Source organism: Mus caroli, unplaced genomic scaffold, assembly GCF_978045245.1.
Source record: "Mus caroli unplaced genomic scaffold, Mus_caroli_1 scaffold_1, whole genome shotgun sequence".
Lineage (NCBI taxonomy): Eukaryota > Metazoa > Chordata > Mammalia > Rodentia > Muridae > Mus > Mus caroli.
The window spans coordinates 125725591-125797679 of record NW_028227256.1 but is presented as its reverse complement, the minus strand read 5'-3'; positions in this window follow the sequence as shown (position 1 = coordinate 125797679).

Genomic DNA, 72089 nt, shown 5'->3' with positions numbered 1-72089 from the left:
TCTCTCAAGTAATTTTTGCGGCTTTTCTGTCCAAGACAATCAGTAGATCCCATGATTGAAGCAATGACCTTTTTATTAAACAGAGAACAGGGAAATAAAGAAAGTCCAATAAGCTTTCTAACATACTGATTTAAACACTTATTTTGAATTTATTGTGTGCAATGTTCTCTACAAGACTCAGGCATGTCTGGCCTATCTAGTGTGTGTGTGTGTGTGTGTGTGTGTGTGTGTGTGTGCATTACACAAGAAAATACATGTACATGTGCAAGAACATGAAAATTCATTCTTCCACTGGTATCCTCTGCAACCTGTAAATCTAGCTAAAGAGATGGACAGAACAAAATGGAAAGCCAGTCACAATGCTCTTTGCATGGGATCAAGCCCATGGTGGTATGCAGTTGACATTTTAAGAAAAAAGACATGTAGGAAGCAAACATTTATAAACAAACATATAAAGTGGAAGTTTATGGATATACCATGTGATAAAGACTCACATGGTATTTTTCTAAGGCAAGAGGACACACAATATTTGGAGTGATGGTATGTTTGTATTTCTAGCTTTACAATGCTACTTTAGTCTCAAGTCTTCACTGATCTTAGCTTCCTTGAGAGAGGCAAGGCAGAGAATGTAGCCTGGCATCCCAGTGGATTCTGGTCACTCCCACAGACTCTTGCAGATTTGGCGGAGTCCTGGCTGTTTCTGCTGGATCATGCGACTATTGATGATTTACATTTTCTATCCTGACACTACTGAACTGGACCCTAAGTATCCTGACAAACAAAGATTGGAATCAAAGATTAGAACTTTTAAACCGGTTCACATCCCCTTATACGATTTACCATCTTTTCTCCCTTCGCTTTGGATGGTGGGTTAGAAGGAGGAAATATTTGAGAAACCTTATTAAAAGTAGGTTTTAAAAAATCTAAGCCTACAGATATATCTTAAGTAAAATTAGTATTCTGAAAGATAACAAAGAATAACCTAATTTACTCCCCCATGTCTTAGTAATTGTTTTAAAAACACAATGTCCACAGAATGTAGTACATTTCCACTTAGGCTGAAGATACTCTATAATTCAGCTCTATTATCATATCACTATGTTTGATTTGTTTTCTCTGAACTCTGATACAGCAATGAAAATGAGAAAATCAAGTGTAACATTTTTCCATCAGTGAAAATAGAGATAGATGGAGCCTAATTATTAAAGCTGTCGTGTTCCTTAGTCACCTGCATGCTTAGATAAATCGTCCACTTCTCTAGCACATTTTAGCCATAAAAGGGAGCAAGAGATAGGCTCTAACTCATTAACACGGTATGAAATTGTTCACTTTATTAATAAAAGGTTATAATAACAGAAGCTTGTGGGTACATAGGGAGATTTATAGCTAGCATTTGTTGGGGGGAGTGTGTACATTTGCTGCTAATAAATTGAGAGCAAGTTTTTCTGCTATAATAAACCTATATACACAGGCTGTGTGGTAATGATGGCCTTTAAACCAGAGAAGTGCTAAATTAGCACATCGAATGCAATCAATACATTCTGGGGCAAAAGGAACCTTTGTGAGGTTTTTAAGGGAAACTATTTAGCATGGCGAAGCTGCCCTTCAAGTCCACAGAGTGCTGACTCAACACCTTGACCTTGTTCCCTAGTGATTGAACATCTATGACTGGAAGAGCAACAGAGCACTGGGAAGTACAAGTTTTTGGTCATTTGTATTTTAACAACAACAAAACTTCATTAGAGAGCAGAAAAGTTTGTTGGTAACTGTGAGTAGAAATAATTTCTCCTTCTTTCCTAGATGAGAGAAATCAAGGAGTGTACAGACATAAAACCTGACAAATAGATAGCATCTGGCAGGGACCCTTGGTCACATGAGGGGTTTTCTCCCTCCTTCTAGGAAGGTTACAGCCCATCAGATTTCCCCTTTGACATTTGGTTTTTAATATCTATATTGGGTTTGGAGTAAACATTTGTCCTGCTTTCAGATCAGGTTTGAAATGGGGGAAAAAAATCAATACTTTGTAAGAGCACGTGTCAACATGACCATAGCCTTTCTCCACTTTGAACTTTCTTGAACATTAAAAGGTTTCATTCAATTTCTTGCCTCTGCATTCCAAGTGTTTCTTGTTCCCTCTTTCATCAATTCTTGAAAATGAAAAAAAGAATCGAATGATTCAAAATGCAGCTTCTCTGATAACAGAGGGGAAATGGTTTCCTATAAGCTGTTCTCTCTGGCGAGGTCAATTTCTCAAGTCATAATTCTTGCAAATATATGCCTTTTGGCAAAAAGAGGAGCTTAGGGAACTCCTAGCTCTGCTTGTAGTGGGGGATCTATTAGCAACCTATCCCTTTTCAGCACAGAAGGAAGAAAACACTACAGTGTCTTATTATTGATGATAATTTTGTATTGATGACAGACTTTCTTAAAGATATAGGAACCTAATGACTTTGATTTTTATAAAATGTTTTTAGATAATAATTTCCCAAAATATACTCCCAGGAAAATGTCTAATCTCGTTGGTTTCTGAGTTTTAAATATTATTGTGTTGGAAGGTTCAGGGTTTTAGGTCAATTGCTCTCTCTAAGATGGAAATGTTAGTATTAGACAATTATTCAGTTTTAAGTTAGTCAGTTCTAAAGGTTCCCATATCCTTGGATGTTAAGTTTCATAATTTCTTATAGTGATGCAGAAGAATCCTTCAGTTGTTTATCCTCCCAGGCTCCCATACAAAAGCATAAAGCTCAGGGAGTGCTTTGCTGTACATGGGTTTCATGCTGTGTGTGGCACACGTAAAGCACACAAGCACCACGATACAGGCAATGCTCACTCTGCTGAACAGCCAACTTGGGGATTTTATCTCCTGTAAAAAGCTGTGACCTGCTGCATACAGGTATCATCAATGTTTTGTAAGAGGATTCTTACAGCATCATCCTAAACAGCCTCTTCAGGATCAAAAGATTTTGTGTCTTGGAAGAGACATCAAAGAAAATTTACATTTATATCTCATCAGAAAGTACCTTGTCAAGTATCTTCAATGACAACTCCAACAAAGAAACTCCAGGGACTCCATTTTTGAGTTCCTATTTCACAAGCCTAGAAGTGATTCTGAATGTCACAGAATTGTAAGCCTGCTCTAAGGGGATTCCAAGTGTGGATTCTCAGAGGTCCTTTAGTGGCCCATCATCAGAAGTAGGAACCCCAGGCCTTGATAATAAGCTGTGGACAGCTTTCTCTCGAAATAGTCAAAGATTATTGTCTAGCTCTTGTTTGGATCCTTTTTGCTTTCTCCTAATAGTTTTTTTTTTCTTATTTTCTATGGATTTCTAGTTACTATCTAGTTATTATGGTATTTTCCTGATTTTTTTCCTTTTTATTGTAATTGTTAGGATAGAAAACACTCATTCCAAAGCTCATTCCAAATAATAGCTGCTCTTACTAAAAGCTGTTATGTCGTGAATATCAAAATACAAGTGAAATCACTGGGAATTGTAGCTAATGCTATTTATTTTCACACCTATACAAGAAAACAAACCTTAGGCAAACTGACCTCTGACTTAGCTACTGCCTCCTCCAGAAAGAACACAAACAACCAGTTATTACACTCTATTGACCAGGCTTTAGGTAATTCATAGTTTGAATTCAACAATCTTCCTAAATTATGAACAGGATTATAGTTACCTATAATAAATCAATAGATCCAAATGTGGAATCTAACTTCCTTCATTTCTAGTGCCCCTTCAGGGCAATGCTTCCTTTGCAGTCAGAAAGCTTCATCTTTTCTTCCCCAGACTAGCACTTTCTCTGTGTTAGAAATAGTATTCTAACACTTGCCTGCACATAGGAATCTTAATTCTCTAAATCATGAAGGCTGGAGAACTGGGAAACTAGCTCAGTTGATAAAATGCTTACATTGCAGGCATGAAGACTTGAGTGTGAGTCCCAGAACCAAGATTTAAAATCAGGGATGCTGGCATACACGTGTAATCGCAACACTAGTGAGGTGGACACAGAGTTAGGCACATCTTCAGTGCTCACTGGCCACTGAGCCTAGCATACTTGGTGAGTTTCAGAACTTGTTTAGAAAATAGCTTACAGTGCCTTTGAAATAAGACACAAAATTATCTTCTTATCCTCCATGCATGTGAACACACACACACACCCCCCACACACATACACACACACACACACACACACACACACACACAACGGAGGGGTGGGAGAAAGAGAGACGGGGGCCTAGTCCAACTCAGATAAAGTCTCCAAAATGAAGCCTATTTTTGATTATGCAGATAAAATATCTGGAGAAACTGCCATCTTATTATCCAGGCAAAAAATCAGAACACTGCTTCTTTCCACTGGTAGGAATTATGCAAATAGAAATGATTATAATAAAGGTGGCATGAACTCTGGCAGAACTTCTTAGTATTACCTCCTTATTCCAGATGTCAGGAAGACTCTTCCACTCGTTGTCAAATTAGCTATAGGCAATCACACATTGCTGTGTATTTCTTACTGAGCAGCATATTGCATAGCTACTCTTCTTGTTATGCTTGGGTCTACATGATGACTCTACCTTATAGCCTATCAGGCCTGGCTTAGGAAGTTGAAGTTCCTAATTCCAAGGCACCACAAAACATTCCAGCTGCTTCTATCTTTGCCACAGGGGCTCATGCTTGTATCATGACATGCTGTTGGAGGACATAATGGTTTTACACATATGTTTTCCAGACAATTGCCAAAGTGATCTAGTAGCAAAAGGCTCAAGAAAAGATCAGGCCACTATTGGCAATGAAGACAACTCAGCAGTATCCGGGAGATGAGATCTGATCTTTCGCTTTCCAGGAATTATTCATCCTCCTCTTACAAGAGAAACAACTAAAGCAAAAAAAAAAAAAAAAAAAAAAGCCATGACAGAAAGATTACTCTGACCCCAAAATATTGCAGTAACTAAAAGCAAGGTTGGAGGATCATCTCAGTGTTCCACAAAAAGCAATGCTGATGTCACCCATAATACCTGCAGAAGCAATGCCAGTCATCACTTGAACAAAGACATCCTTAATTATTTCCCCGTCCAAAAACAGAACCACCAAAATAGAGCTGACCATGCTTTCAGAACCAATCATACATTTCCATTTTATTCCACTTCTTCATGTTACAAACTTCTAATTAGTGTGTACCCATCCTGGGATCTCTCAAGACACAAATGACAGTGATACTTTGTTGTATGGAAAGTTGACCATGACTACTCGTTCTCTTTATCAGCAAACAGACAAGTAAAGAGGAAAGACCCTCACTGATCTCCCAAGTAAAGGAGACATGGTCAAATTCATAAGACCATTAGAAAATTAAAGATGCTATGGGGGTTGTTCTTAAATCTCAGATTGCTTGGAACAAGATATTGTATTCCAGTGTATATGAACTCTATGTAAAAGAAGCCTTTACAATAGTGTGAATTCCAATTTTAAGAAAGCCACCAAGGTTGGGGGAGGGTACAGAAATAACCAAGTGGTTAAGAGCCTGCACTGCTCTTGCAGGGGGACCTCAGTTCACTGTAATTCCAGCTCCAGGGCATCTAATGCCCTTTTCTTGCCTCCACAGACTCTGGGACTATATTCGTACACACACACACACACATACACACACACACACACACACACACACACTGCGTGCACAAACACAAATATAAAAGAAATTTTTTTTAAAACCCATTAATTATCTTTGTCAACAGAGACAAGTTATCAAGAAATTACTTCCAAGTAAAAATGTTGGCTTGTTCAGTTAATGGCTACTGAGGCACTGGGACATGGGAATTGTAGTTTTTAAAAAGGTGCACAGACATATGAGACTAAATTTGTGACAAAAATCTTATTATAGTCTGGATAATTGTAGGTACACTAAGAAAGGGTCATACAGGCAGAAAAGCTTCCAATACAAACTTATTAAAAGTTAAATAGTCATTTATATAGATCTATGCAACTACTGAGCTGGTGAATATAAACAAGTAGATATTCAGCTACTTTAGGAGAAAATATGATTGCTGAGATATGGGCTTCTGTATTTATTTTAAATTAAGTAACTTTTAAACTAAACACAGCTAAATTGGTTAAATTAAAATTGTAGATGCTTTTCATAGTGACATTTTCTCAAAAATAAAATTAAAGTACACACGTGTCATCTCAGTACTCAGAAGGCCAAGGTTGAAGGATCATCTAAAGTTCAAGGTCATCCTAAGCGAACATGATCATCTCCTTAGATGCAGAAAAAACATTTGACAAAATACAACACCCCTTCATGTTAAAAGTACTGGAGAAGCCGGGCTGGGCGTGGTGGCACATGCCTTTAATCCCAGTACTTGGGAGGCAGAGGCAGGTGAATTTCTGAGTTCGAGGCCAGCCTGGTCTACAGAGTGAGTTCCAGGACAGCCAGGGCTACACAGAGAAACCTTGTCTCGAAACAACAATAACAACAACAACAAAGTATTGGAGAGATCAGGAATTCAAGGTCCATACCTAAACATAATAAAAGCAATATACAGCAAACCAACAGCCAATATCAAATTAAATGGAGAGATATTTGAAGCAATCCCACTAAATTCAGGGACCAGAAAAGGATGTCCACTTTCCACATATCTATTCAATATTGAACTCAAAGTGTTAGCTACAACAATAAGACTACAAAAAGAGATCAAGGGGATACAAATTTGCAAAGAAGAAATAGAAACATCACTATTTACAAATGATATGATAGTATACATAAACAACCCAAAAAAAACTCTACCACAGAACTTCCACAGCTGAACTTAAACAACTTCAGCAAAGTGGCTGGATATAAAATGGATATAAAATTAACTCAAATAAATCAGTAGCCTTCCTTTATACAAATAATAAACAGGCTGAAAAAGAAATTAGGGAAACAACTTCCATCACAATAGCCACAAATAATATAAAATACCTTGGGGTAAGTCTAACCAAACAAGTGAAATATCTGTACAACAACAACTTTATGTCTCTCAAGAAAGAAATAGAAGATCTCAGAAAATGGAGAAATCTACCATGCTCATGGATTGGCAGAATTAACACAGTACAAATGACCATCCTACCAAAGGCAAACTACAGATTCAATGCAATCTCCATCAAAATCCCAACACAACTCTTCCAAGACACAGAAATAGCAATACTCAGATTCATCTGGAAAGACAAAAACCCAGAAGAGCAAAAACAATACTTAACAATAAAAGAATAGCCAAGGGAATCACCATTCCTGACCTCAAGCTTTACTACAGAACAATAGTGATAAAATACAAAACAAAACAAAACAACTGCATGGTATTGGTACAGAGACAGGTTGATCAATGAAACAGAATTGAAGACCCAGAAATAAAACCACACACTTACAGACACTTGATCTTTGACAAAGATGCCAAAGATATACAATGAAAAAAGAAAGCATCTTCAATAAGTGGTGCTAGTCTAACTGACTATCTTGTATGTAAAAGAATGAAAATAGACCCATTTTTGTCACCTTGCACCAAGCTCAAGTCCAAGTGGATCAAGAATCTCAATATAAAACCAGATACACTGAATCTAATAGAAGAGAAAGTGGGAAAGGGCCTTGAACTCATTGGCACAGGGGGACATTTCCTAAACAGAACTCGAATGGCTCATGCTCTAAGATCAAGAATTGATAAATGGCACCTCATGAAACTGGAAAGCTTCTGTAAGGCAAGGACATAGTCAAAATGACAGATTGGCAACCTACAGATTGAGAAAAATCTTCACTAGCCCCACATCCAATCGAGGGCTAATATCCAAAATATATAAAGAACTTAAGAAGCTAACCACCAAAAAACCAAACAACCCAATCAAAAAATAGGGTATAGAACTAAACCAAGAATTCACAACAGAGTAATCTTGAATGGTTGAGAAACACCTAAAGAAGTCTCAAGCATTTTTTAAAAATTTAAAAACTAGTATCTACAATTTGTATTAAGTTTTACAAGTTGACATTCATAGCAAATAAGTATTCTGTTAGCACAGCTTCCCTTGTTTGGTGTGCTAAAAATATCCATCATTTTATTATTTCTACAGCTGAATTACTAATTGCCATTTTTGTGTTATAACTAGAAAAACACATTATTAAAATTTTCTTTCCTTTTTCCATTTTTTCAAGTTGAAATATAATTATATCATTTCTCTCTTTCTACTTCTGATCTTTTCTATGATTCCTCCTTTTCAAATTCATAGCCTCTTTTTAAAAATTAATTGTTATATGTAAATATAGGCATAGGCATAGAGCTAGATACAGATGCATCCTGCTGCGTCCATTTAGGTTTGTTTATATGGATATGGTTTCAGGGCTTACTGCTTGGTATTAGTTAACCAATTGTTGGATTATCCCAGGGAAGACCATTCTCCCACTCTCTCACTCTCTGCATTTTTTAGTTGCCTGTAGTTTTTTGTGTAGGGGTTAGGACTTAATGATCTTTCCACATTCAATGTTACTACGGTTACTGATGTTGTCCTTGTTCAGGTCTTGTTTAGCAACCCTAGTGTTGAGATATCGTGGGTGCAGCTTCCCTGACATTTCTAGAAGACAAAATTTCCCAGCAGATTTCCTAGTCTTCTGTCCCTTATAATCTACCTACATCTGTGATGTTCCCTAAACCTTACCTATACCAGTTGTGTTACAGATGTATCCTCTGGGGCTGGGGACTTCACAACCAGTTGTTCTGTGCATTTTGACCAGTTGTGGTTCTCTGTAATGCTCTCTATCTATTGCAAAGAGAAGATTCTTTGATAAGAGCTGACAGCTACGTTTATCTGTGGGTATAAGGATAAGTATTTAGAATCTAGTTAGAAATTATGCCAACTTAGTAAGATGGCAGTAACAGGCTCTTCTTTACCAACAATGACTTCACTGAGTAGTTGGCTAGGTTTCCAGTAACAGGAATGATCTCATTTCTGTTGAACAGGCCTTGATTCTATAATTAGACAGCTGTTGGTTACCATGTAGATATGAATGCTACTATCACACCTCTAGGGATATCTTGTCATACCACTCATTGTTGTGCTTCACAGGTGTCAAACAGTGTAGGAGTATTGGCTGCTTCCATCTATGAGAAGTTTTTATAGTTTCTTACAGTATTATGAAAGCTGGTCCCCAGGGAAGAGGCTTTTAGGCCAGAACACAGTCCTGTGTTTGAAGTCCATGATATCTTCAGCAATACAGACTTACCTTTCACTTCTGGAAGGCAACCAAGAAGAAATGCACTAGCTTATACTGTTTAACTTTTAATTTAAAGAAAGTATATTCATGGTCTAGTGAGATAGCTGAGTGAATAAATCACTTAATACCAAGCCTGACAGCCTGAGTTTAATACCCAAAACTCACAGGGTAAAAGAACCAACTCCTGAAAGTTGTCCTATGATCTCCACATGTATATGTATGTGTGCACAGATACATAATTACATGCATGAACACAAACACACAAGTTAAAACAAATAAAGCTCAATTCTTCAAAATTAAGTTCATTATGAAAAAAAATGTATCACAATCTGGTAACTAAGCAGATCCCCTTGTGGAAAGGAAGGGGGTGATTCCCAGTTACCTCTGTGTTCAAAGTCAAACAGCCATCTCCCAGGAAATATTAGACACAGGCCTTCAGAATTGGGGAAACACTGGGGTGATCTATACTTAGAAACTTCTGGAACCATCTGAAATAATTGTAAAACGTCAACTCATTTTAGAGAGCAGTTCATAAGAATTCTAGGTCTTGGGAAATTACTGTGAAACATCAAAGAAGATGTCTGTGATTCCAGACCTTCCAAACCACAACTTATGAGCATGAGGGATGGTGGAAGAATCGTCCACATAGAGTGAGAAGAGGTTCTTACATTTTCTTAGGGAAGTAGTTCTCAACGTTCCCTTTGTTGCAACCCTTAAAATTTTTATTGAGCCCCAACTATAAAATTCCCATGCTACTTCATAGCTGTACTTTTCTACTGTTATGAATCATAGTGTAAATACCTCATATGCAACCCCTATGGAAGGATCATTTGCTCCCCAAAAAGGGATGCAACTCATAGGTTAAGAACCACTGCCTTATCAAAAGACACCGTCAATAAGACAAAAGGGCCACCAACAGAGTGGGAAAGGATCTTTACCTATCCTAAATCTGATAGGGTACTAATATCCAATATATACAAAGAACTCAAGAAGCTGGACTCCAGAAAATCAAATAACCCTATTTAAAAAACGGGGTACAAAGCTAAACAAAGGATTCTCAATTGAGGAATACCAAAGGGCTGAGAAGCACTTGAAAAAATGTTCAACATCCTTAATCATCAGGGAAATGCAAATCAAAACAACCCTGAGATTCCACCTCACACCAGTCAGAATGAATAAGATCAAAAATTCAGGCGACAGCAGATGCTGGCGAGGATGTGGAGAAAGAAGAACACTCCTCCATTGCTGGTGGGATTGCAAGCTTGTACAACCACTCTGGAAATCAGTCTGGTGGTTCCTCAGAAAATTAGACATAGTACTACCAGAGGATCCCGCAATACCTCTCCTGGGCATATATCCAGAAGTTGTTCCAACTGGTAATAAGAACTCATGATCCACTGTGTTCATAGCAGCCTTATTTATAATAGCCAGAAGCTGGAAAGAACCCAAATGTTCTGCAACAAAGGAATGGATACAAAACATGTGGTACATTTTCACAATGGAGTACTACTCAGCTATTAAAAACAATGAATTCATGAAATTCTTAGGCAAATGGATGTATCTGGAGGATATCACCCTGAGTGAGGTAACCCAATCACAAAAGGACATACATGATATGCACTCACTGATTAAGTGGCTATTAGCCAAGAAACTTAGAATACCCAAGATACAATTTGCAAAACGCATAAAACTCAAGTTGAAGGAAGACCAGTTTGGATACTTTGCTCCTTCTTAAAATGCGGAACAAAATACCCATGGAAGGAGTTACAGAGACAAAGTTTGGAGCTGAGATGGAAGAAAGGACCATCCAGAGACTGCCCCATCTGGGGATCCATCCCATATACAACCATCAAACCCAGACACTACTGCATATGCCAGAAGATTTTGCTGACAGGACCCTGATATAGCTACCTCTTGTGAGGCTATGCCAGTGCCTGGCAAATACAGAAGTGAATGTTCACAGTCATCTATTGGATGGAACACAGGGACCCCAATGAAGAAGCTAGAGAAACTACCCAAGGAACTGAAGGGGTTTGCAGCCCCATAGGAGGAATAACAATATGAACTAACCAGTACTCCCCCGCCAGAACTTGTGTCTCTTGTTGCATATGTAGCAAAGGATGGTCTAGTCCCCCATCAATTGGAGGAGAGGCACTTGGTCTTGTGAAGATATGCTCCAGTACAGGGGAATGCCAGGACCAGGAAGCAGGAGTGGGTGGGTTGGGGAGCAGGGTGGAGTGAGGATATGGGAGACTTTCAGACAGGAAACTAGGAAAGGGAATAGCGTTTTAAATGTAAATTAGAATATATAATAATTTTTTTTTTAAAAAAGATCCACTGTCTTAAACCTTTCAACAGCCAAAGGTAGGCAAGTTTCAACTCACCTGCCATTTTTATAAGGCTTAATCTTCTGTTAGAAAAGTAAATGAAAATTAATCAGGTATTTTTCACATTGTGCTTCTGTTGACAATGAAACTTCTGAAACCAGTCCAACCTCATAACTTTTATCAGTGTACCTTTAGTGGAATTAGGTCCTTCCATATGTTAAAATACATTCTACCCATCACTAGTAAAATAGTGCTGATGGGTGGAAAGTTTTTTTCTCTGTTGTGGTGAACTATCCCTTTAATCAGATCAAATAGAATACTGCTGTTTCTTCCTCAGACTTAACTATGACACTGCACAAGATTTTCACATATATTAAACCACTAGTGTTGACAGTATAGTCCAAATCTCGTCTAAGGAATGAAAAAGAAAAAGAGTCTTGGAACTCATCCCTCAGCTACAATGTCTAGGAGTGGTACCCTCTGGTTTCCATAACAAACTCCCATGTAAATGTTATACATATCTTCAGAACCAGTGTTTATATCATGCAAAACATTGTTGAAAAGAGACATTGTTGAATGGCTTCTTGCCTTGCTTGTCCTTAACAACAAACCAACATTTAAGAACCTACATGAACAAGCCGATTAATAAATATAAAATTTGTTTGAAGTATAAAGCAAATAAGCATTGATTATTATTTTTGCACTCTTTATAGCTTATAATGTATGATCAGTTCACTTTGGGGATGGTTTTTATTTTAACTTGTGTGTATGTGTGCACATGAGTGCACCTGGCCCTGAGGGCCAGAAGAAGATATTGGTTTTATGGAGATAAAACTACAGGTGGTTGTGAACCACACCAAATAGATTTTAGGAACTAAACTGAGATCTTCTGCAAGAGTAGCAGACATTCTTTACAACTGAGCTATCTCTACACCCTCCAGTGTTGTATTATATCAGATTTTTCTGTTCAAAGCTAAGATTCCCTAGTTAGCCTAAATCTAGACATACACCCCACATTCCTGTGGTAATGGGCTTTGTTCAGAACTCTGGACAGTGGCCACCTTTCATTATTGACAAAATACAGCAGTCAAAATAATGATGGCAATTAAATAAAACATGATTTATTATCCCAGAAGCCTGAAGTATAAGGTCTTGTTATCTGTGTTTCTTGTGAAGAAATAGAAGGCAGAGAAAATGAATCATTTCCTCACTACCCAGAAAGAAGAAAATCCATTAGTGTGATTCATAACTCCAGTCCACTCTGCCTTTGCCACTGTAGAACAAAGAGTCAACATAGAAAAGATAGAGTCATCTCCAGATACGGAACATTTATCTTTAAAGAAGACATTATGCAAAGTTTTAGTTCCAAGAAGTTCCTTCTAGAAAATCAAATAAACAATTCTTAGTGGTTGGTGGTCTCTTACACACATGAAACCATGATACAAAAGTTACATACTGGGTCTGGAGAGATGGTTCCTGGATGAAGAGCTCATATTACTCTCACAGGAGACACAAGCTTATATCACAGCACTCATGCAGTATATCCCCAACTACCTATAATTCAAGATAGAGGAAATAAACACTCTTCTTGGCTCCAGGGGCACCTGTACTCACACACACACACACACACACACACACACACACACACAATGTGTTTGTATTAAGATAAGAGCACAATGCCAAAATGCTTTGAGGCAATACTCTATTTTCAAATGAAAAGTCAAAAATAATCTAATGATACAAAAATAATCATGTTTGCAATGAACTTAGAAAGTGAAAATAATTTTGAAGAAATGGAGTGAAACAAACAAGAAACACACACAAAAAAAGATTAAACTATGAAACTATTAATTCAGCAAAATTTAAAGACTGACTCTACCATCACATTAGGGAGATCTGTATGCATGTACCTTCTTGGGCTGTGTCGGGGAAGCCTCTTATATAGGGGACAATTCAGCTAAATGTCCCAATGGAAGCAAGCAAAAGAGATGCTGGTAAAAATTACATGGGTTTCCATAGATAACTGAGCACATATGTGCACACACACACACACACACACACACACACACATCAATCAATCAATCAATCAATAAAATGAATATTTAAACAGTACTTTAGTAAGTAACAAGGACAATTTTAAAATATTCAGTAATCAAGAAGCTTATGGTTAGCCAACCAAACAAAAGTAGTAACAATTATCTTCCTATATAATGAGTATTATAATGAACCAGGGGTAAGAAAATGCCCTAGGGCAGAAGAAAATCTTATCCTTTACCTGGGTTTATGAATGCTAAGCTTCTACTACTGAAAATTGGGGATTTATTCATTTTTGTCCCCTCTAAGCTTTCCTGTTTATTATAAAGTGATCTAAAATGTTAAATCAATCAACCTATGTTCTCTAGACATATACTATTGAATGTACAAAAATGACAAAACACAGAGAGGTGTGAGGACATGCTCCTTTTACTTGGGTGATTTGTTAATAAAGTTATAATTTACAAGGAATTTTAAATAAGACCTTTCTTGCCTTGTTCTTAAACTCTACATTGAAAAGTGCTATTTATAACTTCTAAAAATCCTCTACTCTGTACTTACATGTAAAATGCCCAAGTCAATGAGGATCTCAAGCCCAGAGGCCTTCTGAGGGAAGATAAATATTCATCCTTAAATGTTATGTCTTATTTTTAGCTACAAGGGGTCTACCTGAGGACAAAGATAGCAGGGGATGAAGAAAGAGCGAGAACTTGAAAGGAGACAAATTTACATGTGTATTTAATCATGAACATTCTCTGTGAACTACAGTAATAGACAGAGGGCAGTCAGTGGTCACTTTAAAGCTAGGGGGACTCCAAGTTTCCATTCCCTGTTAGCCACCTGCAGGGCTAAAGGAAAAATTGTTCAGGCTCTTCAAATGAAAGGAACAGCAAGTTCAAATAGGCGTCAGCGTGATTCAAATGAAAAACCCTGGTCCTGAGAAAATGTGAGACAGTCTGTGCAAGCCCATAAGCCAAATGATAAAAGATTCAGGGAGGCAGAAAGCAAAGCCAGGCTCTAGAACTAAGGGAGGGACTCGGGATGTGTTTGGCTTAAGAGGAAATTTGAAGGCAGTTGGTTTCTGTTCCATAGGAAAATTAAGATATTCCATAATAAAGAGCAAAGAACTTCTTAGGTTCTTCTACCTGATAGTTTCATCATTTTACAAAAATTAAACTTGATTATTAGAGGAGAATTAGAGCGAGAGAACATCAACCTCTTATATTTCGCCATAATCAGATACCAGAAACAAAACTTTTAAAGGGACATTATCCCTGAAAGAGAACAGGTTCGTTGTGGAAGAGGAACAGATTCTTGCTTTCAGTATATGACTCTATTGCTTCTTTGGTGTGTGTGGGTGTGTGTGTGTGTGTGTGTGTGTGTGTGTGGGTGGGTGGGTGTGTGTGTGTGAAAGAGAGAGAGAGAGATAGACAGAGAGACAGAGACAGACAGAGAGAGAGAGAGCTTGGATGTTGCTCCTCAGATCACTATCCATCCTGTTGACTTGGTCCCACCACACAATCTCTCTTTAACCTGGAAACCACTGATCAAGCAAAGCTGACTGACCAATGATCCCCAGGGGTCTGTCTGTCTCTACTACAGTGCTGAGATTATAGGTACAAGCCATAGGATGATATATCTTTAGTCTTAGATGTGTATTAATCCACTGGTGCATAGTCAGCTTACTTCATATAGGTTCTGGGAATCCAATGCAGACCTTTATCCTTGTGGGGCAAACACTGAGTCATCTTCTTAGCTCATCATTTCATTTCTTATGCTGGTAATTAATGGCAAATTCAAGACAGGCAGCTATTAAATAAAGACATAGAGGCCAGCCCCTCCTTGCCTGCTGTGTCTCACAGTTTTCATAGTGGTACAGGAGGAACCCTGTATATAGCAGTCAGAAACCTTTCTTTCTCAGAAAAAAAATTCTCCTAATATCAATAGGAACTCTTCATGCCTTCCAACTAAGTTCATGGAGACATAGATCCAGCTTTGAAAGGGGGATATCTAACTCCCTGTCTGCATTTGAAGTGAAAGTTCCAACTTTACAACTTTGTGGTTATTTAGAGAAGGGCTTCTGCATGCGACTGCACTGTCTATTTGGTGAACACATCATGTGTCTAGCTCTGGAAGACTGCTCTTCATTTAACCAAAGGATTTGAGTCCGCTCTCCTATGTTGGTGTCTTTCCACTTCAGTACGCTTTATGAAAAGATGACAGAGGAAGTTTTTTTTCATGTGAATGACTTATGGTTTCCTCTCCAGGGCCCTTTAAGTATAGAATACCCTAGTTAGGGAGTTTACATATAGAGCAGATGTAATTCAGTCAAATTATTATAATATATCTGAAATTTTCTTCAAAGCAGGCAGTGAAGCCAAAAGAATCTTCAAAGTTCCTACCTTTCCTACAAGAATATAAAATCCTATTTAGGGGCTAGTGAGGGTGCTCAGTGGTGCAGAGTGCTTGCTGCTTTTCCATAGGACCTGAGTTCAATTCCTGGTATCCAAGTTGGGTACCTCAGTGAAACTGCAACCCCAGGGAATCTCATGCTTTCTTTTGGGTTCTGCAGGCACCTACATAAACATGAGTTTATGCATATGCATGTCACCATGCATGTGCACACACACACGTACACGTACAAAATACCATCTCCTATACCTGATATCTCATATTTCTACCAAACATGTACCACAAGAACATCCTCTTTGCTAATAGAAAATAAATGTCATCCTGAACTCCATCTCACGGAAGTTCCTTCCTCAAACTAGCTATTAAGCAAGTGCAGAAATAATTTCTTCCCTGGAGTGTGAATATAGAGACAAAAGTCCCCAAAGGGAGAAGCTTGAAATTGAACTGGAGCTACCAAAAAATTAAGGGAATGTCTATTGGAATGAATTTCTCAGCTGCAGCACAGTTCGTCGTTAGCATAGACTCCCTTGGTGGCTTTTGAGAATATTGTAAATGCCTCAACTTCCTCCCAGAAACACACATATAGACAAATAGGAACAAGCCATGAGGAAGAAAAGAAGAGATTAGCACAGGGTATATAATAGTATGGGGGTCAGAAAGAATATGGCAAACAGTAGTATTCTGAGACAGAAGTGGTAAACTAGAATACTGGAGTAGGTAAGGGGAAATACATGGATAAAGTATAGAGCATACTGAGAGCTCGGGGATTCATTGAAGGAAAGAAAAGCCACTACCGGACTTCAAGAAGAGTCACGATAGTCAGCTAGCAATTTAGAAACGTCATCTGTGAATGCAAATATGTTTAGCTGCTTGATTGACCAATATTTCTAAGATTTCATAGAGGAGGCGACGTCGTTCTCAGTCAGGAAGATTCCAAAAGCAGAGCAGTAACATGAGCCTGTAGGCTCCCCTAGCTTTATAAATATGGCAGCATTTAACTTTGCTGAAAGTCATTTGAGATATAGTATATAATGACTACATTGCCAAGATGGAAAGAGGTCTTTGAAATACAGTGAACTGGTTTTCCATTGTTGATAACAAATCACTTCAAAGTTAGTGGCTTAAAACATCACAAATTCATTATTTTACAGGAGGTCAGAAATCTGACACAAGTCTCATTCAGCTATAACCAATGTGTTGGCTGGCCTGTGATCCTTTCTAAGTGTTTGAAAGGATAATTTGTTTCCTTGCCTTTCCTCGCTTCTAGAGGACAGCTGAATTCTTGGCACCCAACCTCCCTCCCCCAATTGAAAAACCAGCAAGTGGAATCACTTCCCAACTTTTCCCCAGTGATGACATTAACTGGAGAAGGTTCTACGCATTTGAATAGCCTGTGATTAAAGTGAGACCATCTGGATAAGCTCAAGTAACCCTATTCTAAGGTTTATACTCTAAATCCCACTAACAGTGGAAGCCAGTATCTTGAAGGTTCAATGGATCGGGGTAAGAGGACATCCTGTGGCTATGGGTAACAGAGAGCTTTTGTATTTTCTTGCTACCAAAAAAAAATAAAGAGAGAGAGAGCTCTAACATCTTTGCCTGCCTTCAACTGTATTACTGAAGCAGGAACACCTCACCAACAAACTGTAGCACAGATTGATCTCTTTTGGGGGTGCCATTATCTCTTAGGGCGCTTGAAGTGCTCAGCAAGAGACATATTCTGCTTAAGCGAATCCCTTGTTTTAAAACATCAGATGTTTTCAGTCATCAATTGAGGAATGTGTTAAGCCTTGAGTGTGGTCTCAGTACATCAAACACTGTTCAAAGCATGCAATCAGAGAGAAGAATCAGTGAATGCATCTCTGGCAGATCAGACAAACTTTGACAAGAATTTGGGAAGATAGAAGCTAAAGGAAAAGGCAGGGAGTGATAAAGAATTTTGACAGTGAGTGACAGCACTCCCCTGAGACTAAGACAAGATGTAAAGATGAAAACAGTATCAGAAAAATGAAAATTTATAAAGTGCAAATATACCCATACTTAAAATAGGATGATAATATCAAAATTTGCCAGCAGTTCTTATCTCCCTTCTGTGTTCTCAAGGCAAAGTTATATATAATTTTTAAAAAGATTTATTTTATCATTTCTCTCTGTGTGTGCTTGAGTACACATATGTGTGCCAATGATACCTGCAGAGACTAGAAGAACGCTTGGGATCCTCTGGATCTAGAAACTCAAGTGGCTTTGATCTGCCTGTTGTGAGGATTGGGATAAAAACTTGGATTCTCTGTAAAACAATATATGTTCTTAATGACTGAGTCAACTCCCCAGACCAATATATTTTTTGTTTTTATAAATTGATAGCTTATTGCTTGAAGTAGCAGTGAACCAACAAATTATTATAGCTAAAGCTCACAAAATCTCCCACTTACTAGTCTTACCTAGAAATAAGTTTTCAAATCCAAATTCTTTGGCCTTGACTTTCAGCATTTTTAAAAGCTACACATTTCTGGTATAACCTCATATGCTTCAAAGAACATGCTTTCCAGGATTCACGTTGAGGGTAAGGAACCAAGAACATATATCAATCAAATATTAAACACCAGTAACCCACTACTATTCAAGGTATGTTCTGAATGCCCACACGTCTAATCAGATTCCAAACTCATTACTGAGTCAACTTTCACGTTTTTTAGACTCTGCTACATTGACTTGACATTCAGGCTGTTTTTATACCAATTTAAAATAAATTGAAGATATTCTTCATTGAGAGATGAGATGCCTGTGGAGGTGTTGAGGTTATGATGAGATGAGAGGGTTTGATATATGGACAGTTGTGTACTGGAGTGCCAAGAGGAGGCCAGCACATTGAGTGACTGGAAAAGTCAAACTCTTCAGATCTGAGATGCAGTGCTCAGTGACGTAAGGATTCTGGAGTGTTTTTAAGCGATGCAGCCTGTGGTTGACCTGTGCTAGAAGAAAAACACTATTCTAGTTTCAGTCTGTTGCTGTGGCAAGTGCCATTTCCAAATGGAACTTAGAGGAGGAAAGGGCTTATTTCATCTCATACTTTCAAGTCACAGTGCATTACTGAGGGAAGTTAGAGCATGAGTTCAGTCAGGAACATGAAGAAGAAACAATAGAGAAGTGTTGCTTGTTGACTTATTCTCCGACCTTCTCACAGATTCAGGATTACATAGCTTTTTATACACAGCAAAGAACTACCTGTATAGCAGTGATGCCACCCATGGTTGGTAGACACCTCCTAGAGAAACTAATAGTCTAAGCAATCTCCCATAGACATGCAAACAGTCCAACCAGCAATTCCTGAATCTAGGCTTTCCTCTTAGATGATTTTAGCCTGTATCAAATTGATAGTTAAAATTAACTCAGACAGAGACACTAGAAAAGTTCCTTGAAGGACCTATGCCAGATCATGTAATGTGAACTGAGATATGCCATCAACTTTTCTTACAGTATAGATAGCCAGATCTGGAGTTTGCATTTAGATGCACCAAAGGTTACCTCATTGATAGAATCCCTCAAGAAAGGAGAGATTTGAGAAATACAAAGTTCTTTGTATCTGCTAAATGTACATGCATACATAAATATACAGTATTCTCAAAATGTAAAAGAATCTAAATAAATGCTAATAAAGCCCATTTTCTGACTTAAAGGAAATGACAGCCCATTCTCTGACTTAAAGGAAATGACAGGCAAAGGGTAGGAGAAGAAGATCCAACTTGAAGCCACTTCAGGCAAATTTACTATAAGAGACTAAGAAAAAGGAAGACAGTTCATGAAATGCTATAATAACACACCAGGTATTCCCATGGACATCATTGGTATGGCGTTTATTTATTTTCTTTTATGATATTCTAAAGTATATTGCTATTAGTGTATTGTAGGGAACCTTCATTCTTACCTCTTATACTAAATGAAGGAGGAAATAAACTGCTTTTGTGTAGACATGTTTGTACACGTGGCTTAGGTTTACCTGGGTTAGCAAAGTGTTCAGGTTCACTAACAGATCCCAGCAGACAATTGAATGCCTGCTAGAGGAGGAGAAAAAGAACACAGCATCTTTCAGTGTCTTAGCATTCGAAACTGGCATGCTCCCAATCACCTTTTCAGGTTATATCTTGAGATGACCATCATGAGAGTTATAATAGGAAGGCAGGAAAGCAAGCAGAAGTGAGTGACACATCAGACTATTTTAATGCAGAGGAGAACTGTAAACAATATCATTGGAAGGGCACTTTGCTTGTATAGCCAGTCCCTACCCTTAGCATGAAGTCTGCCCACAGACCATGTGGAGGGTGACATCAGCAACTGTTTATTCTGCACACACATGGAACTTTCAAGAGACCAGTATCTGAAACATGGATGCTTTACTCATCCTCCCTCTGAGTAACAATGTTTAAACACTTCTGTATTAGTTTCTCATTACTATGACAAAATAGTCAACAACAACAACAAAAAAAAGCTTAAGGAAGAAGGAAAATATATTTTGATCCAGCTTGAGGGTATAGTCCAATGTGATACAGATGTCTTGGTTGCAGGAACATGAAGCAGCTAGTCACATGGCATCCACAGTCAAAAAGCAGAGAGAGATGGATGCTGGTGCTCAGCTCACTGTCTTCTTTTTATTCAGTCCAGAAGCCCCGCCATTTGATAGTGCTGTCCACATTCAAGGTGGGTCTTCACACCATCCAATGAGTCCCTCACAGGTGTATCCAGATTTTAGTCTTCTAAATGACTCTAAATCCTACCAGGTTCACAAGATTAACTACCATATACAATCAAATTTCAGCCTTCCGACTTTTAAAAATAAGATAAAATATACCTTTATAAAATAGAAAGCCAGGCATTTTAAAAGAATTACAGAAATAGCATTCGTTATGCATGCTATTTCTGTGTGTATGTTTGCATGTTCACCACTTACCTTCTCTGCCCCCTCAGTGCTCCAATTACAAGGGCACAACAGCATACCTGGCTTTGTAATGTCGTTTCTAAGGACTGAATTCAGAAGATTGTGAATGCACGGCAGGCATTTTGCTGACAAAGCAATCTCCAAACCTTGGATAAACCATATTTTAAAGCTAACATTTGTATTGGTATATCCTATTTGTACATGGCTCCCAGTATCATTTGGTGCTTATATGAGATCTCCAGCTCAGATAGGGGATCGAAGCATAGTGTGTGTTGTAGACTAAACAATTCTGTTCTAGTTACATCCTGTTGTTGTGATAAATACCAAGTCCAAAAGAAACTTGGAAAGGAAAGCCAGTAGTAGTGGCGTACGCCTTTAATCCCAGCACTCAGGAGGCAGAGGCAGGCAGATTTCTGAGTTCGAGGCCAGCCTGGTCTACAAAGTGAGTTTCAGGACAGCCAGGGCTATACAGAGAAACCCTGTCTCAAAAAAAAAAAAAGAAAAAAGAAAAAAAGGAAAGTATTGATTTGGCTTATAGTGCCCAGGTCACAGTCTATCAGTGAGGCAAATCAGGACAAAAACTCACTGGCAAGGAAGCACAGTTGGAAACATGGAGAATGCTACATGCTGCTTCCTGTAGATTTGTGCTCTGTTAGCTTATACATCCCAGGACCACCTGTCCAGAGATGGCACTGCCCACAGTGGGCTGAGCCCTCACATCAATGAACAAACAAGACATTTCTTCACAGGCCAATCCAATCTGGGTCATTCTCCAATTAAGACTCCCTCACATTATTGTGGGCTGTGTCAACTTGATGACTGAAGCTAACTAGGGCAGTGTTCTCCAAAGTTCACAATAAAACTTTACTCCCTTTGAGGAGCGATATATCCTTCATGAGAGTCTCTGAGTGTAAAGACTCTGTCCGGTTAACAGGAATGTATCATTATAAAGGAGGCCTTTAACAAGAATACTTCTCCAGTCATGTGAAGACAGGGTTTAACCCTTGTGTCTTTGGCCCTGTAAGGATGAATAGGAAGTGTCATTATGGAAACAGAGTAAGCTCTCTCCAGACAGTGGTTCTAGCATTCTTGTATTTCCAGTCTCTAGAACTGTAAGAAAACAATTTCTAACCTAAAGATATTCAGTTATAGCAGGATGGATGAACTAAGAGAGAAATGGGCTTTTCAGGGTCCAGGAAGATGGGTCAGTGGAGAAGATGCTTGCTGCTAAGCCAGTCAACCTGAGTTTGATCCTTGGAACTCACAGTGGGAGGAGATCACACATTCCTGCAGGTTGTCCTTTGATTTCCATAAGAGTGCTATGGCATATGTGCACCTACATATCTCTCACACATACAATAAAAAAAAATCAAAGTTAAAGTCAATACGTTAACATTCAGAAATAGGATGCTGCATCTTTCACACATACAATAAAAAAAATAAAATCAAAATTAAAGTCAATACATTAACATTCAGAAATGAGATGCTGCTGTTACAAATAACCTAACATTGTAGAAGCCTCTTGGAAAGCTAAATCATAAAGAGCTACTCTGGGGTAGGCTCAGCAGACAGACTCTCTCTCTCTCTTTCTCTCTCTCTCTCTCTCTCTCTCTCTCTCTCTCTCTCTCTCTCTCTCTCTCGTGTGTGTGTGGGGGGGTATAGGTATATACATACATATATACATATGTACAGAGATAGAGGGAGAGACATTTCTGATAAAAGCTTAGGTATAAACGAAGTATGTTACTATAAATTGAAAGGAAAGCTAACCTTGTTACTACCTTGCAAAGAAGTTGGCTACATTGTGATCTTGTTTGCTTCAGGGAAGACAGGACTTCAGAGTGATGATTCAGAATGTTTGGCAGAAGCTATCACTAAACAAATTGTTGAAGATATGGTATGTCTTCTCTTGACTGCTCACAGTAAAATTCAGAGAGAGAAAAACAAATCACAGATGGAATGTATAATCAAAAGATAGGCAGAATTTAAAGAGTTGGAAAATTCTCAGGCTTTACAGAGTAAGAAAATTGTTGTGGAGAACACTGGAAGGACAATATGCAAAGCTGCATGATATCTATCAAGACAAAAGGAGGCTAACCCTAATGGTTTCAGAAATTGCTGAGTGTTGATCTTCCCACCTCAGAGTCAGTGTACCATGTCTTTCTGGGATTAAAATCTTGAAGAAGAACCTGATATTCATAGGGTCTCACCACTCCCTGCCATGAGTTGCACCTAAGGTGTCATCTTGCTATGCATCCTGTACTCACTTCCTTGACCATCTTGGGTACAAATCCAGCTTGTCCAGGGGTGGAATGGGATACAGTGCAAACCAACAGAAGTGGCAAGTGGAGAATCTGGGTAGCAAACATGTGGAGTTTTCTTCTTTAAATGCAGAGTGCAATCTTCAAGACCATTGAGCCTCCAGACAGATATCCAAAGAGGCCCAGGGAGCCCTGAAACCCAGACAGATGAGTGATATGACCGTGTGAATATAAGACCACCACAAATAGTCCATGTGAGGTCATTCTTCAGCAAAATCACTGGGATATGGTCACTCTAAAGATCCAGGAACTGTAGTACTAACAGGGCATATTCAACTTCACCCTGGAAGAGCCCGTGGTGGTCAGCATTGACAACCAATTATCAGGATTTAGGATTTCATAAAAGAGAAGCACTAAGAATGTCTATGAGGGAAATGCTAGATTGGGTTAACAGAGGAGGGAAGATCTACTCTGAATATGAAAGGTAACATCCCAGCTGCTGGCATCTGGACTAGAATAAAAGGGAAAATCAATCCGAGCAGCAACATTCTCATTTCTCTGCTTCCTACGTCTGTCCCGAGAACAGCAGCAGCAGCAGCCTGTCTCCTCCCTTCCCCACCATAATAGACTGCATCCTCAAACTGTGAGCCAAAAACTGGTATCTCCTCTATAAGCGTTAGAGTTGTATGGGTTGTAGCACTTTTTAAATCAGGTATTTTCTACTTTTATCAGGTGCTTTCTTCAGTAATGGGGAAAAATCACTAACACAGAGACATATACCAGTGCCATACACTCTGCAAGCCACAAGATTGTACCATCAAAGCTATAAGGTCTGGGTTTCTCAACACTTCAGGACCAGGCCCTACCCAAGTGTCTGTAGACAGTAATTCATAGAGCCCAAATAGATGAATTTAGGCCTTTAAGATGTAATGATGGGTCTATAGGCTTTCACTTCCTTCTTCCCTAGATTTCTTTGTTGAAGTGGGAGTATCTCTCAAACATGTGTCTCAGAATTATACTTTTTTCCCTTATTTTAAAGATTACAATTAAATTACATAAAATTTCCCCCATTTCTTTCCTCTTTCTGAACTCATCTATATAGCCCTACTTGGCCTCTTTCAAATTTATGGCCTCTATTATTAATTATTATTACATGCAAATATATATGCAAGTGTATGTGTATATATATATTATTTTCCTAATATAGCTGCTCAATCTCCATAATGTTATATGTTGAGAAACGTATGTTGAGAAATAGTCAGTGTCACACACAATGTGTGTGTGTGTGTGTGTGTGTGTGTGTGTGTGTGTGTGTGTGTGTATTTATGTTTCTTAATGATGAAATTTCTCTCCCATGTTTCATCAGTATTTATATGGAGTTTTGGATTTATACTTCAAAGTCAATGTGAAATGAATTAAGATTTAGGGGATTATTGAGATTGAATTAATGAAGTGTGTGTGTCTGTGTGCATGTGTGTGTGTGTGTGTGTGTTTTGGTGTCTAAAGAATAAATGCTATGATCTTCATTTTATTGTCTTTCTAAAATTCATGTTGAAATTTCATTCACAATATAATAATATTTAGAGGGTAACCATTAAGAGACATTTAGGCCATGATAACTCATGGGGTTGGGATTTCTGTCATTGTGTACAGTCTACAGAGAGTGGGTTTGTCAGCTTTTATCACTTCTCTGACCTACCAGTGAGGATCCAACAAGAGATATTATGTTTGAATCAGCTATCCATACTCATTCACTAAGTAATATATTTGAGCTTCCAACTCTATAGAATTACAAGAAACTTCTGTTGTTATAAACATCACAGTCTAAGGTAACTCTGTTGCATCAGCAATAACAATGAAAGACAGTGCATATTAGTAACTCCTGAAGGTCATACAAAGGATAAATGCTAGGGTTTGTATTTACACACCATATTAGTGTGGCTATGGCATCCGGGTCCTAACCTCTGTAATACAGTCTAATTGCTTTCCTGCCAGGTTGAACAGGATGGCGTTAGATAATTATTTTAAGGCATGATGTGCATTTTGGGAAAGGTGAATCATTAATGATGGTGGCTGTACAGCAGAATCTTACCTAGTGTTCTTAGTAATTATGTCAGAGCAGACTGATGTTACATTTTTCTACTTAACATAGCTGATAAAGAATTATGGAAGAAGAGAATGAGGATCAGTATGGCCACTTTCTTATATCCCCTTGTGGATATAACATTGGGACCATCATTAATTCATGAGTTCTTTATAGAAATCTATTTAATATTTCTTACCTAAGCAAAGAGGGAAAATTTAAATAAAACCATTTACCCCCACCCAACCCAACCCCAGCAGCCTTTGCCTAACTACATCACAATAAGTTGAACTCAAATCATCTCCAGTTCCTGCTTGACTCCTTGGTATAGAACATAAACAGCTGATTGTCGTAGAAGTCCAGTGGGGCCACTATTGTAAAACTTGAAGTGTCCTTTTGAAGGCAAGTACTAAGTGAAAATTCTGAATGTTTGCCACACTGTAAAAAGATTGATCCCTGCATCAGAGTACGTATTCCTATATGTGTACTCTACTTTGGAGACTATTTCTATAACAGTGTCCAAAGTAGCCCCTTCTGGCTATTTATAAAAGAACCAACCAGGTTGTTATGAAACTATGAATATCTAGGCTTAAACCTGTATTCGTTGAGTGGGAATGTGGGGGCATAGATTAGGGAATCTATGTTTTTATTGACTTCAGGTCTGCATAGGAAACTCATTTGGTAGAATGCTTACCTATTGAGCACAAAGATGTGAGTTTTATCCCCAGTACCGCAGAATTCAGATGTGGGTACAAGCCTGTAATCCTAACACTCTGCAGGTTTAAAAAGCAAGCTCAGAAGTTCAAAGTCATCCTTTGCTACATACAAACCTATCTCAAAGTCATGTGTATATTAAATTAGCTCTTCAGACTACTCTTCCACTTCCCAAGGTTCAGTGATGCCTGGCCTTTGATTTGGTAGTGGTTCCAGCTCTTCATTGGCATCTAAGCATTGTCATATACAGTGGCTCATGAGGGACCCACATTAAACAGTCTTTCCAATGTGCCTGTGAGGGTGTTTTTCATGAAGGTAGGATTTGAATCAGTGAACCTAGTGAGCAATCACATTGACTATTGGCTTAAGCTTCTTCCTCCATCTAATGAAAGACAAATAGGGCAAGAAAGTGAGGAAGGAGTTTCCCTCTTCTTTGAACTCTTTTCTGGCTCTAAGAATATTATTTGTACCAATGTTTCCCTGAGCTCGTAAGGCTTTGACTCAGTCTAAACTGCAGCACGGGGGTCTAAGCTCATATATGGCAGATAATGAAACTTAGAATATTTTGTAATCATGTGAGCCAATTGCTTATAAGAACTCTCCTCTCTGTGTATATGCCTCTCTGTGTCTGTGTGTGTGTTCTACTTTTTAGAGAAACTACTAGTTCTCATTCTCCGAAAAATTGAGCAGTAGTGACACTGTATCAAACCTGAAAAACAAGATAATTAACAAGTATAGTTACTTCCTTTTCTACACTGGAAATCCATTTGGATGGTGCCTTTAAATGACTCAGATGCTGTTGGGTTCTTCACTGTGAGTACACAAGGTTTAGGAGATAAATTTGTTTGTTTTTTTTCACAATATGCATAGTCCCTGTTCTGGCACCATGCTCCAGTAAATCATAGCCAGTAAACAGCTTTTATCTCAGATGGCATCTGGTTAATTCAGAGTGGTGATAGTGTTCTGTGGACAAAGTTTTTGAGAGTGAATTGGGACACAGTAATCCAGCTTTTTGTATTATGTGTATATGTGTTATCCAAGTCTACATGGAAGCAAGATGAAGAAGTAGTGGCTAAGACATAAATGTGACAACACAAAGTAATGGCCATAGGATAGCCTCAAAATGTACTCATCAGTAAATGCAGAAAGATATTCCATACATTGTACTGTGTACCAAATTATTTCTTATGTAGCTATTTTTATATTTTTCCTAGGCTTATCTTCATATGTCATGTAGAACCCTGAAAAAACACTGACTACAAACTCAGAGGAGTTGTTACAGTGCTTACCTAGCATGTATGAATCCTGGGCTCAATTCCCAGGCCCACATAAATTAAGTGAGGTGTTGCCTGCATGTAATCTCAGCACTCAGGAAGCATAGGCAGGAAGATCGGAAATTCAAAGTCATCCTCAACAATTTGATGAGTTCAAGACCTGTTTAGGATATGTGAAACTCATTCTCAAAACAAGAGGAATTGGCCAGTGTCTACCACTCATGCAGATCTTTGCATCCAGAGTTGCTGAAAGCTATAGATGACAGATCTTTGACAGTTTCTATTCTATTAGTACTAAATGCTCTCTCTCTCTCTCTCTCTCTCTCTCTCTCTCTCTCTCTCACACACACACACACACACACACACACACACACACTTAAAAACAAGAAAACACAGTTTATATGTTTCTCTGTATATTCTTTTTTTTTTCCTCAATTACATTTCCAATGCTATCCCAAAAGTCCCCCATACCCCCCTCACTCCCCTGCCCACCCACTCCCACTTCTTGGCCCTGGCTTTCCCCTGTACTGAGGCATATAAAGTTTGCAAGTCCAATGGGCCTCTCTTTCCAGTGATGGCCAACTAGGCCATCTTTTGATACATATGCAGCTAGAGTCAAGAGCTCCGGGGTAAAGCTGCTCTTAAACTAGGTTTTCTTTTTTTTTTTTCTTTTTTATATATTTTTATTAGGTATTTTCCTCATTTACATTTCCAATGCTATCCCAAAAGTCCCCCATACCCTCCCCCCAACTCCCCTACCTACCCACTCCCACTTTTTGGCCCTGGTGTTCCCCTGTACTGGGGCATATAAAGTTTGCAAGTCCAATGGGCCTCTCTTTCCACTGATGGCCGACTAGGCCATCTTTTGATACATATGCAGCTAGAGTCAAGAGCTCCGGGGTACTGGTTAGTTCATAATGTTGTTGCACCTATAGGGTTGCAGATCCCTTTAGCTCCTTGGGTACTTTCTCTAGCTCCTCCATTGGGGGCCCTGTGATCCATCCAATAGCTGACGGTGAGCATCCACTTAACATCATACATTCCTTTTTTTTAATTTTTAATATTTTTATTACATATTTTCCTCAGATACATTTCCAATGCTATCCCAAAAGTCCCCCATAGCGCCCCCCACTTCCCTACCCACCCATTCCCATTCTTTTGGCCCTGGCATTCCCCTATATTGGGGCATATAAAGTTTGCAAGTCCAATGGGCCTCTCTTTCCAGTGATGGCCGACTAGGCCATCTTTCCATACATATGCAGCTAGAGACAAGAGCTCCGGGGTTCTGGTTAGTACATCATGTTGTTCCAACAATAGGGTTGCAGATCCCTTTAGCTCCTTGGGTACTTTCTCTAGCTTCTCCATTGGGAGCCCTGTGATACATCCAATAGCTGACTGTGAACATCCACTCCTGTGTTTGCTAGGCCCCGGCATCGTCTCACAAGAGACAGCTATATTTGGGTCCTTTCAGCAAAATCTTGCTAGTGTATGCAATGGTGTCAGCATTTAGAAGCTGTTTATGGGATCGATCCCTGGATACGGCAGTCTCTAAATGGTCCATCCTTTCATCACAGCTACGAACTTTGTCTCTGTAACTCCTTCCCTGGGTGTTTTGTTCCCAATTCTAAGAAGGTGCACAGTGTCCACACTATGGTCTTCATTCTTCTTGAGTTTCATGCATTTAGTAAATTGTATCTTATATCTTGGGTATCCTAAGTTTTGGGCTAATATCCACTTATCAGTGAATACATATTGTGTGAGTTCTTTTGTGATTGTGTTACTTCACTCAAGATGATGCCCTCCAGGTCCATCCATTTGGCTAGGAATTTCATAAATTCATTCTTTTTACTAGCTGAGTAGTACTCCATTGTGTAAATGTACCATAATTTCTGTATCCATTCCTCTGTTGAGGGACATCTGGGTTCTTTCCAGCTTCTGGCTATTATAAATAGGGCTGCTATGAACATAGTGGAGCATGTGTCCTTTTTACCGGTTGGGACATCTTCTGGATATATGTCCAGGAGAGGTATTGCTGGATCCTCCGGTAGTACTATGTCCAATTTTCTGAGGAACCGCCAGACTGATTTCCAGAGTGGTTGTACAAGCTTGCAATCCCACCAACAATGGAGGAGTGTTCCTCTTTCTCCACATCCTCGCCAGCATCTGCTGTCACCTGAATTTTTGATCTTAGCCATTCTGACTGGTGTGAGGTGGAATCTCAGGGTTGTTTTGATTTGCGTTTCCCTGATGATTAAGGATGTTGAACATTTTTTCAAGTGCTTCTCTGCCATTCGGTATTCCTCAGGTGAGAATTCTTTGTTCAGTTCTGAGCCCCATTTTTTAATGGGGTTATTTGACTTTCTGGAGTCCACCTTCTTGAGTTCTTTATATATATTGGATATTAGTCCCTTATCTGATTTAGGATAGGTGAAGGTCCTTTCCCAATCTGTTGGTGGTTTTTTTGTCTTATTGATGGTGTCTTTAGCCTTGCAGAAGCTTTGCAGTTTCATGAGGTCCCACTTGTCAATTCTCGATCTTACAGCACAAGCCATTACTGTTCTATTCAAGAATTTTTCCCCTGTGCCCATATCTTCAAGGCTTTTCCCCACTTTCTCCTCTATAAGTTTCAGTGTCTCTGGTTTTATGTGAAGTTCCTTGATCCACTTAGACTTGACCTTAGTACAAGGAGATAGGAATGGATCGATTCGCATTCTTCTACATGTTAACAACCAGTTGTGCCAGCACCATTTGTTGAAAATGCTGTCTTTCTTCCACTGGATGTTTTTAGCTCCCTTGTCGAAGATCAAGTGACCGTAGGTGTGTGGGTTCATTTCTGGGTCTTCAATTCTATTCCATTGGTCTATTTGTCTGTCACTATACCAGTACCATGCAGTTTTTATCACAATTGCTCTGTAGTAAAGCTTTAGGACCGGCATGGTGATTCCACCAGAGGCTCTTTTATCCTTGAGAAGAGTTTTTGCTATCCTAGGTTTTTTGTTATTCCAGATGAATTTGCAGATTGCACTTTCTAATTCGTTGAAGAATTGATTTGGAGTTTTGATGGGGATTGCATTGAATCTGTAGATTGCTTTTGGCAAGATAGCCATTTTTACAATGTTGATCCTGCCAATCCATGAGCATGGGAGATCTTTCCATCTTCTGAGATCTTCTATAATTTCTTTCTTCAGAGACTTGAAGTTTTTATTATACAGATCTTTCACTTCCTTAGTTAGAGTCACGCCAAGATATTTTATATTATTTGTGACTATTGAGAAGGGTGTTATTTCCCTAATTTCTTTCTCAGCCTGTTTATTCTTTGTGTAGAGAAAGGCCATTGATTTGTTTGAGTTAATTTTATATCCAGCTACTTCACCGAAGCTGTTTATCAGGTTTAGGAGTTCTCTGGTGGAATTTTTAGGGTCACTTATATATACTATCATATCATCTGCAAAAAGTGATATTTTGACTTCATCTTTTCCAATTTGTATCCCTTTGATCTCCTTTTGTTGTCGAATTGCTCTGGCTAGAACTTCAAGTACAATGTTGAATAGGTATGGAGAAAGTGGACAGCCTTGTCTAGTCCCTGATTTTAGAGGGATTGCTTCAAGCTTCTGACCATTTACTTTGATGTTGGCTACTGGTTTGCTGTAGATTGCTTTTATCATGTTTAGGTATGGGCCTTGAATTCCTGATCTTTCCAAGACTTTTAGCATGAATGGGTGTTGGATCTTGTCAAATGCTTTTTCCGCATCTAACGAGATGACCATGTGGTTTTTGTCTTTGAGTTTGTTTATATACTGGATTACGTTGATGGATTTCCGTATATTGAACCATCCTTGCATCCCTGGGATGAAACCTACTTGGTCAGGATGGATGATTGTTTTGATGTGTTCTTGGATTCGGTTAGCAAGAACTTTATTGAGGATTTTTGCATCAATATTCATAAGGGATATTGGTCTGAAGTTTTCTAACTTTGTTGGGTCTTTTTGTGGTTTAGGTATCAGAGTAATTGTGGCTTCATAGAATGAGTTGGGTAGAGTACCTTCTGTTTCTATTTTGTGGAATAGTTTGTGAAGAACTGGGATTAGATCTTCTTTGAAGGTCTGATAGAACTCTGCACTAAACCCATTGGTCCTGGGCTTTTTTTAGTTGGGAGACTATTAATGACTGCTTCTATTTCTTTGGGGGATATAGGGCTGTTTAGATCATTAACCTGATCTTGATTCAACTTTGGTACCTGGTATCTGTCTAGGAACTTACATGACTTCTTTGAAAGATTTTTAGTGTTACTTACTCCTTCTCATATTCCCTTCTCTACTCTCTCCTACCATACCCATTTAGCCCCTCAATATCCCCCCTCACCCTCAAAAATTTTTGGCTTCATTTTCTTTAATTTTTATTATATATAAATATATACACATAAATATATAAATATAACATGCCAAATCCATTTCATGTTGCTTATAAGCATATGACTTCAGAACCTACCACAAAAAACTGGGTAAACAATTAGGGGATCCTCCTTGGAGATGACTAATCCTCTCCCTCTATTATATCTCTTAGTTGCCATAGTTATCTCTCTATGGGTGATACCCTGTAAGTTTTCCCAATTTTCTTTCTTTTTTTAATTTAAGGCATTTTTATTAAATATTTTCTTCATTTACATTTCAAATGCTATTCCCCCAAGCCCTCTATACCCTCCCCCAGCCCTGTCCCCAACCCACCCCCTCCTGCTTCCTGGCCCTGGCATTCCCTTGTACTGGGGAATATGATCTTCACAATACCAAGGGCCCCTCCTCCCACTAGGCCATCCTCTGCTACATATGCAATTAGAGACACAGCTTTGGGGGGTACTGGTTAGTTCATATTGTTGTTCCTCCTATAGGGTTGCAGACCCCTTTACCTCCTTGGATACTTTCTCTAGCTCCATCATTAGGGCCCCTGTGTTCCATCCAGTAGATAACTGTGAGCATCCACTTCTGTATTTGCCAGACACTGGCATATCCTCACAAGAGAGAGCCATTTCAGGGTTCTGTCAGAAAAATCTTGTTGGCATATGCAATAGTGTATGGGTTTGGTAGTTGTATATGGGATGGATCCCCTGGTGGGGCAGTCTCTTGATGGCCCTTCCTTCTGTCTCAGCGCCAAACTTTGTCTCTGTAACTCCTTCCATGGGTATTTTGTTCCCCCTTCTAAGAAGAAATGAAGTATCCACACTTTGGTCTTTCTTCATCTTGAGTTTCATGTGTTTTACAAAATGTATCTTGGGTATTCTAAGTCTCTGGGCTAATATCCAGTTATCAGTGAGTGCGTATCATATGTGTTCTTTTGTGATTTGGTTACCTCACTCAGGATGATATTCTCCAGATGCATGCATTTGCCTAAGAATTTCATGAATTCATTGTTTTTAATTGTTGAGTAATACTCCAACTTGTAATAAGGACACATGCTCCACTATGTTCATAGCAGCCTTATTTATAATAGCTAGAAGCTAGAAAGAACCCAGATGTCACTCAACAGAGGAATGGATACAGAAAATGTGGTACATTAACCAATTTTCACAATAGCATGGTCATGAGTAATCTGAAGTGTTTATAGATATTGATGCCAGAATATCCCACTGATAGTTGGCTTTTTACATCTAAAGCTTCAAAAGAAAAAATTTTCTGAAGATAAAAACTTGAATACATCAACATCTAGATGGTAGTTAAAACCATGAGTCTAGAGAGATTGTGTTATACATGAGAGAGGCAAAAAGGAGGGGCCTACAAAAATTATTCATTATGTAGAATATTTCCCAAATTATATCTCAGCTAGCATATATTGTGCTTGAGATAACTTATATCGATATCTATCACATTATAGAAGGCAAGAATGTGCTGAGGAGATGGCTCAGTAGTAGGTAAAGTGTTCATTGTATAATCAAGAGATTCTAAGTTTAAATCCTTAGAAACAAAGTAAAACTCCAGACATATAGCCCGTACTCATAACTCTGACATGGCAGGTTGGGAATGGGCAGATCCTAGGAGCCCACTCACCAGCAAGTTTAGCCAAAGGATGAGGTCCCAATTTGGTGAAAGACCCTGACTCAAAAGCAAAAGCATGCTGAGAAGCAGTTAAAGGGCCACCCTAACTTCAACCTCTGCGCCACACTCCCATCATCTGTGACCTCCTGGGCAAGACCATCTGTACGTATACAAACAACACACACACACACACACACACACATGCCAAACAAGAATATTAGTCTCCACTATTGTTGGGAAAAACTAACAGGATACTAAATCTCAGCACAACTGTCTTAGTCAGGGTTTCTATTCCTGCACAAACATCATGACCAAGAAGCAGTTGGGGAGGAAAGTGTTTATTCAGCTTACACTTTCCACATTACTGTTGATCAACAAAGGATGTGAGGACTGGAACTCAAGCAGGTCAGGAAGCAGGAGCTAATACAGAGGACATGAAGAGATGTTCTTTACTAGCTTGCTTCCCCTGGCTTACTCAGCCTGCTCTCTTATAGAACCAAGACTACCAGCCCAGAAATGGCACCACCCACAAGTGGACCTCCTCCCTTTATCACTAATTGAGAAAATGCCTTGCAGCTGGATCTCGTGGAGGCATTTCCCCAATGAAGCTCCTTTCTCTGTGATAACTCCAGCTGTGTCAAGTTGACACAAAACTAGCTAGTACAACAACTCTTCTCTCCAGGAAGATAATTCAGGAGGAAAAGAAATCTTTTCATTTGAAGTTCATGATTTTTCTTTCCTCCTTCTGGTAGTATTTATGGCTGAGATATGAAAATACAGAACCAGAAAATGTACCCATGCTGACCCAACTATTTGCTCTCTAATTACGACATAATCAATTCCTAAACAGAGCCCAGAGAACAGTTCCTCAGTCCACCCTTTCTACTCTGCTTCAAATCAAACAAGGTCTGTGGGAGAGAGCCCTTCTTCAGCCCTTGGGTGCTCTAAGCACCATGCAAGGTGCTAGCACCAACGGAGGACCTTCAACGTCCTCTGAGGATAAAGATGCACTTCCTTGCACTAAGGTGCCTCCCTAGAGCAATGGCCGTGAATGGAGAATATCTTTCTTAAGGAACCCCCAATGGAGGAGCTAGAGAAAGTACCCAAGGAGCTAAAGGGGTCTGCAACCCTATAGGTGGAACAACAATATGAACTAACCAGTACCCCCACACACACCCAGAGCTCGTGTCTCTAGCTGCATATGTATCAGAAGATGGCCTGGTCGGCCATCAGTGGAAAGAGAGACCCATTGGTCGTGCAGACTTTATATGCCTCAGTACAGGGGAACGCCAGGGCCAAGAAGTGTGAGTGGGTGGGTAGGGGAGTGGGGGAGAGGGTACAGGGGACTTTTGGGATAGCATTATAAATGTAAATGAAGAAAATACCTAATTAAAAAAATTCTGGGTTTGTGTTCATCTTATGGAAAGTAAACTCAGTGAGTATGTTGAAAAAAAAAAAGAAAAGAAAAGAAAAACAAACAACAAACCAGAACAGTTACAAAGAAGCATGAAAATTTTGTTCACAGACGCTTGAGCGGTTACTCAGTTTGTAAGTTACTTACCATGCAACCTGGAAGACCTGACTTCAATCACCCCAACCTACAAACAAACAAACAAACAAACAAACAACAGCAACCAGGGATGGTAGTGTATGCTGTCATTCTCATTGCTCACTGGCTAGCCAGCCTATCTTAATTGATGATAAACCAGTCAATGAGAGTTTTTGTCTCACACACACACACACACACACACACACACACACACAGAGAGAGAGAGAGAGAGAGAGAGAGAGAGAGAGAGAGATGTAAAATTTTCTGTATATATACATTCACATGCTACAGACATATTTTGAAAATCCAGAAAAGAATCTTCAATCGGAAGACCAAGGAAAAACAGGAGAGTGCGAAAGGTAGATGAGATACATTGTTCAACAGTAGGAATGTTTTTGTCAGGGAGAGACAAGCCTAGCCAGCTTTTTCACAGCTGGAACAAAGAGGAGCTTGTAACCACCCAGCACTCTGAGCTCCCTCTAAAAACCCTGCACAGTTCCAAGCCTGAGCATGGATAATTTCATGCCTGCTTTCCATATGCTGTACTGTGCTGAGGGCTCCTTTGTCACACTTAGCAGGCAGCTCCCTGGTGCTGCCATGTGTTTGCATTGTGCTGTCTGACAGAGCTTGTCTGCAGATCTGCACAGACATTGTTACAAGCCCGGAGGGCTGAATGCAGTATCCAGAGAGGAGGGCAAGGGTTGGGCAGCTAAGGGAAACCAGGCAGTGTGGGATCCACAGCCTTCTAACTTCCCCTACCCCCAGCTTCTCCCTGTGACTCCATGTAGGCATTGGCTTGTCCCCAAACAAGCTCTGTGCACACCTGGCATTGGATGTTAAAGCAGTACTGTGAAACATGGAGATGGCTGTCAGTCAGTCCAAGTCTGAGTCTTTCCCATGATATGTGTGAGCTGTCAACTGATTGGAATCTGAGCATTGTATTTTTTTATTCACGAGAAGATGAACTGTTCTTGCAACAAATGCACTCACAATAAGCAACTGACTGCCATTAAATTCATATATATTTCTATTAATAGGAAAATACAATAATTCTTCTGCATCATGACTCTTTGGAAGTGAGAGAAAACTCTCATTCACTGACTTTTGGGAGACATCTGTTGGCTTGAGTCATACCACCTACCCTGCCAGCTATGCAAAGGAAGACAACTGCCTCAGACCCTCATTTTACAGGCAATGCCTCATGAACAATGTTCATTGTTACATCACCTTCAAAGTGAGGAAGTTAATTTCCAAAATGAATCACCCAGCTAACAGAAAGACACTTCCCATTCTCCTCCCTTGAGTTTGGGCTGACGGGGGTTGGGAGGGCTGGCATGAAACACCATCATAACATTTTCAGGCATAGCCATTCCACTCTTAATGGGATTTTAAGACAGACAGTTCAATCCTATGTGCTATCTGAATGCTTGAAAGGAGTCTTTAATAATTAGAATACTCATTACCTGCCCCCTCCAGAAGTTCCCATTTTAATTTTCACTTGCCTTTTGTGTTAGGACAAGAAAAAAAGACAAAGCGTCAGACAGATCAGAATAGCTCTCTTCACAAGCAAGCTCGGTCTGTCACAATGATGACACCTCCTTAAATATATGTTGCCTTGTCCTCCTAAACAAATAGTGTTTACAAAATCTGTTCATATGAGTGAGATTGAGTTACTATAAACTTGCCTCTATACTCACTTGGTTTATTATCAACTAGCGAGTTTCTACCAACACTTAGGATGTGTTCATGGAGCTAAGCTATCAAACTTTCAGGGAAGCAATTTTAACACAGAAAGCTGAAAATTCCAAAGGTAGGGACATACAGTGTTGCCTTCAATTTGATTTTAAGTAAACCCAAGGTCTCTACCTGATCCTTACTGTTCTCATTGCTGTGGCCAATAAGTCACAGGAACCTTCTTGGTGCTTTTATTCAAGTTGCAGGCTGTCTTAGTTAGGGTTTCATTGTTGTGAAGAGATATCATGACCACTGTAACTCTTGTAAATAAAAACATCTAATTGGAGAAATGCAGGCAAGAATGATGCTGGAGAGTTCTACATCTTAATCTGCAGGCAAGAGAAGAAGACTGTGTACCACAGTGGGTGTAGCTTGATCATACATGAGACCTCAAAGCCCATCTCCACAGTGACACACTGCTTACAACAAGGCCACACCTCCAAATAGTGACATTCCCTGTGAAGCAAGAATTCAAGTCTAAGGGAGCCATTCCTATTCAAACCAATACACAGCCCAACTTCCAGCTGCCCACACTTGGAGAACCAAGCCCTTACTGGCTACATACCAAGAAAGACAGATGTGTCTAGCTAAAGGCCACTTGTTTTTCTACAACCCAGGAAAAGAAAATACAGGTGTGTGGTTACCCTTTAGATGAGTTCAATATTCTTGTTAAATCTCAATTCCTGGTGTTTTATGAGAAGAAGCTAGAGGTGCCGTGAGGGTGAGTAGGTTGATGAGGCTCTCTATATAGGTTTCAATCCTAACTGTGATGCCCTTCTTTTCCACTGGTATTTACTGGGACCAACTCCCATAAAGCAGATGCACTTAGAACTCTGTCAAGGAGAGCTTCTGAGGCAGACCATGTTTCGGGTTCCAGACATCCAGGCACCTTCCCTGCCAGAGGAGAGGTGTCCACCCCGCCTGGGATAGCTTTGCCAGAGCACCCAGGGGAGCCATCTTGGTTCCCGGATTCCTCTGAGACTGGTCTGCGCAGGTGAGAGTGTGAACTACAGAAGCTAACAGTTTCTGGGACAGGCCCTGTTTCAAGCCTTCATCTTCTTCCAGGAAGCTGGTCTGATCGCCAGATATCTGTGCACCTTCCCTGCAAGAGGAGAGCTTGCCTGCAGAGAGTGCTCTAACCACTGAAACTCAGGAGAGAGCTAGTCTCCCATGTCTGCTGATAGAGGCTAATAGAATCACGAGAGAAACAAGCTCTAACCAGAGACAACTATAACAACTAACTCCAGAGATTACATAATGGTGAAAGGCTGGAAAACAATTTTCCAAGCAAATCGTCTGAAGAAACTTACTCATCAAAGGTAAAATCTTCCAAAAGGAACTCTCAATTCTGAATATCTATGCTCCAAATACAAGGGCAGCCACATTCATTAAAGAAACTTTAATACAGCTCAAAGCACACATTTCATCTCACACAATAATTGTGGGAGACTTCAACACACCACTTTCACCAATGGACAGATCATGGAAACAGAAACTAAACAGGGACACAGAAAACTAACAGAAGTTATGAAACAAGGGGATTTAACAGATATCTACAGAACATTTTATCCTAAAACAAAAGGATATACCTTCTTCTCAGCACCTCATGGTAATTTCTCAAACACTGACCATATAATTGGTCACAAAACAGGCCTCAACATATATAAAAATATTGAAATTGTCCCATGCATCTTATCACATCACCATGGACTAAGATTGATCTTCAATAACAACATAAATAATAGAAAGCCAACATTCACATGGAAACTGAACAACACTCTTCTCAATGATAACTTGGTCAAGGAGGGAATAAAGAAAGAAATTAAAGACTTTTTAGAGTTTAATGAAAATGAAGTCCCAAACGTATGGGACACAATGACAGCATTTCTAAGAGGAAAACTCATAGCTCTGAGTGCCTCCAAAAAGAAACTAGAGAAAAACACACTAGCAGCTTGACAACACACCTAAAAGCTCTAGAACTAAAGGAAGCAAATTCACCCAAGAGTAGACGGAAGGAAATAATCAAACTCAGGGGAAAAATCAACCAAGTGGAAACAAGAAGAACTATTCAAAGAATCAACCAATCAAGGAGCTGGTTCTTTGAGAAAATCAACAAGATAGATAGACCCTTAGCCAGACCACCAGAGGGCACAAAGACAGCATCCTAATTAACAAAATCAGAAATGAAAAGGGAGACATAACAACAGATCCTGAAGAAATCCAAAACACCATCAGATCCTTTTACAAAAGGCTATACTCAACAAAACTGGAAAGCCTGGATGAAATGGACAAATTTCTAGACAGATACCAGGTACCAAAGTTAAATGAGGATCAGATGAACCATCTAAACAGTCCTATATCCCCTAAAGAAGTAGAAGCAGTCATTAATAGTCTCCCAACCAAAAAAAAAAAAAAAAAAAAAAAAAAAGCCCAGGACCAGATGGGTTCAGTGCAGAGTTCTATCAGACCTTCAAAGAAGATCTAATCCCAGTTATGCACAAACTATTCCACAAAATAGAAGTAGAAGGTACTCTACCCAACTCATTCTATGAAGCCACAATTACTCTGATACCTAAACCACAGGAAGATCCAACAAAGATAGAGAACTTCAGACCAATTTGCCTTATGAATATCAATGCAAAAAAACTCAATAAAATTTTCGCTAACTGAGTCCAAGAACACATCAAAACAATCACCCATCCTGACCAAGTAGGTTTCATTCCAGGGATGCAGGGATGGTTTAATATACGGAAATCCATCATTGTAATCCATTATATAAACAAACTCAAAGACAAAAACCACTTGATCATCTCCTTAGATGCTGAGAAAGCATTTGACAAAATCCAAGACCCATTCATGATAAAAGTCTTGGAAAGATCAGGAACTCAAGAACTATACCTAAACATGATAAAAGCAATCTACAGCAAACCAGTATCCACCATCAAAGTAAATGGTGAGAAGCTGGAAGCAATCCCACTAAAATCAGGGACTAGACAAGGCTGCCCACTTTCTCCCAACCTATTCAACTTTGTATTTGAAGTCCTAACCAGAGCAATTCGATAACAAAAAGAGACCATGGGGATACAAATTAGAAAGGAAGAAGTCAAAATATCACTTTTTGCAGATGATATGATAGTATATACAAGTGACCCTAAAAGTTTCACCAGAGAACTCCTAAACCTGATAAACAGTTTCAATGAAGAAGCTGGATATAAAATTAACTCAAACAAGTCAATGGCATTTCTCTACACAAAGGATAAAAAGGCTGAGAAAGAAATTAGGGAAACAACACCCTTCTCAATAGTCACAAATAATATAAAATACCTTGGTGTGACTCTAACTAAGGAAGTGAAAGATCTGTATGGTAAGAATTTCAAGTCTCTGAAGAAGAAATTAAAGAAGATCTCAGGAGATGGAAAGATCTCCCATGCTCATGGATTGGCAGGATCAACATTGTAAAAATGGCTATCTTGCCAAAAGCAATCTACAGATTCAATGCAATCCCCATCAAAATTCCAACTCAATTCTTCAACAAATTAGAAAGAGAAATCTGCAAATTCATCTGGAATAACAATAAAACTAGAATAGCAAAAACTCTGCTCAAGGATAAAAGAACCTCTGGTAGAATCACCATGGCTGACCTAAAGCTGTAATACAGAGCAATTGTGATAAAAACTGCATGGTACTGGTATAGTGACAGACAAGTAGACCAATGGAATAGAATTGAAGACCCAGAAATGAGCCCACACACCTATGGTCACTTGATCATTGACAAGGGAGCTAAAACCATCCAGTGGAAAAAAGACAGCATTTTCAATAAATGGTGCTGGCACAACTGGCGGTTATCATGTAGAAGAATGTGAATTGATCCATTCTTATCTCCTTGCACTAAGGTCAATTCTAAGTGGATCAAGGAACTCCACGTAAAATCAGAGACAGTGAAACTTGTAGAGGAGAAAGTGGGAAAAGCCTCAAAGATATGGGCACAGGGGAAACTTCCTGAATAGAACAGCAATGGCTTGTGCTGTAAGATCGAGAATTGACAAATGGGACCTCATGAAACTGCAAAGCTTCTGTAAGGCAAAAGACACCGTCAATAAGACAAAAAGGCCACCAACAGATTGGGAAAGGATCTTTACCTATCCTAAATCAGATAGGGGACTAATATCCAATATATATATAAAGAACTCAAGAAGGTGGACTCCAGAAAATCAAATAACCCCATTAAAAAATGGGGCTCAGAGCTAAACAAAGAATTCTCACCTGAGGAATACCGAATGGCAGAGAAGCACCTGAAAAAATGTTCAGCATCCTTAATCATCAGGGAAATGCCAATCAAAACAACCCTGAGATTCCACCTCACACCAGTCAGAATGGCTAAGATCAAAAATTCAGGTGACAGTAGATGCTGGCGAGGATGTGGAGAAAGAGGAACACTCCTCCATTGTTGGTGGGATTGCAAGCTTGTACAACCACTCTGGAAATCAATCTGGCAGTTCCTCAGAAAATTGGACATAGTACTAGAGGAGGATCCCGCAATACCTCTCCTGGGCATATATCAAGAAGATGTCCCAACCGGTAAGAAGGACACATGCTCCACTATGTTCATAGCAGCCTTATTTATAATAGCCAGAAGCTGGAAAGAACCCAGATGCCCCTCAACAGATGAATGGATACAGAAAATGTGGTACATTTACAAAATGGAGTACTACTCAGCTATTAAAAAGAATGAATTTATGAAATTTCTAGGCAAATGGATAGACCTGGAGGGCATCATCCTGAGTGACGTAACCCAATCCCAAAAGAACTCACTTGATATGTACTCACTGATAAGTGGATATTAGCCCAAAAACTTAGAATACCCAAGATATAAATACAATTTGCAAAACACATGAAACTCAAGAAGAATGAAGACCAAAGTGTGGACACTTTACCCCTTCTTAGAATTGGTAATAAAACACCCATGGAAGGAGTTACAGAGACAAAGTTTGGAGCTGAGATGAAAGGATGGACCATCTAGAGACTGCCATAACCGGGGATCCATCCCATAATCAGCCTCCAAACGCTGACACCATTGCATACACTAGCAAGATTTTGCTGAAAGGACCCTGATGTAGCTGTCTCTTGTGAGACTATTCTGGGGCCTAGCAAACACAGAAGTGGATCCTCACAGTCAGCTATTGGATGGATCACAGGGTCCCCAATGGAGGAGCTAGAGAAAGTACCCAAGGAGCTAAAGGGATCTGCAACACTATAGGTGGAACAACATTATGTACTAACCAGTACTCCCTGGAGCTCATATCTCGGGATATGTATCAAAAGATGGCCTAGTCGGCCATCAGTGGAAAGAGAGGCCCATTGGTCTTGCAAACTTTATATGCCTCAGTACAGGAGAATGCCAGGGTCAAGAAGTGGGAGTGGGTAGGTAGGGGAGTCAGGGGAGCATGGGATAGCATTGGAAATGTAAATGAAGAAAATACCTAATTAAAAAAAAAAAGAACTCTGTCTAGGGAACTGCATTTGAGAAACTCAAAGGAAAGCAATTCCTCTTCTCCTCAGGATGCTTCATATTGGCAATTCTCCTGCACTGCGCTTACCTGCTAGGCACAAAGTCCTCAGTTCAATCCCCAATGAGGCATAGACTGTGTGATGTTACACACCCTCTGACTTAGCACCCAGGAGGTCAAAGAGAAAGATCAAAACTCAAGATCATCTTTAGCTAGATACTGAGTTTAAGCCAGCCTGAGCCATGTGAGATCCTAACTAGAAATTGGTGACTGTGATAACCCTTAGCTCACTAAAGTCCAACAAATTCATGGCAAAACAGTATCTCAGATTCTGCACATAACATGGGATACATTATTTCATTTATATATTTTTCTTTTATAACCATATTTAAATATACTTTAAATCCAAGAATGCATTCATGTTACCATGCAAATAGGAAGACCTGACTTCATTCATCCCAACCTACAAACAACAAAACAACAACAACAACATCAACAACAACAATAACCAGGGATGGTAGTGTATACTTTTATTCTCAATAAATAAAAGTGTTACTTGAGATTCGTTTATGTGCTCAGGCTGTGAGGTCACTGGAAGAGTCAGAATCCAGGACAGAGACAGAGTACAAGCCATGCAGAAATGAAGAGAATAGCCCCATCTGTTGTTACACATCACACTGTGTCCTCTGGGCACCAAACTTACACCAGTGTGTACTGGAGAAGCATAGTTTCCAATTTCCCACTGTTCACCTGTGGAGGCAGCCCAGTGTGTAAAGTACTTCTTACAGAAGTAAGGGTCTGAGTATGAATAATTAAAAAGAATCTCCACAAAACTGAGGCACGGTGTTGTGCTTAGGCACCCAGGTTTTGCAGGTGTGGAACAGATAACAGGCAGATCTCAGGGGCTTGCTGGTCCAATGATCTAACTGAAATAATGAGCTTCAGGTTTAGTCAAAGGGCTGTGCTGGAAAAGAAAGTGGAGAGCAATAGAGTAAGATACTGGACATTGATCTCTGGCTTCCACACATGCATGTACAAGTAGCATACCTATACATGTATGTGTAAACACACACACACACATGAACCTTTCCCCGTGTCTCCTGTTTTTCCAAAGGTAATTATGTCACTCCAGGGAAAGATTTCCATACATGGGGCTCCACAGGCCACATTTCTCACAGGAAGCAAACAAACAAAACACCAAGTGTCTGGTGAGCAGAGATTACCTATGCCCACGTGTATGTTCTGTTCTAATTCAGGTTTCTATTGCTGTGAGACAACATGATGACCAAAAGCAAGCTGGGGCTGGGGAGGCTTTACTTGGCTGACACTTGCATATTATAGTCTATTATTGAAGGAAGTCAGGAGAGGAACTCAGGCAGGGAAGGAACCTGAAGGCAGGATCTGATTCACTCCTCCCAGTGGGCTGAGCCCTACATCATAATCATTAATTAATAAAATGCCCCCAGTCATATGGAGGTATTTTCTCATTCAGGATTACCTCTTTTTAGATTACTCAGTTGTGTCAAGTTGACATAAAACTAGCCAGTACATGTCCAGACCCTCAGACTTTCCTGGGAGTGGGTAAGGTTTTGTAGCTACTTCTAGAACATGGGTCAGAGGCACTTCTAGAACACGGGTCAGAGGCATGGCATAGTGTTCATGACAAAAGTGGTTTGTCAAGTCGTAGTTGGGGAGTGCAAGGAGTGCTGGGAGAGAACCTTTACAGAGTCCGAAAACCTCACAAAAAGAAATCAATTGGAGCTTTTTCCTTTCTCAGGACTCGTCTTCCTGTTATTGGATTTTTTTTTCCCCTTTGGAGAGCCAGCCCTCAGGATTGCAATGAAAAAATGTTTTGGGCTTGCCATCATGTAAGAACAAATGGCTTTTAAAACATTTTCATACTTTAGGGCATCACTGTAAGCCAAGATAAAACGTGAGAAACACAAGCTTCTTTCTTTAAAAAAATAAAAAAAAGGCTTTCAAGTGGACTTCTTAAACATAATTTCTCTTTTCATAGTTCTCTTTACAATTGTCCCTTCAAAAGGTGAAATTGTTTGGCAAGGCTGACACCTGTCACAGAGGTGACTGTGCCACAATTTCTATGTCTTATAAATTGGTCCATTTGCTCTTCCAGGAGCAAGGACATTGGGTAAGGTGGAATTTTTGGAGAGATTGGGGATTGCTTGAGGCCACTTGATTTTCAGCATCATGGACCAGTTCTGTTTGTTCTTACATGGGAAGACACATTTGGAACCTGCCATTGTTTGTGGCCTGTGACTTACTGTCTGGTCCAGCCAAAGTAGGGACTATATGATTAGTTTCATGATACTGTCAAGTAACACCACTGTAATTCCAGTGCAAGTTTTAGTAAATATAGAGGATACTTTGGGATAAGAATTGGTCTGCGTGAGGGTCTGGGCATTGGCTCACTTAGGCTTGCCTGGCATGCAGAGCTCTGAGTTCCATGCACAGCACTGAAAGAACTGGTCATGGCAAAACTCCCTGAATTTAGGATAGTAAAAAGAACACTGATTTAAATAAAAGCATGTTTATGTTCATCTTTAAGCATATGACAGTATATTGTACACATGGTTCTCATAAGGAGAAACTCGAAATGCATATGTGAGTTTGCTAAACATGCAAATGTTCTCTGAAAACAGAAGAACTGTGAAGGTACAGTAGAAACAGCAGAATCTAGACTTAGTAATGACTACAATCATTTTGGAAAGATTTGAACCTCATCCTACTTATACATAATAGGTGTCCATTAAAATAAGCAAGTTTGTGGTGTTGGCTCAGTGGTTAAAGGTGTTTGTTGTTTCTATAGAAGACTCAATATCACTTTCCAGCACCCACATTAGCAGCTCACATTTTCCTGTAACTTCAGGTCTATGCCAAACAATACCTTCTTCTGGACTCTGAGAGTACCTGCACACACATGTGCACATATTCTCACAAAGATACATATATGCATAAATAGTAAGCATATATGGCTGAGGATGTAGCTTAATTAGATAGATCATTTGCCTAATATACACAAACATCTTGGGTTCAGTGCTCAGCACCACACAAAGCCAAGAGTGGTAGCATATGATTGCAATCTCAGCACTGAGGCAGAGGCAGGAGAATAGGAAGTTTAAGGTCATCCATAACTACATAGGAAGTTCAAAGCCATTCTGAACTCCATGACACTGAAGGAAAATAGTACTTTCTGGTTCATAACAGGACTGCTTCACTCATGAACTCATGACAGCTATTGCTGCCTTCATAAGAGCTACATATGATCAAGCCAGTTAATGCTCTAGCAGCATTGTGCCTCCATCCCCAACTGAGGGTCTATCAGCAGTTGATGGCTTCTTCAGAGAGAGAGAGTCAGTTATGCTTAAAGGTAGGTTTCCTGATACACTGACCCTGACCAAGTGGATGGCCTACATCCAGAGCTATCTAAGCAGCACAAATCTGAGTCAATGAGTTATTAAATTTAGAAAAACAGAATGCAGAATTGAGGGATAGAGAGATGTGCTGTCTGTGGGAGGAGTTAAGAGGAGGAGTCAAAATAAAAACACATTTCAATAAATTCTATAAATATGAATAAAACACACTAAAAGTATTAAAATTACAACATAAATCAATATAACTTAATAAAAATGTAGATGAACTGACATCAGTTGGTTTTGAAGGGCAGACCCATTCTGAATTGTATAGATGAGAGATCTGAGGAACATGGGGACTGAGCAAATGGAAGATTTGAGGTCTGGGTACTTTGGAGGAATGATGTCACAAGAGACAGTACTAGTGCCACATCCACTCATTCACAAGAATGCTGACCTCTGAAGGAGAAATCTGGAGTTTGACTACCTCACGCCAGTAGGTAGAGCATGATGGACATCTAGAAACATTCATTAATAAGTAAGGCATGCAGGAACCAAAGAACTTGTGGATAGGCAACATGAAGAGCTCAGGCATGCAATGAAACATTCTCATTTCAGTAGCTAAACCCACTATAATATATTCTCCATGTGAGCACCAAACAGGGAAGTTTTCCTGAAATATCAATCATTGGTACTGATAGCTCTCCCAGATGTATGAAACATGGGAGATAGTCTCAGAAACCATCACAAAGGCAACTTGGATTTTAAATCATAAAGGCAGAATTTAATTCTAATTCTGCCACTTTATATCTATTTTATCTTTATTTTTATTTGTGTGTGTGTGTGTGTGTGTGCATGGAGGTCAGGGAGGGCATCAGATCCTTTGGTGCTGAAGTTGCCCGTGGCTGTGATTCACCTAATGTAGGTGCTTGGAATTAAACTCTACTCATCTACAACAGCAGAGTGTGCTCTTTCCCCCAAGGAGTCATCTATCTAATCCTGTGTTGCTTTCTTGATGGGCAACACTGGGGAGATGGCCTGGTGCCTAAGAGCCTCAGTTTTCTAGTCTGTAAAAGTGCACATACTATAGATAGCCAGAATAATGACATGGAAGTGTAAGGGATGGGGTGTCTCATTATTATGCTAGCATGTCAAAGAACACAATGAACGATGATTGCTGTGTCTTTCATTGTAACACATAAAAACATCCATGGGGAAATGAGAATTATCATTAATTTACTACCAATGGAAGCGATAAACTCATAAAAAATAAAATAAACCAGAACAAATGGCTAAGCATCGGATATGGTTGTGAACATTAATGTTCCTTCTCTTGTTTTATGGAGCCCATGATTGTCTCTGATGGCTAGGTTATTCAGATAAATGCATCATGTTAAAGAGAAGGTCTATTCTACAGGAATCAAAAATTAAAACATGAGTTAGATGTGGCAATGGAATAACAATTGTTTAATTTGATCTGTTTATCTCTTTTGTCTCTGCCCCATTTATTATGGACATACCTGAGGTGACTTTCAGGAATTAAAGGCAAAATTATGAAAGAACCAAGTCAACCCTGGGTACTGATGGAGTATTGCATGTAGAGTGACTACAAGTGTGTAAATGGTTTGGATATAGAAATCTATTTCTTCTTTCTTCATTATCCTAGACAGTCATGTGGAACAAGAGATAAAGCCAAGAACAGGACTAGATCCTACATTGCAGATTTAAAACTTCCTTATCAAAAACTGAGTCAAAAACAAATAATGAAACATAGAGCCAAGGTGATGCTCATCTGGGTTGTCAAGAGAAAGATTATGTTGAATACATAATGCCAAGAACAGACAAGCATTTGGTCCTCCAGAAACAGATAAGAAAATGAGACACTAATAATTATTTAGTTGTTGACGGAAGTATGTTGGTTAATTTTAACTGTCAATTGGACACAATCTAGAACCAGCTGGGGAGAGATTCTCAGTGTGAGATTGTGTTGGGTTGTCAGTGTTGTCTTAATTAATTGATGTGGGAAGAACCAGTCCCCTGTGGATGGCACCATTCCCTAGGCAGAAGGCCTTGAACTCTACAATATTAGGGAGATCAAGCTGAACACAAGCAAGCATGAGAGGGACTTGCATGGACACTCCCATTTATCTCTGCTCTTGGCAAGTTCTTATCATGATTTTTCCCCAGAAATGCTTTGTGACCTGAGCTAGATAAACCCCTCCTTATCTATATATCTTAGTTGTTAGAGCATTGTATCACAACAGAAATGAAACTAGAACAAAGTTTAGTTGTTGGAGCATCATCTATGGCTGTATCATGGCTTCATCAAAAATGTCCTGGGGAACTTCTACAATAGGAAGAATGTACTCATTCTAAGAGATAATCCAGCAGTAGAGACAAAAGTAAAACAGATCTGGTCCCACTGAGATGATGTCTGTCTATGAGTAGACAACTTGGTTCCTTATTGAGGAAGGAAGATATGGATATATCTAGCTTGTACTCCATTGAAACCCAAATTAAACATATTCTACAGAATCCTATACAGTATGACCGATGCCTGCTTCTCTCACCTCACCTCATGCCACTAACACAGGTCAGACGCCACTAGTGCATGTCCTGTTTCCTGACTGGAATGATCCAATGCACATATCAGGGCTCCAGTTTTGCCATTCTTTACTCTACCACTGGTTGTGGCAATAAATGTGGGAGTCAGCTCAGGAGAACCTCCTTAGAGATGCTTCCTAGGGTCACTATGAACCTTTTTATTATTCCTACTGATACTTTATCTTTAAAGAATGTTTTATCTTTAAAGAAACTTCATACTGATTTGTCAGCTTTATGGAACCTAGAATCAACTAAAGAGCAGAGTGTGCTCTTTCCCCCAAGAAGTCATCTATCTAGACCTGTGCTGCTTTCTTGATGGGCAACACTGGGGAGATGGCTTGGTACCTAAGAGCCTCAGTTTTCTAGTCTGTTAGGACTCTTTAGGAATGTCTATGGGAAAGCTTTTAGATCCAGTCATATAAATGGAAAGACTATAGGCATATCAAGATGGGGCAGCAGTTGAAGACATAAGCTGTTCTTCCAGAGAACCTAGGTGAAGTTCAGGCACCCACACAGTGGCACACAACCACCAGTAACTCCAGTTCCAGATTATCCAATGTTCTCTTTCAGCCTCATAACACACAGACAGTACATAAATATACACATAGCAAACTCACATAGATAAATGTCTGTATGCATATATATATGCATATATATATAAAATATTTAAAGAATAGAAATGGGAAGACTGATCCTCAATTTGGGCATCATTCTGCAGGTTTGAGGTCTAAACAAAACCGTGAAAGTGAGCACCAACAGCTCTGTCATGATGGACTGTACCCTAAGATGTAAACCAAAATAGTTGCTTTCCTTAAATTAGTTTTGTAAGTTTTCTTGTCATAGCAACAGCAAGGTAACTAATGTGATGTCAGACAGGCTGTAGGGCATAAAAGAAACTGAGGCAAACAGATCTAACATATAAGTATCTATATTCATCTTGCTAAAAGTCGGGGTGCATTCACTGTTGTCTTGGGAACATAGAACAGCCTGTCCTTTTTGGAACCTTATTTCTGTCCTCTTTATTAATTTTAAACTTCCATAGAATTCTCCTCCGTAGAATGTGCACTTACTATGTGTTTTGTTTGTAATCTCCTGTAGGATACAAGAGCCTTTCTTTTGTGTTGTATTTCAAGCACGGGAACCTTTGCTGACATAGCCTTAGGCCTCAGTGTGGGAAAATGTAAAGCCTTCTATGACCCAGACTTGTGTCTAGGTTTTTAAGTGTGCCCTTCTCCCTACATTGAGAGAGGAAAGATGCAAAGAACTGGTATTTATTCCACCTCATCCCATGTTAGTTAGTCTCTGGTAAAACCCACCCTATGGCTACAGGCATGAAGAGATGAGCAGAGCAGTAAGATGCTTGCATTACAAAGATGAAGAGGTTAACTGAATCCCTAGAATGCACATTTCAAAATGGGTGCACCAATATATGCTTTAATCCTGGCATGAGAACGGTAGAGACAAAGTGAATATCTGAGGTTCTATAATGAGCCAGACTAGGAAAATTTATGAGTTCCAGGCCTATATAAACCATTAATATAAAAAGTGTCTACAAAGTATAGACAATTGATAAATGACACCTGAGGATGACCCTAGCCTCCATATATAAGTATACACATATGTGCACATGTGGACACACACACACACACAACACACACACTTATGCCCTGAAGAGTCCTTCTCCATTTACAAACATTCCTGAAATGCCCAAAGCATCCCTCCTACATGTCACACAAGCATGTGCACACTTACCCAATCTTTGGGCACACAGGAAAACAGCAGGGTCTGGCTGTCTCAGAATTAAGCAATCATTAATTTATTTCTCTCTGGTTCTATTTATTTGCAGCCTCATGTGGAAGATGAATAATGCTTTAAACACATTAGATCGTGCAGCTGGGTGGATGAGAGTTATTATCGGCAATAATGAATATCGCTGCATTTTTATAGAACAATTATTGATTGTCTGGGAGAGTGTAGAGCTGAAGGTATGTCTACCATTAAATAGCCAGTTAAAAACTCCAAGAGATTCATTATTGCTCTTTAAATATATATTATGAAAGAAATGGGGTTGCATTTTCCAGGTTATAAAATGAAAGGCATAAAGATGGCAGATTCTCAAGAAGCCTACACCGTGATGAAACAGGAAATGAATACTGTGGAGGAAAATATTGGCTAAGATGAAATGAGAAAAGGGCAAACCAGTTTAAAAATTCAGTAATGCTTCAGCAATTCAAACTTCTAGTACCTTATTAATATTTAGTCATCAGATAGAACTGGATTTTTAAACCACTATAATTTGAATGGTGATTATATGAACATAGCAATCTCATTTTGCTCATGTCCCCATCTGGCTCAGGTATGAGTCTACTAGGGACCTAACTTTCTAGTGTGTGTGTGTGTGTGTGTGTGTGTGTGTGTGTGTGTGTGTGTGTGTGATATCACTCTACATGAATGAGGACAGATTTTTTTGTGTGTGTATGTGCACATGTGTGTGCACAAGTGCACACACTTATACACGCACATGGAGGCATGCATGAACTTGTTGATGTTTGCTGTCCACTATAGTTATCCATCTTTTATTCTTCCTTTTTCTTTTTTATTGAGGAAGGATTCATGGCTAACTTATAGCTCACCAGTTCACTAGAGTTACTGGTCAGTTTGCTCTCAGGGTCTTCTCGCAACTTCCCAACACTATTATTACAAGTCGCATGACACTACATTTGGATTCTTACAAGTGTATGGGTATTTGAAATCTGTACTCAGATCTCCATGCTTGCACAGAATGCCACTAATCCATTTCTACAGCCCCTTGATTTTTATTTTTAAAAAAATTTCTTTTTTTTTTTTAGATTATAACATAAATGTAGCATTCTCCCCTTCCCTTTTGTCTCTCTAAACCTTCCCACACACTCATCCTTGTGTTCATTCCACTGGGTCCCACTCTCCCAGGGAGCCTGACTCTCCATGGACCATGATCATCTGCTCCAACCTGACTCTGATATAAGCATGGCCCTGTCAAAAAAAAAAAAAGTTTTTCATCATTTCATCATCCCCATCTTCCCAGAACACCCTGAGATGTTGAAATGTTACTGCAGAGCTGACCTCTTGGTGGCATTTCCAGATTTTTGTTTTCCATCCTATCACAAAACACTGGCTAGAACATTAAAAAGGACACATTTTTATCTCAGTTTCAGAGAGCTAAGTCCACTGCAGCAGGTAGGGTATGTGAGGGGAGAACAGCTCACACCATGGTGGCCAGCAAGTAGAGAGAGGAATAGGATAGTGGGGGCTAGAGACAGGATGCTCCACCTCCAGTGACCTACTTCCTCCTGCTGAGTAAGTCCCACTTCTTAAACTGACTAGAACCTTCCAAAACAGTGACATCAGCTGGGGACAGACTTTGCACATAAACCTGTTTAGGACATTTCAAAATCAGTCAAGCAAAGATGCATACTTACAAGGAGATGAAATTAGATCCAAATTCCTACTTTCTCTAAGGTCTCTAAGACCCATGGTACATAATGTTTGAAGATGCTTCTTGTCAGGGCTATTGCGAGTGGCACTTAGTGTGAAGAAGTCAGGACTCAGGTTCACATCCTGCAAAGCTCAGGACAAGCCCTTGCCACCAAAGACTTACCCATCCCAAAGGTAGCATAGGGTAATAAAGCCAGGCCTACAAAGAAAAGGATCATTAACCCCTGAATCTGCGGCATCCCCAGTACATTCCCATGGCTGCTACTGTAGACACTAAAGGACTACTGAAGTTCTGTGCTGTAGGCAAAACCACCCTGAGTAAAAGAAAAGGGAATACCTTGATTCCATGTCTGGTAACTGTGAAGCATTGGGCATGGGGTCTAGGGGTGTGATATTATAGGTCTCTGGTATGTTAGGACTATCTGAACACCTCCTATCTCCTGGAGGGTTCAATACCACTCCAGACCCTGTAACTTGGGTCCACACTACCCCAGACCTTGTAAGTTAAGCATGCTACTATAGCTACTGCCACTCCACACTCCCCATATGTCTATTCCCTACTCCTCCTGTCTCTCTTCTCTATAATCACCAGTTTGCTCAAAATTCTCATGTGCCCACATGCAACAGCTTCCACCTAATGTTCCCTTCATGCTCCATTCAGGACTCACAGCACTTAGGGAAAATTTTATCAAGTGAAGGACCTTCACCTGATAAGCTCAGAAGTTAAGAGGACTTGCTACTCTTCCAAAGGACCCAAGTTTGGTTCCCAGTATCCAAGTCAGGCTGATCACAACCACCTGTAACTCCATCTTCAGGAGTCCCTTGTCTGCCCCTTGGGGACATCCACATACATGTGCAATCCACTCACACAGATACACACACATAGAATATCTCAAATACCTCCAGTGCCACCACCTCCACAGCACCATTGAATCTGGGTAGAAGCAATGTTTGAGTGACTGACTAGGCAAAGTCTGTGACCAATCACTGCTAGAACCAGAGTGAATAGGGATATTTTTCCACAGCACCTTTCTCCTGAAAGAACTCATAATTGTTTCCAAATGCCCCATCCATTCATGGACCTAACTAACACCAAAGCCCAAACAATACCAGATGAGGTATTATGGGGAGGGAGAAAGAAGGGGGAAAAGAACAGGAGGACAAGACAGAAGGTGAACATGAAAGTGGAACCTAACAAATGACAAGCCACATATGACTCTGAACAGATTTTATAATGATAGATTCATTGAATACCCATTTAATGCATTCTGAGTTTGGTGGGAGTGGCTCATCAGCAAAGTGCTTAGCTTGTATTCCTGAGAACCTGAGTTTAATCCCTCAAACCTGCATATAAAAAGTCAGGTATGGTGGTATGTGCTTTTCATCTCACCACTGGGGATGGGGAGACAGACAGATGCCCAGGACATGATGACCAGCCCAGCCAAATCAATGAGGTCCTGGTAAAATGAGAGATTCTTGCTGCTAAAATAAGGGAGCAGTACCTAGTGAAACAACCATTCTGAAACTGACCTGAGGCTACATAGAAATACAATGAGGGGGCAGGGAGAGAGAGAGAGAGAGAGAGAGAGAGAGAGAGAGAGAGAGAGAGAGAGAGAGAGAGAGAGAGAGAGAGAGAGAGAGAGAGAGAGAATGTTCTGGAAGCCTGGAGAGATACCTCCACAGTTAAGAGTACTTGATATTCTTCCAGGGGACCCAAAATTGGCTCCCAGAATCCACATCAGACAGCTCACAACTGCCTGGAACCACAGATCTAGGAGATCTGATGTCATTCTTCTATTATCCAAAGACACCTGCATGCTGCATGTGCACATAGACCACAGAGACACACATGCAGACACATAATTAAAATTTAAGCCGTGTGTGGTGGCACACGCCTTTAATCCCAGCAAGTGGGAGGCAGAGGCAGGTGAATTTCTGAGTTCGAGGTCATCCTGGTCTATAGAGTGAGTTCCAGGACACCCAAGGTAACAAAGAGAAAAGCCTGTCTCAAAAAATAAATAAATAAATAAATAAATCGACTGGAGAATATAACGAGGGTGTAAGAGTTGCATGCATACAGTTCTCCCTGCCCCAGGACCCAAGTTCAGTTTCCAGCACCTATATAGAAGCTCACAACCACCTTAATTCCAGTTACAAGATATCCGACATCTTATTTTGACCTCTACAGACACAAGGCACATACTTGGTACACATACATGCAGGCAAAACATTCATATACAAAAGTAAAATAAACAAAATATTTGAAAACTGAAAATAAATCCTTTAAGAATAGCATCTTGTGAGAATGTGGGACTCTTTAACCTTGCAGGTTCATGGTAAAAAAAAAAAAAAAGCACCCTTGGGTTAGGTTGGTGATTGCTAGAAGTGTTTGCTTTGTGAATGATAGGACTTTATATCAAAAGATAAACCAGGACAAGCAGAGAACAGAGCCTTAAATAATGTGTGGAGGTGGTAACCTAAAAGATATCTGGATCCTATGCAAACCTCAAGTCAGAAATTATATATCTCTTTCCTTTTCCCATAAAACACACTGCACAATAGAATATTTCACCTTTCATCTAAAAACATCTCTCTTGTCCTCGCCTCTGCCTCATAAATAACAGTAGTGAAGGAGAAAAATTAACTCGGTACCCACATTGTCTGAGATGTGATCCAGAGGACAATTACTTTCTATAGCAGTTTCTAGATCAAAGCGGTATCGTGTTTTCTTGTGAGTTAGGTCAAGGAGCCTAGTGTCACAACTTAAATAATATTATATGAAGTGTTCCTTGTAGCATGCAGTTCTGTAAGCTGATATTCACAGAATTTCGAAATCCTGGCAACATGGAAGGCATTAGCAGTATCAAGAATAGTCATCAGTTGAGATGACAAGAAACTGGGGTTAAGGAAACATGTCTATACTTGGGGTGCAATGCTCAGAGCCACACAGTACCTCATGGGATTTACATTCATCTTTCAGCTCTCCACGAGCAGGTTGGTTTAAAGTTAACATATTCATGGCAGAGAGGAAGACAGGGATGGAAAAGTCCTCACTTTATATGCAGCTCAAACTAGCTTTAAGGAAAAGAATTTAGTAAAATTAAATGTGATTAATTTTGAGCAAATACAGGGCAGACACAGAATACACTTAAGCATCTTATTACACCATGGAAACAGACCTGGGAGCTTATATTGACTATTCAGGATTCTAAACTGTAGACTTAGCACAGAGTAGGAGATGAGATTCTAAGACTCAGGATGCAAGTGCCTGGAGTCCATCATCAAGGAAGCTATTTTCTCATAGTGACAAAATACCTAAGGAATGCAACTAAGTAGGTGGCTTTGTTTGGTTGGCTGCTTGGTTGCTTATTTGTTTTCGTTCACAAATCGAGGAGATACAGTCAATCATGGCAGGGAAGCCATGGCATCAGTAGCATGAAAGAGCTGGTTTACTGAATCCACAATCAGAAAGTAGAGAGAGATGACTGGTGGTGCTCAGCTTGCTTTCTCCTCTTGATTCAGCCTGACACTTCAGCCCATGGAATGGTGCCATTTTCATTCAGAGTGGGTCTTTCCATCTCAAAAACTAATCTAGAAACTCCCTCACTGGCATGACCATAGATTTGTCTTTTTGGTGATTCTAAGGTCTAGTTAAGCTGTCAATCAGAATTAACCACCTAACAACAAGCCAGTGCAAAAGACAACATCCCTTGGGCACAAAAAAAGTAGCACTTTATGAAAGCACAAGTTATAAGGGTGCTGATGGAAATAAAACACTTGTCAGGAAATAGTAGACATTCAGTGGATATGGAAATGGCCAGCACCTGCCTAACAAAAAAAAAAAATTTAAGTACAAAGTGGCCCAACATGTAAACCCCAGAACATACTGTCAGAAGAATGAAGCAGCCTTCAGCAAGCAACCCTGCTTGATGGCTCATTCAGACTCCCAAAGTGTAAGCCCATCACAGTCTTACAGAATTGTGATGACCCAGTGACGTTCTAGTGTAATCTTATTGTCTCCTCCAAGATGATAAACTCTAAAGCAATTCAAGCTGTATGTGTTTAAGAATGGATCATAATAGTGTGAGTCTTGGGTAACAAGAAAATTGGTTTCAGAGTTTGTACATATGGTAGCTTATATTATGTTGAAAAAAGAAACTCACAAATAAATGTCTGGTCGTGTTTTCAGATGATGAATTGGTAGGCATGGCTGCCTAGCCTATGGCTCTTAGAGGAAGATCAAGCCATTGAGAGTTCATGAGTAGTTGGCTGATTTGGAAAGAATTACTGACTTACAAAATGTGTTGGTTATACACAGTGAATCATTATTCCGCTATAAAGAATGCAATCCTGACATTTGCAAGATTAATGAAACTAGAGATCATTATGTTCAGCAAGATAAGCCAGGCACAGAGAGGCTATCTCTGCTACATCTCATTCATGGGAAGAATCCAAAACACTCAGAGCTGGAGAGATGCTCAGTGGTTAAAGATGCTTCCTTATCCATAGAATCAGACTTTGGTTCCCAGCAATTCCCAATCTTCTGTGACTCCAGTTCTGGGGAAGCTGATGCCTTCTTATAGCCTTCATCAATAGAACCCCACACAGCATACACACACACACACACACATATGCACACACAAATTTAAAAATAATCTAAACATTTGATCTTATAGAAATTGAGAGAAGCAATGGTGGTTATCACAGCCTGTGGGTTGTGTCAGAATGAAAAAAAAAAAAAAAAAACTAAAATAGCCACAAACAGACCAAAATGAACAGACCTGGGTATTATACTATGCCACCACATGGATGAGAACTGTGTGCTGTGCATTCCAGAAAAATAATAGAAAGTATTTTTTTTAAAGCTTTCATTCCAAAGAGTAAAAGTTTTAGGAAAAATTATGAGCAGATTTAAATATGATGTAATGAATATAGAAGATGAACACTAAGTGGTGTCCCATTAAGACATACAAAGACCATGTGTTTGTATACCTATTTTAAAAACATAATAAGACAATAAAAGAATTGGGTGGGTAACAAGCAGAAAAGAGAGCAGACATTGAGAAATTATTTAAAAAGCTCCATGTAGTTGACTCAAAACACACAGAAATGTAAATTTGAAGAATCAAAAGAGTCAGTGGTAAACAGCAAAACTTTCCAGTCAATGCAAGTGGACAGGTGTGAGTGCATATGTTGAGGTTCTTTCTCCATCCACATCTCAAGAGGCATCGTGGTAGTTGTTGTTAGGTTGGACTAGAAAGAGGATGGAAAGAGAAAGATATTAAATACTCTGTTTTTGAGTGTTACACCTTCTAGTTTCTGAGCATGGTCAAGGGCATTCAGAATTGATCACAAGCCTACTAAGGTTTGAAGAAGCATTATTTATTACACAATTACAGCCTTGGCTCTTCTAAAACATAGTACCTTCTGTGTCCTCCCATTTACATTAACAGAAAGAAAGATGTAAAAACTTTATATTGCCAAGTCACCTTCTATAGATGTGTTCAAGAAGACTTTAAAGAAAAGATTTAAAAAAGGAAAAAGCTAGAAGTCTAGGAAGATGATGCATAGTAGCACTAGTTCCTAAGATAGGAATATTGTGTCTTAAACAAGAGATTCTCACTGTCCAAGTGAGGGACCTTCAAAATGCAAGGAGTTGTGTAACTTCTAAGGGCTGGTGAGAGCTGTACCACATCATTCCTTTTCCCAAACTCTTGCCTGTCCTGAGGTTATCCGGTTTCTACTCCATCAATGTATATCAGATGGAAGGATGGTATTGCTGAATTAAGAAAGACTACATCCTAGCCTGATGTACATGATATATATATATATATATATATATCAGTCAGACATGGCAAGCTTTTTTCTAATTATAGTGATCAGAAAGTAATTCAGGTCAGTCCATCATCCATCATCAGGGGCATGAAATTATGTCCTATGTGAGGGTGCAAGGGTATGTGGATATTTAGTAACAACAGTACACATGGTGACAAGGGTAGTTTTCTGATCACTGTAAGAACATTGTTGGAGTTTAGGAAAAAGCTTCCCAGACAGGACTATATTTCCTAGCTACTTTGCATCTAAATCAGACCATACAATTATTTCTGACCAGTAGAAGTTGGGAAGAAATTAATTATGCAATTTCTAGTCTATGGTAGTTGGCATTTTGTGTGTTTTCCTTCTCCATAATCTTGTTCCTATGTATGGACACCTTGTGGGCCACATAATGATGGTATCTCAGGACATAAGGAGTCCATATCCCAGTGTATCCACTTCAAGGAAAACCCCCAAGAAAAGATACACATAAATACTGAACATCGAACAAAAGGCAAAATCACTTTGCTGCCTTAATCACTGTGATTTTATCATTATTTGTTATATCAGCTAACATTAGTTAGCCTAACTAATATAGGCCAGGGATAATCTAGTTTTGTGAAGATGAGAAATATTTTTGGGAAGAAGAAAATAAAGTAGCTTTGTATTACTAAAAGTGCAATGTCAATAAGAAGATGTAGATAGTGTACCTGTGAGGTGGTAGAGAATAGGTAAGCATAATTCATAATTGATGTGTAAACCACTCTTTGGAAGCTGGAGAGATACCTTATTCAGTAAAGTGCTTTCTATGGAAGCATGGTGGCCATGCTAAATTCCCAGAACTCATATAAAGAAGCCTGGCACAGTGACCTTAGCTTGTAATTCTGGCCTGGGGAAGGCAAAGACGGGTACACCCTGCGAGCTTTCTAGCCAGCCAGCTTGGGTAAATTAGCAAGTTCCTGAGCAGTGAGAGATCCTGTTTCAAAGATTAAGATAGACAAGCATTTTCAAGAAAGGAAAAATGAGTTGTCCCATGACCTCCAGCTGCAAACACATATGCACTTCCACACACACATACTCATGTATCTGCCTAATTACTGTGCTTATGTACATGAACACATACACACATACACACGTGTGTGTGCACATACATACACTCACAGATAACTTGAGAATATTGTTTGAAATGTGGTTTCCAGAGGTCTAGCTTCAACTTACAGAATCAGAATCTCTTAAGAGGACCAAAAAGATAATTTTTTAAGAAGCCAAATGATTTAGATGAGCCCAGTAGGTTAGCAGTTGCCTGGATGGATGTTGAAGGTTCCTGTGTGTCATCTTAAGATGCTTTATTGTGTTCAACTTGGTCCATTAGGGATTGCTGGGTGTTAGACACAGAAAAGGGGTATGAATACCTCTGTAGGGTGTAGCTCGAGGAGGGCACCAAAAGCTTGTATTTTTCTCTACTACATCTATAGTGGTTGCTCAATAAAAATTTATTGAATAAATGAATCAAATTTGAGTTTTAAAATGAGAATTGCCAAGTAGATGTGGATAATGAATTGTAGGGAAAGATAACGGCTGCTGAGCATCCTGCTAGGAGGCTATTAAAACTGTTCAGGTGTGAGATGATGTATGTTTGAGCTAAGGCAATGGCTGTGAGAACAGGAGAGAAGGGATGGTTTTGAGGTATGTGTAGAAAATGTGGCATGGCATGGAGAATCATTCAGGAGAGTGAAGGGGGACAATAAATGCTCTTTTTTGTTTTCTTCTTTTGACTTTGGTTTTCTTTTTTCTCAACTTTTTGTTGACTCTTTGTGATTTTCTATTATGCACCCCAGTCTCCCTCATCTTCTTGTCTCTTTGTATCTGCCCTCCACCCTTGCAACCTCACCCCTTCAACAGAAAATAAATTTTTTTTAATGTAAAAAGCATAGAAAACACCTTGTCATGGAAGTTGTAGTGTGTCACAGTGTGTCCCACAATATACCCCTCTGTTCATATATCCTTCACTTACGAATGTTCATTGTAATGAGTTATTAGTCTGGTTTGAGGCCTCTGGTTTCTGTTATCAATACTGGATCCTTACTGAGACTCTGCCCAATCATCCTGATGATGCCCTGTGTCATGGAGATCCTGACTTTAGATCAGCAGAATGCACCCAATCATGCACTGCAACAGTTTACAGATGATATAGATGTTAGGGTGGACTAATACAAAGCCCTGGATCAGGACTTTGGTAGCTGAGGTCAGTCCACCAGCTCTCCTGCATCTTTACTACCATGGAAAGTGCTCTAACACTGCCCTGGCTAGCTCACCCAATGTCAAATCCACAAGAGGCAGAGGGTCAGTTCTCCTACTGTGAGGCAAGGGGAGAAACCACCTCTGGGTCTGTGCCACCCCATTGCAGATGAGTGACAGGTCAGCTCTCCCACACTCACACTCTCAGGGCTGCTCACCAATGCCCCAGCCACCAGGGCCAGCTCCACTGTGCTGTCCAGCTGATGTTCAGGGCCTGCTCTCCCAAGTGTCATAGCCAGAGAGGAGCAAGGTCAGCTCTTAATAGCTCTCTAGATATCCATATAGTCTCAGGTGGCTGAGAATCCCAGGGATGTTCCCATGGTCTCTAGTGGTACTATGAGTCACAGACATCCACACTGACCCCTGTCATTGTATGACCACAGACCTGGTCCTCAGTGACAGCACTAGCTGGGAATTAAGCATGGTCTCAGATAGTAGGGCTGGCAAGTCACAACAGTCTATTTCTCCCTATCCTCAATCTCCAGTTCCATCTTTCTTCATAATTCTCAAACTATTCCTCTTGTCTTTCTCATACATCTATCCACCACATACTTGCACATTGTTGTGGTCCCCATTATGGGTTGAGCACATGGCTGTCAGACCTCTGGTTGACCTCCTCTGCCCACACCTTTTGGCCTGGCAGCAGTGGGCCTTTAGGTGTCTACAGCCCACCCATGTGGCATGGTGGAAGGTGGGTCTCTGAGTATACTCCTGTTGTCTACAGCACATGGTGAGGTGGCAAGTGGGTCTCTTGTGTGTCTAAGGCCTGCCCATGCCATACTGTGGCAGGCATGCCTCTCAAAAGGCTTTTAAAATTCCCCTTTACCCATGATCTAATGAAATTGATAACTGTGATATTTAGAGTGACTCACAAATCAGTTTTGGGGAAACATTTCCATTATAAAATTGAGTTGGAGATTTTTTTTAAAAAATCTAGATACTCAATACATATTTGGATTTGTAACTTTTTTAAATCATCATAACCCAATCACAAAAGAACAGACATGATATGCACTCACTCATAAGTAGATATTAGCCCAGAAGCTCAGAATACCTAAGATACAGTTCACAGACCACATGAAGCTCAAGAAGAAGGAAGACCAAAGTGTGGGTACTTCGGTTCTTTTAGAAGGGGGAACAAAATACCCATGGGAGGAGTTAAAGAGACAAAGTGTGAAGCAGAAACTGAAGGAAGAGTCATCCAGAGACTGCCCCACCAGGGGATCCATCCCACATACAGTCATCAAACTGTATTGTGGATGCCAACAAATCTTGCTGATAGAAGTCTGATATAGCTGTCTCCTGAGGGGGCTCTACCAGTGCCTGACAAATACAGAAGTAGATGTTCTCAACCAACCATTGGCCTGAGCATAGGGTCCCCAATGGAGGAACTAGAAAAAGAACCCAAGGAGCTGAAGGGTTTTGCACACCTATAGGAGGAACAACAATATGAACCAAGTACCCTCAGAGGACTAAACCACCAACAAAAGAGTACACATGGTGGGACTCATGGCTCCAGCTACATATACAGCAGCAGAGGATGGCCTTGTCAGTTATCAAAGGGAGGAGAGGCCCTTGGTCCTGTGAAGGCTCTATACCCCAGTGTAGGAGAATGCCAAGGCCAGGAAGCAGGAGTGGCTGAGTTTGTGAACAGTGAGAGGGAATGGGGGTTTTCAGAGGGGATACCAGGAACAGGGATAACAATTGAAATGTAAATAAAGGAAATATCTAATAAAAAAAAGAAAATAAATGGAGTACATATAGATCTGAGATTCTGCTATGCATATGTTTATTGATCCACTCATTAAGCAAGCAAGCATCAAATCTTTGTGACTGCTTAAGTCGCAAGACTAGAGGTTGGGTAAGACATACAATGAAACTTCAAATGTCTTAGAGTTTCGTGCACGTACTCAAAACAGTGAACACGTGTCTGGAGTTGGGTCAGACAGGTCCACTCAAGGCATCTAGGAGTCTGAACACTTGTGGTAGAGACCTTAGGAGCAGCAGGTAAGCAAAATTATGAACGTGCATGGAAGTTAGCTGCAAAAGATAAGCCACATTGCAACGGTGAACGAGTGAAGAGGAAGTAAGAGCAATGTTGTCCACCACTTTTTCATAAAATTTTTGATGAAGAGAGAAGAAAGAAATAGGTCACAGGCTGGAAGGGAGCATTAAAGAGATCCAAAAATTCTGTTTAGGGAAGGAGAGAGTTGAGCATGTTTTCATGAAGGAGGGCAGGAGAAGGTTGGAGTTATAGGGGAGAAAAGACAATTGCTGAAGCAAAATTACAGAGGAGACAGTGAAGGCTGGGATGATCTCGCTTGACAGAATGAGCCCTGGCCAGGAGACCGAGGCCTCTTCCATCGCTCCGAGTGGTGAGGAAGTGGGCAGGGAGAGGTTATGTCTCTTGGTGGCATGGAGAGGATAGGAGAGGGTGGGATCGTGGCACATGTGTGAAGAGCATTGTTAGGGGTTTTAGGAGTGGATGGCTACACAATCCCGCAGGGAGAACTCAGTGTTTATATGGGAAGAGGGGGGAGAAAACAGAGGGTTGAAACCATTAATAATCTGAAAACAGTCCTGAAGCATTCGAGATGGTTTCTGCTGTCTAGCAATATTAAAGCTTTTCTTAATTTTTTCTGTTTGTTGATTTTTGAGATTATAGTTCAATCACATCAAGTCTTCCTTCCCTTTCTCCATTTCCAAAAAATTATTGTCCACATTTGCATTGTTATTACATGCATATAAGTATAGGTATATGCACATAGATTTCTAAATCTTGCCTGCTCAGTCTGTGTAATGTCAGTGATATGTATGTTTTTGTAGTTTATCATTTGATAACTAATTGGTATGCTCTTCCCTCTGGAAGATTAGTTTTCCCACCCTTGGTGTTCCTTAGTTGCCTGGGGTTAGTTCTTTGTGCAGGGTTGAGGCCTAATAGGCTCCTTTACCCTAGTCTAAATGTGAGGGCGTACTTTTTGCTGTCTGTGGTTAGACAGTCATGTTAGTGAGACTCTATGGGTGTGTATCATGACATTAGTAGGAGACACAAACTCACAACAAACACCCTGGTCCTCTGGCTCTTATGATATTTCTACTCCCTCTTCCCCAACATTCCCCAAGCATTAGGTGTAGGTGTATTCTCCATTGGGAATGGGATCCACAAGTCTGCATTTAGATTGGTTGTGGTTTTCTGTAATGGCCTCTATTTGTTGCAAAAAACACACTTCCTTGGTGAGTGATGAGGGCTACACTTATCTGGAGGTATAAGGACAACTGTTTAAAATACATAGTTAGGAATTATGCTGCTGGTAAAGGGGTGTGTGTACATGTGCATGTGGGGTGTGTGTGTGTGTGTGTGTGTTCATGTGTATACATGCATATGTGCATATAGAGATCAGCGTTTGATATCAAGTGTTTCCCTCCATAGCTCCATCTTATTTTTTGAGAGAGGGTTATTCACTGAAGCTGGAGCTTACTAATTCAACTAAACTGGTTGACCAGCAAGTCCCAGGCATTCTCCTGCCTCCTCCTCTCCAATGCCAGATTTGTGGGTATTTGCTACTGTGCCCAGCCTTACACATACAAAGGATCTGAACATGGATTCTCCTGCTTTAATGGCAGGCAACTTACTGGCTGAACCATCTCCCCAGCTCCTTTGTTCACTGTTACAAAAATAAGACTATTCTCAAATTATGCTGATTGCATAGCATTCAGCAGTTATCTTCCCTTGCAGACCTGTGCCTAGCAGAGTGACTGAGCCATGACAGGCACTGAAAATAGTGACTTCAGTATGATTCCTGACCCTCATCAGGACCTCCAAAACACCACTTTTTAATCTATGTCTAGCAGTCATAAATCATGATTATAATGAAACTAATACACTAATTAATCCTAATCACTGACAATTAAAAGTAACAACCTATGATCTAAATAAAATAGCTTCTCATAAGGGTAGTGGACTGACGGAGATGACAAATGTTAAATCCAATAAGCCTACATGGCTTGATGCAATCAGGAGAAAATAGCTAGAATTCATGTCACCATTCTGGGTTGCTTAGTGCTTCATGGGCCTCTTTATATGCTGAAAAGATTCCTTTGGATTTAGAGTAAGATTTAAATAATCTCCTAAAACAACATATGCTCATCTCATAACTGTTACCAAACATATGTTCAGCATGGATAAGCCAGTAGCTATGATTTATGCAAGAAAAGACGGCAGGATGCATTCCTCCGTTCTTCCCCCACACTCAGATTCTGTGCAGATTCAGGTTGAAAAATAGACATGGAAATTTTGTCATCTTATCTATTTGGGAACCTGAAGAACTGAATCAGAATCTAACAAAGCCAATTAGCTGTTGCTAGTTATAAGCTGCTGGGAGAGGGGGAGTTGCTTTAGAGAAGGCTGTAACAACTAGTAGTTACCCATGCCTGAGTGGCTCTGCCCTCACCCATGGGTACACAGAAATTTCTTTTGAAACTCAGTGAGTTCTTTTAAAAAATAAGAAGATGACATGGAGTTGAGAGAGAGAGCTGTGTTGTTGGGGGAGAGGGGTGGGTTCCCTGGAGAGTTTAAGGGAGGGAGGGAGGATGGACATGACCAACATACACTGCATGCATGTATGTAAATTTTAAAGAATAAATTGAGCTGAAGAGATGGCTCAGTGGTTGAGAGGGCTTCCTGCTCTTCCAGAGGACCTGATTTTGATTCGCAGCATCCATAATCCATAGTCAGTAGCTTGCAATTGCCTGTAACTCGCTCCAGCGGGGGATGCAACACCTCTGACCTCCACAAGCACCTGGACTCATTGGGGCATGCACATGCACACACACACACAAACACACACACACACACACACACACACACACACACACACACACACACAAGGACAGACAGACAGACAGAAAGTTTAAATGAATAAATTAATGGCATGAGCTACAGAAAATTCCTTACATTTTGAGCATTTGCACCATAACCACCAGTATCAACACCATCACTTGGGGCAGTGAAATGTTCAGAAAATAACAAGTGCCTTTTTTACAGAAAAAGGTACAGTGCCAGTGGATCATGGGCACCATATATGGACTTAGAAAGCCTTTCAAGGTCAGATAGCAATTAGAGGAACAGAATACATAAACTTGTGACTCGACACACTGTGTCCCCAGGACCTGTCGCCCAAACTAACTCACAATTGAGTCATCACTTTCCAAGTCTGACTAAGTATTAAAAGTACAGTGTATTAATTACTTGTCTCAGTGCTGTGAAAAAATTCCTGACGTAACAAATAAGGAAAGGTTTAGCTTGATGGACAGGCTTAGGGCCCCTCCAATCATGGTGGAGAAGGCGTGGAAACAGAGCACTAGGCAGCTTCAAAGCCATGAAAGAGAGATGACTGCTGGTGTTCAGCTCATTTTCTCCCTCCTATGCAACCTCTGACCCCTGTCTATGGAATGGGGTCCCACACTTAGGATATGTCTTCCCACCTCAAAGGACATAATCTAGAAGGTACCTTACAGATATGTCCTGAGGTTTGGCTCACAGGTGATTTTAGAGCCTGCCATGATGATACATGTAACGTGTCACAAACTAGAGTTCTATAGACCTCATTTCAACTTCATCAAACTCTGAGAGGAAAGATGATGTGGGAAATCTATCCATTGGTGCTGTCAAAACTTCTTCGATTCTTTTTATTATTACTCTGAAATACTTGAAGAGTCACACAGTTGTGTTAAATGATAGAGAAGTCCCTGGTGTATATTTTACCAACAGTCTCTATATAAAACATCTTTTAAAACTATAATACAGGATCACAAGAAAATACCTTTACCTACCCTTTTTCTGCCTTTTCAGTGACTCGTACTTTACAGGAGTCTGTCATTTGTTTTCAGTTTGTTATCTTAAGAATGTGAAAACAAGACCACATAGTATGTGATCATTTGGAATTAGCTTTCTCTACTAAATATAATTTGCTTGTCTGTTCCAATATTTTTGCCTCTTGTCATTGCTTAGTACTGTTACACGGTACCACTAGTCACCTGTTGAAGAACATCTGCATGGTTGAACCACTCTGAATATTTGTGTTATATTTTTCTGTAAAAAAATGTTTCGTTTCTCTGATATTAATCTCTTTAAAAGGTATTTCCTAAGGTATATGGCAGCTATAGATGCTCTATAAAATATTGCTAGGTCATTTTCCAATGTACCCCATTGTTTTGCGTTGCCCCCAGCATCTCAGGGAATCACCAGCCTCATTCCCATCGCTCAGCATTTGTCACAGACACTCTTTCTTGTTTTAGTTATTTCATGTCCCACTTTGGTTTAAATTTGCATTTACCTGATGGCTAATGATGTTGGGCATCTTTTCATATGCTTATAGGCCACCTGCATAGCCTCTTTAATTCTTTATCCGTTTTGAAATTAGATGGATTTTTTTTAAGTGTTGGCATTGAAAAGGCCTTTTTTTCTCCCTTGTTCTTATACATATTTCAGAGGAGGAGACTTTGATAGATGTGTCATTCATGGATTTTTTTCCTCTGGTTGTATTTTTTGTAATCCTCTTCTGAATACTCTTTCATAGAGCAGAATTTTTTTTTATTTTTTGGTGAGATTTTGCTTCAATTTTTTCCTTTATGGATTACATTTTTCAATATCAAATCCAACAATTTTGATAGCCTTTGTACTTTAAATATTTCCCTGCTTTTTATTTTCCTCCTCTACCCTATTTTAGATGTTTTATTAATGCATCTTAATTGCATGAAATAAAGGGTCTCATCCCATTTTTACACAAGTATACAGGGTTCCTGGATGCTAGTCCTCCCCTACCCACCCCTCCCCTTCCCTCCTCACACAAGTTTCCCCTCCCCAGTCCCTACAGTCTCCTTCCTGGTTCCTAGTCCCAAATAGCTTAGTATGTCACCAAGACTGATGACACAAGTCCAATCCTCAAGTCCCTCAGGACATAACTGACTCCCACAAAATTTCCACTGACTTCTAGATATGTTCCAAGGCATGAACACACACACACACACACACACACACACACACACACACGAGAGAGAGAGAGAGACAGAGAGAGAGAGAGGAAATTGGTAAAGGAAGGGCATGTGCAATGCTTGTTTTAGTCTGGTTTATTTGGATTAACACAATGTTCTCCAGTTCCGTTTAATTTTCCACAAATGAGAGGATCTTGTTCCTGCTAAAGGGCACTTAATACTCTGTTGCATACTTATACTGCATTTTCTTTATCCATTCATCTGTGGATAGGCACTTAGGTCAACTCTGTAGACATCATGAATAGTGCTTGAGTAAATGTAGGTGTGCAGGTATCGTGATTTATGCTGCCTTGGGTTTCTTCAGATACATAACCAGACTTAAGTATAAGCATGGTATAAGCAGGTCTTTCAATAGTTCGGATTTTAGTTTATGAGAAACTTCCATATTATTTTTATATACTGCAGATAAAAATCTTATGTCTTTATGCTTCTCATTTAAGCTCATGATCTCTCTTGAATTAATTTTTTATTAGTTGAAAGATTTAGATCAGCATTAATTATTTTTTTAAGCTGTAGATGACCTAGGAACACATCTAGAAAAGTCCACTTTGTGCATTTCTCAAAAAGTCAGAGGCTGGCAAAGTAGCTCAGTCCATAAAGTGTCTTCCATGAGAACAGGTGAGCTTGTGTTTGGATCTTCAGCACCCAACTAAAAAGTCAGGTATGGTGGGATGTATCTGTAATTGTCATGCTGAGGCAGCAGAGAAAGGAAGATGGATTCTTGGAGATTATTTGTGTGTTGAGACCAGGAAAAACATTTCCATGGAACTAGAAGTTGTAGCCACTTCTAGATAGATAGATAGATAGATAGATAGATAGATAGATAGATAGATAGATAGATAAGTAGATAGATAAATAGGATAGATAGATAGATGATAGATAGATAGATAGATAGATAGATAGATAGATAGATAGATAGATAGATAGATAGATAGATAGATGTATAGATATATAGATATACTGAAAATAATATACATATAATATAAACATGCATTTGTATATAATATATAACATATAGAGAGGGAATTGAAGAAAGCATGCAAATGTCATGATAGTTTACATTTTTAAAAATAGTCCATAAATACAAAAATAAAATGGTGTAATTATCATATATGTTAGCAAAGTTGACCTAGTCATATCAACGAGCTCCAGATTAATGAGACTCCATCTCAAAATAAAGGCAGAAACAATCTAGAAAGCAAAACACCTGATGTTGCCCACCGGGCTCCACATGCACGTACACACAGACACAGTTTAGCATATCCTTGTGGATAATTTCTGGGTATTCTTTTCTACTGATCTGTGCACATATTCCCCCATAAGCACTATCTGTCCATGAAGACAACTATGTGACAAGTCTTAACTGGAGAAAACCTGGTCCTTCGGGCTTCATTCTTTTATGTGACAATGCTTAACATTGGCTAGGGGAGTTATATTTCCATATCAATTTTAGAATCAACTTGTCCATGGAAATGCTTGCTGGAACACTGGCAGGGGATGCATTAAGCCCATGGATCACTTTGGAGGACTGACATCTGTAACACATTGGATCTTTCTCTACAAGCAAATCTGTTTCTGCACTTCTTCCGGTCTTCTTTGGTTTCCTTCATCATCATTTTGTGATTTTTGAGCAAGTTGTTCTTGTCTTTCTGTTGCTGTGACAGAATATCATTGCCTGAAACAGCTTAGGGGAGGAAAAGGTTTGTTTCAGCTTACAGGTTACAGTCATTCTTCCAGGGAACGCTGGGCAGAAATTCAAGGCATGGTTCATGTTTATCTAGCTTTCCTACATAACCAGGACTACCATCCTAGAAAATTGTGCTGCACACAGTGAACTGGTATCTCCTATATCAACTAATAATCCAGACCATTCCCACAGACATGTCCACAGGCCATCTGATCTGGACAGCCCCCAGTTGACACTGTCCTCTCTGATGTCTCTTGGTTGCATTATGTTGATTTGTGTAAGCTAAGCAGATCAGAAATCTTGTATATGTTTTTCCAAGTGTCAATTCAGTGAGAGGAATTACAAATGGTACCATGTTTGGATTATTAGTTTCATGTGTTACTAATACATGCAAAAGATCGTCACACACAAACATGACATTTCTTGTGCATTGATAATATTTTTTACAGTTTTGTTAACTGACCAATTAATTCTATTGTTTTAACTTTTTCTAGAAATTTTTGTAAAGTAGATAACCATGTCATTTGTACATAGTTTATTCATTGCCAGTCTGTATGTTTTCATCTTTTCTTGCCTTATTGAAGTGGCTGCAACTTCCAGTTTCATGTATATGCTTATCCTTGCCACATTCATAAATGTATCTGTAGAAGATTCAAATTTAAGTATGACATTTGTCTTAAGGTTTTGATACTTGGTCTTTATTGGGTTGAGAAAGCTTCCTCCTATGCCTATTCTTTTCAGAGATATTTTTAAACTTTGTTTTATTTTACACACACACTCAAACACACACACATATATACATACACACACACATACACACATACACACACACAGACATACACACATACACACATACACACACACACATTTGTTTGCTGGGTGGATGGTATGTGCTTGCCATGGCATCCAAGTGGAGATCAAAGAATAACTTGTGGAAGCTGGTGCTCTCCTTCCACCACATGGGTCAGATGGGCTGAACCCTAGTCCTCATGCACAGCAGCAAATGATGCTTTTTAAAGTCATGAATGCTCTTTGGGTTTTATAGAATGCTTTTGCTATGCCAATTGCTTGGATCAGGTGATGTTTCTTCTTTCAGTGATTAATATTGTTTATTCTACTAGCTAATTTTTAAATATTGAAACTATCTTGTAATAAATCTCATTTATTATATAAATTTTATACATTGTATTTTGGTTTGCTACTGTTGTATAAGAATTTTTACAACTAAGATGATATTTATAAGTGGCCATCATCTGGTTTTGGTTTAAGGGTAATCTCTCCACCCCCTCCATATATATGTGTGTGTGTGTGTGTGTGTGTGTGTGTGGGTGGGTGGGTGTGGGTGTGGGTGTGGGTGTGTGTGTGTGGGGGGGGGGGTGTGTATTATACAAGCATACATTTATATATTACATTATATGTGAAAGCCCATCATGATATGCGTTCTCACTGGCTGTTAAAAGCAAGGAGAGAAAACTAGGAAAGGGGATAGCATTTGAAATGTAAGTGAAGAAAACATCTAATAAAAAATAATAAATAGCCAGGTGTGGTGTTGCACGCCCTTAATCCCAGCACTAGGGAGGCAGAGGCAGGCGATTGAGGCCAGCCTGATCTACAAAGTGAGTTCCAGGACAGCCAGAGCTATATAGAGAAACCCTGTCTCGAGAAACAAAACAAAAATAAATAAATAAATAAATAAATAAATAAATAAATAAATAAATAAAGCAAGGAAGCTGCTTTTTCAGTGATATTGATGATTACAGATGCATAGTTTAAAAGAAGTACAGAGAAGACTTCTATGACAATCACCAATCTCATCCCCTTCAAAAAACAGTAGCAGCCTAACAGGAAGATATGGCTTCCTTAGATAAGAGATATCTAACCACCAGATTGAGCACGGGGACCACAATGGAGGAGTTAGGGGAAGGGCTGAAGGAGCTGAAAGGGTTTGCAAGCCCATAGGAAAAACAACAAAATCAACTAACCAAACCCCCTCAGAGCTCTCAGGGACTAAACCACCAACCAAGGAGTATGCATGGATGGAGCCATGGCTCCAGCTGCATATGTAGCAGAGGATTGACTTATCTGGCATCAATGGAAGGGGAGGCCCTTGGCCCATAGAGGCTTGATGACCCAGAGCAGGGGAATGCTAGGGCGGTGAGGCAGGAGTGGGTGTGTGGGTGGGGAGCACCCTCATAGAAGCAGGGTAAGAGAGGATGGGATAGAGAGTTTGCAGAGAGGGACCAGGAAGGAGGATAACATTTGAAATGTAAATAAATTAAAGAGCCAAAAAAAAAAAAGTGTAATAAGTGTGCTATGTGTAGCTCTCCACAATCGATTGCTCCTGGTGGGGGTGCAGGAGGGAAACAACTCTGTTCTATTAAAGAGGCAAGACACTGGGAGTTTGACTATATTCCAATGAGTATATAGGTAACACAATTTGGACTTTTTATTTTAATGGTTTGAACGGGGGTTCACAAGGATGGGGGAAGACATGCAGGCACAGGAAAATGAGTGTGATCGGGGTACATCAGGTGAAGTTCCCAAAGAATCGATAAAACCATTATGTTTGACAGAGGCCCACCCTCTCAGTCATGGTACATAGCGTAGGTGGACAGAGGGTACCCAGAAGTCTCCCAACTCCATGGCCTGCCCACAGTGGTATCCAATTCAATGTGCAAATATGTGGTGTATAGATGGGAGAGAAAGAGAAATGAAACAGTTTTAGCATTATGAAGAGAGATGGAATTGGAGAGTCTAGGATGGAGAAAAATAGCCTGTTGTGAGTATCCAGCCCCATCACCTGAGATCATGGTGAAGTCCCAGCCTGTGCTGCCAATAAAGGCCATGCCTGGGTCCATAGTCATACAACGACAGGGGTCAGTGCTATTTTCTGTGGCTCATATTACCACTAGGGACCATGTCTGGGTCCTGGTCCATAGCCATGCAGCTACAAGTTCTGTGTCAATGTACAATATCAGAGGGCATGAACATAGGAGAGTTGACCCAGCTATGAGGTGGCTTGGAGGTAATGCCCTCTCCCTCTAACCCCTTTCCCCCTGCAGCAGTCAGGAGAACTGGTCCTAAGGTCATGAGAGCCAAAGAGCTGGTCCTGCCCATCACCTGTTGCAGCACTTAGGAGAGCAGTTACTAAACTTCACCTGGGCAACACAGTGGAGCTTGCCATGGTGGCAAAGGCACTGGTGAGCCATTCCAGAAAATGTGAGAACTGGCAAGCTGCCCCAACCCCTCAATGGATGCAGGACTTGGAAGAGTGGGCCCTGTCCTTGGACTGAGCAACACAATGAGACTGGCTCTGGTGGCATGGGTATGTGTGAGCCCTCCTCAGGTATGAGAGTAGGGGAGCTGACCTTACACCCTGACAGCTGTGGTATTAGGTAAGCTAGCCTGGGCAGAGCTGGAGAGATCACCCTGGTGGTGTGGGTGCAGGAGAGCTGGCAGACTGACCAACTCAGCTACCACCCAGGTCCAGATCCAGAGCTTTAAGTTGGCCCACCCAATAACTACCCCACCTATGAACTGCTGGAGCATGTGAAAGGGGTCAGTCCTGCAGATCCAAAGCTGCAGAATCTCTGTGACACAGGGCAACAACAGTATATCCAAGAGGAGTTCCTCTGAGGATCCAGTATTGATAGTATAGCAAAAGTCAAATGCCTCAAACAAGACCAATGACTCATTGCAATGAACA